This window comes from Lampetra fluviatilis (assembly GCF_964198595.1).
Source record: "Lampetra fluviatilis chromosome 45 unlocalized genomic scaffold, kcLamFluv1.1 SUPER_45_unloc_1, whole genome shotgun sequence".
Taxonomy (NCBI): Eukaryota; Metazoa; Chordata; class Hyperoartia; order Petromyzontiformes; family Petromyzontidae; genus Lampetra; species Lampetra fluviatilis.
Genome location: NW_027620425.1, coordinates 1,574,025 through 1,643,923, shown reverse-complemented (window position 1 = coordinate 1,643,923; position 69,899 = coordinate 1,574,025). Strand labels below are relative to the sequence as shown.

The following is a 69,899-nucleotide window of genomic DNA, read 5'->3' as shown; positions in this document are numbered from 1 at the left end:
CCACCCTCCCCACCCAGCCCCTCCCCACCCCACCCTGCCCCTCCCCACCCTCCCCACCCAGCCCCTCTGCACGACAGACACAATAATCCCCCGTGGGCTGGTGTAACCAGGAGGTTCCTACCAGTATAACACGTGCTGCCTCAAGAAGCGGGAGAAGTCTCCGCAAGTTTTCCACCCACGAGACGCTACCGAGACATCAAAGTAAAAAGGACGTCGCCATGGACGAGGGATTACAACCCTGAAGTGGAATTGGTCCGTGTCACCGCGCCCCTTGCGACTTGCACGCGGATCGATGCAATGAATCAATCGGTGCGTCGTTAGAACCCCGCCACCACACGGCCAACTCGTAAGGGTTTGTGTCACGTTAACAGAACGTGGCCAATTCGTCACCAGTACAGCACTCGTGTAGTGTGTGGTAGTGTATAGTAGTGTAGTGTATAGTGTAGTGTATAGTGTATAGTAGTGTAGTGTATAGTGTAGTGTATTAGCATATAGTGTAGTGTATAGTAGTGTATAGTAGTGTAGCGTATTAGTGTATAGTGTAGTGTATAGTAGTGTAGTATATAGTGTAGTAATACATCACTAGTGTATAGTGTAGTATACTCATACAGCACTAGTGTATAGTATCATGTAGTAGTGTATAGTGTACAGTGGTGTAGTGTATAGTGTAGTAGTGTATAGTAGTGGTGTATAGTAGTGTAGTGTATAGTAGGGTAGTGTATAGTGTAGTGTATAGTAGGGTAGTGTAGAGTGTAGTAGTGTATAGTGTAGTAGTGTATAGTAGTGGTGTATCGTAGTGTAGTGTATAGTAGGGTAGTGTAGAGTGTAGAGTGTAGGAACTTGAATTGTGAGAAGAGACAAGACGTTGGGAAATGAGTGACAAACGGTGACTCACCAGTGACTCACGGCCTACCCGTACCTGGCCGCATCAGGGTCGCAAACGGCTACCCGTACCCGGCCGGGTACAGGTAGCGTACGGGTATCGGGTACCCGGTTGCGACCTCTGGTCTTTCGGTAAAGTCCCGTATTTCGATTTAAAGCTTTCGTGACTGCAGGGATTCATCTACTTGGTTCTTTCGGTAAAGTCACGTAGAAGGGAAGTAATAAAATAATAAAAATAAAACCTAATAAAATAATTCTCACGACGTTTCGGCTACAACGCAAGCAGCCGTCTTCAGCTTGCGTTGTAGCCGAAACGTCGTGAGAATTATTTTATTAGGTTTTATTTTTATTATTTTATTACTTCCCTTCTATTTCGATTTAAAGCTTTCGTGACTGCAGGGATTCATCTTCTTGGTTCTTTCGGTAAAGTCACGTAGAAGGGAAGTAATAATAAAAATAAAACATAATAAAATAAAATAATTCTCTAATTCTCACAGAATTATTTTATTTGATTGTTTTATTTTTATTCTTTTATTACTTCCCTTCTACGTGACTTTACCGAAAAAACCAAGAAGATAAAGTCCCGTAGTTAGAGGTTCAAAGAGCCTATCTATCCAAGAATATGGATTCCTGCATTGACGAAGGCTTTAAGTCAAGATCCATTTCTTATACTCATAAATGATATCTACTTGAGACAAAGACACACACACACTTGGCGTCAGACTTGTCAAGTTTTGTTTTTATTCCGTAAAAAAACCCCCCCGAGACTTTTCTTCGCGTCGACGTATTACGAAGACGAAAGCTGCCTCCCCCGCCCCACCCATCACACCGTAACGCTTCGGACCGACACGTCCTATCAAAGTGGCTCTTGGCGGCGGCTAGCGGCACACCGCGGCGAGGGGGTGGGTGGCTACCAGCACCACCACCACGTCTGCCCGCCTTTGTATCTCCCCCAGTGTCAGCGATGTTCTCCCCACCGCCACCGCCACCACCGCCACCGCCGCCGCCTTACGGGGGAAGAGGTTCAGCAGGAACCGTTCAGATAATTGTCGACCGGCGGCGGTGGTGGTGGTGGTGGTGGCCGAGAGCGGGAATCGAACTCGGGTCGCCGGGTTCGTAGCGCTAACCCGATTACACTTACACCACCGCTCCCCAAATGTGTAAACATATGGACATGCACAGATACTTTTACACACACCACACACTCACACTCCAGGAGTAGAAAACGCGACTTTGCATTGAATGTACCAAAAGAAAGTGACGACACGCCTCACTTGCACACCTCCATCGTATTGAACACGTAACAAAGACGAAGATGCCCTCGTGCGGCCTCTTAACAGGCTAAACATATGATGGACACGTGCAGATACACCTCACACGCACGACACACACACTCACTCCAGGAGTAGAAAACGCGACTTTGCATTGAATGTACCAAAAACAATGTGACTAAACGCTACAACTACACACACACACTCATGGGTTTCGATTTAAAGCTTTCGTGACTGCAGGGATTCATCTTCTTGGTTCTTTCGGTAAAGTCACGTAGAAGGGAAATAATACAATAATAAAAATAAAACATAATAAAATAATTCTCAGACTCCCGTCTTCCCGACAGACCTGGTCTTCACCCGAGGACGGCTGCTTGCGTTGTGGCCGAAACGTCGTGAGAGTTGTATTTTATTGTTTTATTTTTATCGTTTTATTATTTCCCTTCTACCTGACGACTTTACCGAAAGAACCAAGAAGACATTCATGGGTCTTTCGGTAAAGGTCACGGAGATAGGTTCAAAGAAGATAACCATTTTTATCCATTATCTCGTCTTAAGTGACTTCACCGGAAGACCCACAGAATGTGAATTCCTGCAGCCACGAAAGCTTCAATTAGAGATTTTACACCGCACACAACACAACAGAGACGAAGCTGCCCCGTGCGGCCTCTTAACAGGCTGCGGTGGCAAGTCCTGCTGCTGCTGCTTGTAGCAGCACCACCCAACGTCCCTGTGGCCACAGGCACAGAGAGGTGGGTTGGTCGGGTGGGTGGCCAGCACCACGCCCGCCGCCCTCACCACCCCTACCCCGACCACCAGTGGTGCAGTGTCGCTACGTAGTGTATTCATCTTCTTGGTTCTGTCGGTAAAGTCATCACGTAGAATGGAAGTAATAAAAAAATAATAAAAATAAAACATAATAATTCTCACGACGTTTCGGCCACAACGCAAGCAGCCGTCCTCAGGTGGAGTACAGGTCTGTCGAGAAGACATCCATTCAGACTCCGTACGGTACCAAACAAGTCCATGCATTGACCGACACGGATGGCTACGCACGCACGGTGCACACACTCGCACCCAATCCACCCCACCCAACTTCCATCGCGACTCCCCCCCCCCCTAATCCTCCTCCTCCCGGTGCTGCTGATGGCACTGCCGCCGCTGGTACAGCCGCTGCTTGGCCACGCGGAGCGCCGGGGCCAGGCGCACCGTGCCCCTGCGTGCTGCCGCTGCCCCCGCCCCGCCGCCAGGCGACAGAAGGCTCCGAAGGCCCGCCAGGCCCCGCTCCGCCAGTCCGGGGCCTTCCTCGCTCAGCTCCAGCGTGAGGCGGAACGTGGCCTCCACTGCCGCCGGGGGGTGCTCCAGCGTGTCCTGGTCGGGCTCGTCGGTGGAGCTGCCGCTGATGCTGCCGCTGATGCCGCTGATGCTGCCGCTGATGCTGCCCCCGCCAAACAAGCCAAATCTTCCGGCCGTCGTTTTCCCGCCCACGCTGCCGTCGCTACCACCGCTGCCACCGAAGCAGCCCGAATCTCCGTCGTCGGACGCCACCTCCCCGGCTCCTTCGCGCCTAGGCCCGCGCCTAGGCCTAGGCTCAGGCCCGCCCAGGCGAGGCATGACCCACGTGACGGCGGCCGCCCTCCGCTTCGCCGACCGGCAGCTGCCATCTTCGTCATCGTCATCCTCCTCATCATCGTCCTCCTCATCCTCCTCCTCGTCGTCCTGGTGACTGCTGCGCCAGGAGGAGGAGGAGGCGGCGGGCGACACGGAGATCTCGACGAGGGCCCCGCGGAGGCCGCACGGCTCCGAGGCGGAGGCCGCGGCGAGGGCCAGGGCCGCCCGGCGCAGCAGGCCCAGCGGCGCCAGCAGGTGGGAGCAGCGCAGGCGCGGCCCCTTGGCGGCCGACAGCGACGACTCGATGAGGCGGCACAGCTGAGGGACGGAGACCTCCTCAACCTCCTCCTCCTCAACCTCCTCCTCCACCGCCTCCTCCTCTTCCCGCTTGTCCACAGAGCTTCCATGGCAAGCGGCCTCCTCCACCGCCTCCACCTCCTTCACCTCCTTCACCTCCTCGCCGTCGACCGCCACCGATGAGGAGGACGAGGAGGACGATGACCAGGAGGAGAAGTCGCCTACCCACAGGGGAGCCACGTGCAGAGGCTGTTGCGGCTGTTGCGGCTGTTGCTGCTGTAGTAGTTGCTGTTGCGGCAGCTGCTGCTGCTGTAGTAGCTGCTGCTGTGGTAGCTGCTGCTCAGGCAGCTGCTGTGGCGGAGGGGACGCTACAGGGGAAAAAGAAACATGGAATATATTTCAAGATGTTCGTTCATTTTCAATACGCTTCGAGTAATTTTTGTTCTTCCCTCCATGATATCGATCGCAATAGGGGGTGGGTGGTGGTGTGAGGGTAGTTGTGGTGGTTGGTGGGTGATGTGGGTGGTGGTTGTGGGGGTGGTGGTGGTGTCAGGTGGTGGTTGTGGGGGTAGTGGTTGTGGTGGTGGTGTCATGTGGTGGTGCATCAGGACAGCCATCGCAGTCAGTCGAAACTAAACAATCCACTAAACTCTAAACTAAGATGTAAACTAAGCTGTCATCTAAGCTGTCAACTAAACTATTAACTAAACTTATCTTTCCAGGTGCAAGGGCTCCACCACTGAACGGCTATGTAGCCGTTCTTTTGTCAGAAGCGTAGAGACGCACAGAGATACACAGAGATACACAAAGATCCACAGAGACTCATAGATACATAGAGACCCACAGAGATACACAGAGACCCATTGAGACCCACAGAGATACACAGAGACCCACAGAGACCCACAGAGACCCACAGAGATATACAGAGACCCACAGAGATATACAGAGACCCACAGAAACCCACAGAGATACACAGAGACCCACAGAGACCCACAGAGACCCACAGAGACCCACAGAGATACACAGATACCCACAGAGATACACAGATACCCACAGAGATACACAGAGACCCACATAGAGATACACAGAGACCCACATAGACCCACAGAGATACACAGAGATACACAGAGACCCACAGAGACACACAGAGACACACAGAGACCCACAGAGACCCACACAGAGCCGTAGACTAAACTACGTTGTACCTTACCAGGTCTAAGCTGCACTGAGATGCTGCTGCCAAGATCTTTAACCATTTGGGATCTGGCAATCAGAAATCGTCATCATCTAAATGTCACTGTGTGTGTGTCTGTGTGTGTGTGTCTGTCTGTGTGTCTGTGTTTGTGTGTCTGTGTTTGTGTGTCTGTGTGTGTGTCTGTGTGTGTGTCTGTGTGTGTGTGTCTGTCTGTGTGTGTCTGTGTGTCTGTGTTTGTGTGTCTGTGTGTGTGTCTCTGTGTGTATCTGTGTGTGTGTGTCTGTGTGTGTCTGTGTGTGTCTGTCTGTGTGTCTCTGTGTGTATCTGTGTGTGTGTGTCTGTGTGTGTCTGTCTGTGTGTCTCTGTGTGTATCTGTGTGTGTGTCTGTGTGTCTGTCTGTGTGTCTGTGTGTCTCTGTGTGTGTCTGTGTGTGTGTCTGTCTGTGTGTCTCTGTGTGTATCTGTGTGTCTGTGTGTGTGTCTGTGTGTGTGCACCATTCTCACCTCGCCGCCTGTCCCACCACCACCTCCTCATCTCCCTCGCCGCCACCACCTCATCATCATCATCCTCCTCCACCTCATCCACCACCACCACCGCCTCGTCACCTTCGACAGGACAGCAGTCCTCGTCTTCCTGCGGCTGTGGCTCCGTCGTCAGCTTGCCGAACACGCTGCGCTCTCGGCTCGGCACGGACCCGCACGGAGGCGGCGGCTCCGAGGGCCCGCAAACGATGCACATTGCTTGGGGGGGGGAGATTTGTTTTTTTGGGATAAATGAAAAAAATGCTCTCGGTCGATTACTCGGATCGGCGCGTGGTCTTAAAAAAAACTAAAAAAGTAAGCGATCCCGTTGCGTCGGCGAAGCGGAACGTTGCGCTTTCGTGCGCGAAAATCCGTCGCGTTAATTCGGTAACGATCGCGTTAATTTTAGTCTTTAACTTCTTTGCCGAGCCGCAGCGCGTTCAGGACGAATGTCGCGTAACGGCGAGTCTCTCCGCCTTATATACCCCCCCTGGCTGGTGACGACAGAGTGGGGGGAGGTGGCTTGGGGAGGGGGGAGAACCAATCAGAGAGCTCAGATCCAGAACGGCCCCTCCCTCCCAACCACCGCGGGTGACAACAAGTGGGGGGTGTGGGTGGGGAGAACCAATCACAGAGCTCGGATCCAGAACGGGTGCCCCTCCCCTACCACCTTCGCGGGTGACAACAGTGGGGGGTTGGGAGAACCAATCAGAGAGCTGGGATCGTGCGCGAGACTCACTCCAGAATGGTCTCCCCCCCCCTTCCTCTCACCCCCGCGGGTGACAACAGTGTGGGGTGGGGGGTGGGGACAACCAATCAGAGAGCTGGGATCCACAACGGCCCCTCCCTCTCAACCCCCGCGGGTGACAACAAGTGAGGAGTGGGGATGATAACCAATCAGAGAGCTGGGATCGTGAGCGAGCCCCCCTGCCCGGGCGTTGGCCAATGGGGAGTGGGGGGGGTGAAGGGGGGGGCATCACGTGTGGGGGGGGGGTGAGAGAGGAGCAGACAAAGGAAAAGCTCACCCGGATAGCCTTTAGCAAAGATGCAGGGGCAAGTGCTGTTACACACACAGACAAAGCTCCCCCAGGTAGCCTTTAGCAGGACTGTAGGGGCAAGTGCTGTTACACACACACAGACAAGGCTACCCCAGGTAGCCTCTAGCAGGGCTGTAGAGGCAAGTGCTGTTACACACACACAGACAAAGCTACACCCAGGTAGCCTCTAGCAAAGCTGAAGGGGCAAGTGCTGTTACACACACACAGACAAAGATCCCCCAGGTAGCCTCTAGCAGGGCTGAAGGGGCAAGTGCTGTTACACACACACAGACAAAGATCCCCCAGGTAGCCTCTAGCAGGGCTGTAGGGGCAAGTGCTGTTACACACACAGACAAAGATCCCCCAGGTAGCCTCTAGCAAGGCTGCAGGGGCAAGTGCTTACACACACACAGACAAAGATACCCCAGGTAGCCTCTAACAAGGCTGTAGGGGCAAGTGCTGTTACACACACAAAGACAAAGATCCCCCAAGTAGCCTCTAGCAAGGCTAAAGGGGCAAGTGCTGTTACACACACAAACAAAGCTCCCCCAGGTAGCCTCTAGCAGGGCTGTAGGGGCAAGTGCTGTTACACACACAGAGACAAAGATACCCCAGGTAGCCTCTCGCAAGGCTGAAGGGGCAAGTGCTTTTACACACACACAGACAAAGATCCCCCAGGTAGCCTCTAGCAGGGCTGTAGGGGCAAGTGCTGTTACACACACAGACAAAGATACTCCAGGTAGCCTCTAGCAGGGCTGTAGGGGCAAGTGCTGTTACACACACAGAGACGAAGATACCCCAGGTAGCCTCTAGCAGGGCTGTATGGGCAAGTGCTGTTACACACAGATAAAGCTACCCCAGGTAGCCTCTAGCATGGCTGTAGGGGCAAGTGCTGTTACACACACACAGACAAAGATACCCCCAGGTAGCCTCTAGCAAAGCTGAAGGGGCAAGTGCTGTTACACACACAGACAAAGATCCCCCAGGTAGCCTCTAGCAGGGCTGTAGGGGCAAGTGCTGTTACACACACACAGACAAAGCTCCCCCAGGTAGCCTCTAGCAGGGCTGTATGGGCAAGTGCTGTTACACACACACAGATAACCCACGATATCGCGATACCCACGATATCGCGATACCCACGATATCGCGATACCCACGATATCGCGATACCCACGATATCGAGATGCCCCACGATATAGGGGCGCCCCAGGATATCGGGTTAACCACGATATCGCGATAACCCAGGATATCGGGATACCCACGATATCGCGATAACCCAGGATATCGCGAAAACCCACGATATCGCAATACTTACGATATTTATGGCCCCACCTCCGAGCCCCCGATCGCGTGGCGATGTCACGTCCGTCACGTAGACACGGCGAGCGAAACTCTGTGCGTGTGTGTGTCTGTGTGTGTGTAGTGTGTGTGTCTGTGTGTGTAGTGTATGTGTAGTGTGTGTGTGTAGTGTGTGTGTGTCTGTGTGTGGGTGTGTCTGTGTGTAGTGTGTGTGTAGTGTGTGTGTGTGTCTGTGTATGTCTGTGTGTGTAGTGTGTGTCTGTGTGTGTGTGTCTGTGTGTGTAGTGTGTCTGTGTGTAGTGTGTGCGTCTGTGTGTGTGTGTAGTGTGTGTAGTGTGTCTATGTGTGGGTGTGTCTGTGTGTAGTGTGTGTGTGTGTCTGTGTGTGTAGTGTGTGTGACTGTGTGTTTGTGTCTGTGTGTGTAGTGTGTCTGTGTGTAGTGTGTGTGTCTGTGTGTGTGTGTCTGTGTGTGTGTGTAGTGTGTGTGTCTGTGTGTGTGTATGTGTGTAGTGTGTCTGTGTGTGTAGCGTGTGTAGGGTGTGTGTGTGTAGTGTGTGTGTCTGGGTGTGTAGTGTGTGTAGTGTGTGTAGTGTAGTGTGTGTGTGTGTCTGTGTGTGTCTGTATGTGTGTAGTGTGTGTGTGTGTCTGTGTGTGTGTCTGTGTGTGTGTGTAGTGTGTGTAGTGTGTGTGTGTCTGTGTCTGTTTGTGTGTGTCTGTGTCTGTGTGTCTGTGTGTGGGTGTGTGTGTCTGTGTGTGTGTCTGTGTGTGTGTGTCTGTGTGTGTGTAGTGTGTGTCTGTGTGTGTAGTGTGTGTCTGTGTGTGTGTGTAGTGTGTCTGTGTGTGTGTAGTGTGTGTGTGTCTGTGTGTGTCTGTGTGTGTGTCTGTGTGTGTGTAGTGTTTGTCTGTGTGTGTGTAGTGTGTGTGTGTAGTGTGTGTGTGTCTGTGTGTGTGTCTGTTTGTGTGACTGTGTGTGTGTCTGTGTGTGTGTAGTGTGTGTGTGTCTGTGTGTGTGTCAGTGTGTGTAGTGTGTGTAGTGTGTAGTGTGTGTGTCTGTGTGTGTGTGTCTCTTTGTGTGACTGTATGTGTGTAGTGTGTGTGTGTGTCTGTGTGTGTAGTGTGTCTGTGTGTGTGTCTGTGTGTGTGTGGGTGTGTGTGTGTCTGTGTGTGTGTGTCTGTGTGTGTGTGTGTCTGTGTGTGTGTAGTGTGTCTGTGTGTGTGTGTGTCTGTGTGTGTGTCTGTGTGTGTGTCTGTGTGTGTCTGTGTGTGTATCTTTTTCTGTGTGTCTGTGTCTCTTTGTCTGTGTGTGTGTCTGTGTGTGTGTCTGTGTGTGTGTGTCTGTGTGTGTCTCTGTGTGTGTGTCTGTGTGTGTCTCTGTGTGTGTGTCTGTGTGTGTGTCTGTGTGTCTGTGTGTGTGTCTGTGTGTGTGTCTGTGTGTGTGTGTGTCTATTATCTGAACTGGTCCTGGGACTCCCCTAGGTCGACTCAGCCTCAAATGAGTACCCGGTGCGGTGTGTAGTAAACATCGTCACTGGGGAGACAAAGGCGGCCGGGCGTGGTGCTGGCCACCCACCCCCTCTGTGTGTGCCACAGTGCCGGTAGCCTTCATAGGCTGTGTGTAACAGCACTTGCCCCTGCAGCCCTGCTAGAGGCTACCTAGGGGATCTTTGTCTGTACGTGTTTACAGCACTTGCCCCTACAGCCCTGCTAGAGGCTACCTGGGGGATCTTTGTCTGTACGTGTTTACAGCACTTGCCCCTACAGCCCTGCTAGAGGCTACCTGGGGGATCTTTATTTGTACGTGTTTACAGCACTTGCCCCTACAGCCCTGCTAGAGGCTACCTGGGGGATCTTTATTTGTACGTGTTTACAGCACTTGCCCCTACAGCCCTGCTAGAGGGTACCTGGGGGATCTTTGTCTTTGTCTGTGTGAGCTCCAACCGGCGGGAACCGGCGTGTGTGAGGATTTCTGTTTTTCGTCTCCAGCACCACACAGACAAAGACAAAGCTCACCCGGGTAGCCTCTAGCAGGGCTGTTGGGGCAAGTGCTGATACACAGATACAAAGACAAAGATGTCCCGTACAGCCGTAACAGACTGTAGGGGCAAGTGCTGTTAGCGAGTAGCACCTATGAAGGCCGGCACGGCACACGAGGGGGTGGGTGGCCAGCACCACGCCCGGCCGCCTTTGTCTCCCCAGTGACGATGTTCACTACACACCGCACCGGGTACTCATTTGAGGCTGAGTCGACCTAGGGGAGGCCCGGGACCAGTTCAGATAATCATCACTGGTGTTGGCCGTGAGCGGGAATCGAACTCAGGACGCCAGGTTCGTAGTGCAGCGTAGCGCTAACCACTACACCCACCACTCCCCTACACACAGACACAGACAGACACATAAACACACAGACCAACACACATACAGACAAACATACACAGACACACACACAGGCACAACAACAACCGCCATTCGCCACTAAGTGAAGGTGACGTCACCACGACGCTTGTGCCAGGCTAGGTGCACCTTGAGGCCACGTGAAGTGTCGAACGCCCGCTGGCAGGAGGTCACGGGGCAGACCCAGCAGGTGCCACGGGTCGACTGACCGAGATGACCGAGATGACTGGCTGATGCACCACCTGTGCCCCCTACTGTGCCAACTTGCTGTGCTTTATCCACCCGGCGCTCCGCTCGTTGTTGTGAGCGTCGCTCCTCCGCCCTCCGTTGTTGCTGGAGGGCGACTGCCTCCAACTGCCCAGTAGCGTCCTTCACGAGCCTCCTCCACTGAGGCCGATCCTGACACCGCTGGTACCAGTCATCGGCAAGTCCACTCAGCTCCACGTCCTCCTGTACCACATCACTCCATCTCTTCTCTAGCCCGTGACGCGCCCGTTTAGCCCACTCGATCAGGCCGAACAAAAGCTGTTGAGGCATGCGGTGGCTGGGCATGCGGGCTACATGACCCAGCCAACGCAGCCTTGCCTGCCGGAGGAGCTCACCGATGGGACTTTGCCCAGATCTTTCAAGGATTTGTGAGCTCCTCACACAATCCAGCCTGGTTAAACCCAGGATGGATCGTAGGCAGGCCAGCCTAAATGTTTCCAACCGACGAAGATGCTCCATTAGGGGGGTCCACGTTTCGCAAGCGTAGCGAAGGGAGGGAATGACCGTGGCCGAGAAGACCTGAAGCTTCGTGCGGAGCGACAGACCAGGTAGCTTCCACACAGCGTTACGCAACCGATGAAAAGATAATGCCGCTCGACTGATTCGGAGTGAGACCTCTGCTGTTAAACCCTCTCCCCCAGGACGTCACATAAATGCTCAGCAAATCTGCAAACCTGTTCCTGGGGTTGGGAGATTAGATCACCGTTTTTTCCCCGAATTCTTTTGTCAAGGCGCTCTTCCGCCCTCCATCCCAGCTTAAATATACGCTGCCAAGCCTGGTGGTGTTTCATTCAGACGCTGTCTTTCCGACAGACCTGTTCTTCACCTGAGGACGGCTGCTTGCGTTGTGGCCGAATCGTCGTGAGAATTATTTTATTATGTTTTATTTTTATTATTTTATTATTTCCCTTCTACGTGATGACTTTACCGAAAGAACCAAGAAGATGAATCCCTGCAGTCACGAAAGAAGCTTTAAATCGAAAAGAGCGACATAGCCAAATGGGTCTTACCTGGTAAAATACAAAGTTGAGTTTATTCAGAGTTCAAAAACAGGAGTTGTTGAAGATTATTTAACCATTTGTTTAGCTGCTAGACCTGCAGAGAGTGGCTTTGTCATTTGGTGGAGTCTGTCCTTGTCCAGTTTAACGAGCCCTGTTTGTGATACATAAAAAATAGGAATAGGCTTAACAGTACCAAGGCAATGCAAGTTTCAAAGCATGAATATCTCTGGTTGAGCAGTGATGCCTTGCAATAGGTATCTGTTTGGTATTTGAACATCTAAACATCTCCGATTTTAACTTCCAAAAAGGATAAAGGGGCCGTCCATAAATGACGTCACGCACACTAGGGGGGTTTGGGAGGGGGTCAGACATTTGTGACGATGTGTGACGAGGGGGGGAGGGGGTTGAGAAATGTGACGTCACATCAAAATGCGCAACTTTAAATAAATATAGACAACACGTTCTACTTAATTAAATAAACTTTTTCATAAAAGTATTTTCCTACAACATCAGAGTGCAGCGCCACATTAAATACGCACTACAATGACAATAGTTTAAAGCGATTTGAAGCATGTTTTTTTTTTTGGGGGGGGGGCAGAGCTTTGTGACGTCATATTTGAGGGGGGGGGGTCTGACTTTTTGTGAGGCCGTGTGACGAAGGGGGGGGGGGGTCAAAAATCGTCCAAAATCGCGTGACGTCATTTATGGACAGCCCCAAAGCCTCTTCTTAATTTGTTCAAAATTTCGATATCGGCAAATAGGCTCCATAGATAACCCTGTTTGTGCACCATTCTCCGTGTGTAGGTACAGTATTTACATTGTTGGGTTTTTCCGGTAATTTTACTTTTATTAATTAAAAATTTTCACCCACGTGACTTTACCGAAAAACCCCAAAAATATGAATCCTTGCAGTCACGAAAGCTTCAAATCTAGAATTGTAGGTATTTGTTCATTCCTTGATGTCAGGCTCTACAGTAAACAGGAGGTGACTGTGTGGACGTAGGGCATCTGTTTAGGATGTCAATGTTAACGTGAAACGCGGGTTTGTGTTTTTCAGGATCCCCTCTCTGTGTGTCTCTGTGTGTCTCTCTGTGTGTCTCTGTGTGTCTCTCTCGGTGTCTCTCTGTGTGTCTCTCTCTGTGATGTCTATCTCTGTGTGTCTATGTGTGTGTCTCTCTCTGTGTGTCTATGTGTGTCTCTCTGTGTGTCTCTGTGTGTCTCTCTGTGTGTGTCTCTCTGTGTTGTATCTCTCTGTGTGTCTATGTTGTGTGTCTCTGTGTGTGTGTCTTTGTGTGTGTCTCTCTGCATGAGAGTCTCAGGTCAGTACCAACCCAGACTCAAACTCGAGCTCTGTCTGCCACCTGGTGGACAAATCAGCGAATTGTCGTGATGTGAATCCGAAGTTTGTTTGATTTAAGTGTGTTTTCTCTCTCTGTGTCTATATTGTGTGTCTCTCTGTGTGTGTCTATGTGTGTGTCTCTCTCTGTGCGTCTCTGTGCGTCTCTCTCTGTGTCTCTGTGTGTCTCTTTCTGTGTCTCTGTGTTGTCTCTCTCTGTGTTTCTTTGTGTGTGTCTCTCTCTGTGTGTCTCTCTGTGTTGTGTCTCTCTGTGTGTCTCTCTCTGTGATGTCTCTCTCTGTGTGTCTCTCTGTGTCTCTCTCTGTGTGTCTCTCTGTGTGTGTCTCTCTGTGTGTCTCTCTCTGTGATGTCTCTCTCTGTGTGTCTCTCTGTGTCTCTCTCTGTGTGTCTCTCTGTGTCTCTTTGTGTGTCTCTCTCTGTGATGTCTCTCTCTGTGTGTCTCTGTGTGTCTCTCTCTGTGTGTCTCTGTGTGTCTCTTTGTGTGTCTCTCTCTGTGATGTCTCTCTCTGTGTGTCTATGTGTGTGTCTCTCTCTGTGTGTCTCTGTGTGTCTCTCTCGGTGTCTCTCTCATGGTGTATCTCTTTGTGTGCCTATGTTGTGTGTCTCTCTCTGTGTGTCTCTGTGTGTCTCTCTCTGTGTCTCTCTGTGTGTCTCTCTCTGTGATGTCTCTCTCTGTGTGTCTATGTGTGTGTCTCTCTCTGTGTGTCTATGTGTGTCTCTCTGTGTGTCTCTGTGTGTCTCTCTGTGTGTGTCTCTCTGTGTTGTATCTCTCTGTGTGTCTATGTTGTGTGTCTCTGTGTGTGTGTCTTTGTGTGTGTCTCTCTGCAAGAGAGTCTCAGGTCAGTAACCAACCCAGACTCAAACTCGAGCTCTGTCTGCCACCTGGTGGACAAATCAGCGAATTGTCGTGATGTGAATCCGAAGTTAGTTTGATTTAAGTGTGTTTTCTCTCTCTGTGTCTATATTGTGTGTCTCTCTCTGTGTGTCTATGTTGTGTGTCGCTGTGTGTGTGTCTCTGTATGTGTCTCTCTCTGTGTGTCTCTCTTTGTGTGTCTCTGTGCGTGTCTCTGTGCGTGTCTCTCTCTGTGTGTGTCTCTCTCTGTGTGTCTCTGTGCGTCTCTCTCTGTGTTGTCTTTCTGTGTGTGTCTCTCTGTGTCTCTGTGTGTGTCTCTGTGTGTGTCTCTCCCTGTGTGTCTCTGGGTTGTCTCTCTCTGTGTGTCTCTGTGTGTCTCTGTGTCTCTCTGTGTGTGTCTATGTGCGTGTCTCTCTCTGTGTGTCTATGTTGTGTGTCTCTCTCTGTGTGTCTATGTTGTGTGTCACTCTCGGTGTGTCTCTCTCTGTGTTGTATTTCTGTGTGTGTCTCTCTGTGTGTCTGTGTGTCTCTCTGTGTGTCTCGGTGTGTCTCTGTGTGTCTCTGTGTGTGTCTCTCTCGGTGTGTCTCTGTGTTGTCTCTCTCTGTGTGTCTCTGTGTTGCAAGGCCGTAACTATAATAAATAAGCTCAAAATGTCTCCCCCAACATATTGATATACAAAATAATTGCTCTGCCATGTAAATTAAAAAAAACAATTTGCTAAACCTTGGCCATAATATCTGGACTTGTCTTCATATAAATCAACGCATAGATTTCTGTTCATACGATTGTTGTTATTGTTGTACTTGACTAATCCCTAATCTCTGCCATTACACACAATGAAACAAGAAATGGTAAAAAATTTTTAAAAACAGAGCAATGTAATACAATATACTGTTAGACATTATTGTAAAAATATAATAAAAAGTCCAGCCCATGTGTTCGTGAACATTTTTTTTTATTTAAGGCAGAAAATAAGTTTTCAAATTTTGATATTTTTCTGGGTTGGGACCCCCAGACACCCTGGAAGATTTGCCCCCCCCCCCCAATGTTGACTGCATGGCTACGGCCTTGAACAGTTGAACGACAGCACAAATCGACTGCAACTTAAACAGAAACAACTCACGCGAACCGGAGCTGGGTGTGAATTCAAATTGGTGACGATGCCCTTCCTGGAAGGGGGGTGGAGTCAACGTCTAATCCAGGTCGCGTCGGGGGCTGTGCGAGGTTTCACTTTCGTCGTGAGTGCGGATCGTGAGGCACTCTGCTCCACCACACACTCGCCGATACACTCACTGACTCGCTCAGACACTCACTGACTCACTTGAGACACTCACTGAGGCACTCACTGACTCGCTGAGACATTCACTGAGACACTGAGACACTCACTGAGACACTGAGACACTCACTGACTCACTGAGACACTCACTGACTCACTGAGACACTCACTGCGACACTCACTGACTCACTGAGACACTCACTGAGACACTCACTGAGCCACTCACTGACTCACTGAGACACTCACTGACTGACTGAGACACTCACTGACTCACTGAGACACTCACTGACTCACTGAGCCACTCACTGACTCACTGAGACACTCACTGACTCACTGAGACACTCACTGACTCACTGAGACACTCACTGACTCACTGAGACATTCACTGAGACACACACTGAGACACTCACTGACTCACTGAAACACTCACTGACTCACTGAGACACACACTGAGACACTCACTGAGACACTCACTGAGACACTCACTGCGACACTCACTGAGACACTCACTGCGACACTCACTGACTCACTGAGACACTCACTAACTCACTGAGACACTCACTGACTCACTGAGACACTCACTGAATCACTGACTCACTGAGACACTGAGACACTCACTGAAACACTCACCGAGACACTCACTAAGACACTCACTGAAACACTCACTGAGACACTCACCGAGACACTCACTGACTCACTCACTGCGACATTCACTGACTCACTGAGACACTCACTAACTCACTGAGACACTCACTGACTCACTGAGACACTCACTGACTCACTGAAACACTCACCGAGACACTCACTGACTCACTCACTGCGACACTCACTGAAACACTCATTCACAGCCATGGCCACCGCAGCCGCTCCTGCTGCTGTGTCTGAGGAGCTCAGCTGCTCCATCTGCCTGGAGGCGTTCGACTGCCCCTCCACGCTGAGCTGCGGCCACTCGTTCTGCCTGCGCTGCCTGGAGGCCGCGTGGCAGGCGGCCGGGTGCTACTTCTGCCCCCAGTGCCGGGACGAGTTCCAGCAGAAGCCGCGGCTGAGCAAGAACGTGGCGCTCGCCAATCTCGTGGAGGAGCTCAGCATTGGGGGCGGTGGCGGGGGGGAAGCCGGGGAGGAGAAAGCGACGTCTCCGCGGTTGTCCTGCGACAGCTGCCTGGACGGCGACGTCCCAGCCGTGAGGATCTGCGTGACGTGCGAGATGTCCCTCTGCGAGTCCCACTGCAGGCGCCACCTGCAGAACGCGAAGTTCAAGGGCCACGCGTTGGCCGAGCCGGGAGCCGGCGCGCAGGTGCGCAAGTGCCCGAGGCACGGGAAGCTGCTCGAGTTCTACTGCGTGCGGGACAAGAGGCTGGTCTGCACCAGCTGCGCCATCGTCGGGGAGCACGTGGGTCACGAGTTGAGTAGCGTGGAGGACGCGCACGAGGAGCGGAAGGTGAGCGGAAGGCCGTTCAGGGACGGGATCCACACGCCCAGCGCTCACGGTTTAAACAAATGAACCTGACGGCATTGGCCATTGGACGCCTCCCCCTCGCCCGGGGTATCGAATAATACAAAATGGCCGAGGCAATCGAATATTTTATTTCTGGGGTCACTGGTTTTTTTCCGGGGGGTGTATCGATCAATCCGAAATCGGTGGCACTCTGTGATGTCGAAACGCCAAATATCGGCATGGAAAAGATCCGTTATCGACAAATGCAACTTCGAATGGTTGTATTCTTGGTTCTTTCGGTAAAGTCACGTAGAAGGGAAATAATAAAAATATAAACATTTCAAAAAATATAGTATTATTTCCCTTCTACGTGACTTTACCGAAAGAACCAATAATGTGAATCCCTGCAGTCACGAAAGCTTTAAATCGAAATTCGAATGGTTGCATCGCGTACAGCCCATCGGGATGAGTTGTTTGCCGCTGCGTCGCCGACCATCGACAAACTAAAAACGACTGCGTCGCGGCCATTATCGTAATTAATTAAATTTCGATTTAAAGCTTTCGTGACTGCAGAGATTCATCTTCTTGGTTCTTTCGTTAAAGTCACGTAGAAGGGAAATAATAAAATAATACAAATAAAACATAATAAAATCACGTTTCGGCCACAACGCAAGCAGCCGTCCTCAGGTGAAGAACAGGTCTGTCGGAAAGACAGCGTCTGAATGAAACACCACCAGGCTTGGAGCGTATATTTAAGCTGGTTTGGAGGGGGAAGAGCGCCTTGACAAAGAAATTTGCATATCAAGAGGAATTTAGCATATTTATGGGAAATGCAGATATGGGATTAGTCACTACTTGTGGAATGCGTAAGAGGTGGGGTGGGGGGGTTCAAAGTCATATTATGCCCGTGCATTATGCAGGATTAGTAGCAACAAAGGGAGGGAGTAGGGTTAGGAGTAATAAAGGGAAGAAATGTTAATAGTATGGAGCTGCAGCAGCTAAACCACCACGTAAAAAACTAAAATATAAACTACATCAGTATCATCAATATACTAAATATACTCTCCAATAAGCTGAGCTACTAACAGTAATTCATTAATGCGTTTTTTTGGCGACTCCGTCCCCCACTGCACAACATCAACGCTGCGACCCGCCTGGCACGGATCATCCTGTTGTCATGTCGTGTCCGAGCCCAGCGAGGATGAATGCCGCAGTCATAAACAAAACTTAAAAACTTAGAAACTTTGAATGGCGCATCGAGTAGAGCTCGTCGAGAGGAGGAATGGATTTGCCGTATCGTTCGCCTTCAACGGACATCAAATGTTCTTTGGGTCTTTTGATAAAGCCAATGGACAGATTCAAATAATTTTTCGATTTAAAGCTTTCGTGACTGCAGGGATTCATCTTCTTGGTTCTTTCGGTAAAGTCACGTAGAAGGGAAGTAATACAATAATACAAATAAAACATAATAAAATAATTCTCACGAAGTTTCGGCCACAACGCAAGCAGCCGTCCTCAGGTGAAACTCAGGTCTGTCGGGGAGACGCTGTCTTGCGTTGTGGCCGAAACGTCGTGAAAATTATTTTATTATGTTCTATTTTTATTATTTTATTACTTCCCTTCTACGTGACTTTACCGAAAGAACCAAAAAGAGATTCAAAGAAAATAACAAAACCCATCTACGTGACTTTACCGAAAGACCCAAAGAATATGAATTCCCACAGTCACGAAAGCTTTAAGTCAAGACATAAAATGCGAGCGAGAGTTCGGGACGCTTGGAGTGAAGGGAATCCTTGAAGACCCCGCGTGTCTCTCGCGCTTGCCAGAAATCAAGACTCCTCTCGTTCTCTCGTTGAGGACCTCTGTGCCTGCTCGTCACTCTGGTAGTAAGGCTCCCGCGACCAATGCTACCCATAGGTTTGTTTCATTCTGGTTAGATCGCGCAAATATGAAGGCGCGTCATTAAACACCGCCACCATCGTAGACGGCCAATCTGTAAGGGGTTTGTAACGTCGACGAAAAGGTGGTGCCGGCCCTGGCTTGTCGCTTGATGATGCTGGTTGCTGCTGCTGTTGTTGTAATTACCGACGCGACTTAACGGTACTCGAATTGTTCATAATCAACGTTTTTGGGTTTAGATCGCGTTATTTATAAATTTGTCGTAACCCTCCACCACCCGACACGGCCAATCAGTAAAAAAGTTTCACGTTGACAAAAGACATATAGTTCACTGCTTTAGCCCACCGGTGTGTTGAAGCGTGAAACCACAACATTTACAAGTTTTGAGTACTGTGACGTTTCGCTGGTAATTGCATCCAGCATCATCGGGCAATTCGCCAGAATTGTGACTGTCTCAGTGGGGTTTACTCTTTAACACAGACGGATTTATTTTGCTGCTGTGAATTTTCAATTGATAAGCTATACACTACACTACTACACTGTACTAGTGATGAATTGGCATGTTCTGTTCACGTGACAACCCTTACTAGTTGGCTGTGCCAGGTGGTGGCGGCTCTAATGACACACACACACAGGTTAAGAACCACTCGTGTGGAGGTGACGGACCGGGCGTGAGGGGTGGCACCACCCATGAAGGACCAGAGTCTCACCCACACCCCCCCCCCGCTGGCGATGTCTCGTTTCTAAATCTACAGACGCGCGTAGCACGGGAGACACGTGCGGTGGACGAGAGGAGGAAGGAGGTGGAGGGGTCCGTCAAGCAGATGGAGGCCGCTCGCAGGAAGGCTCAGGTAGCGTTGTCCGTGCCCGACTCCGTTGGTCCACTTCCCCGTGACCTCCACCCAGCGCCGAAGTCGCGATGGTCGAAACAAATTTTCGAGAAATCTTCGTGCGGCCTCATGGCTTTGATGCCTCTTGACTACGCCATTCACCGTCTTTGGGTTGTAATGTGAGGATAAATCTAGCTCACTGACGTATCACAACTCGTCATGATGATTGGCTCTGCCGGTCCTGGTTTAAAGCCAATGCGGGGGAAGCCTAGGGGCGTGGCCCTGACGTAACGGAAAGGTGACAGCTGTAAGTAGAGGATTGGTTCTGCTGGTTTTGGCCACAGCCAATGGGGAAATGAGTCAGGGGCGTGGTCCCGGGAGCTTACGAGGGAGCCTGGAATATTCCATGGAGGCTAACCAGGATTGGTGGAAACGTACCACGTGACCCGGGTATTAAATAGGGGTGGAGACGAACGACACGTGGTCAGAACGGGAACGAACAGAGGAAGGGGCCACGCGGGAGCGGGGCTCCGGGTTGCCACGTGGCGGTGTGTCTATCTATCCCTCTCACGCTGCCTGCCAGCAGTGTGAAGGAGAGCTGTAATACAAGTTGAATAAAAGACGGATTCCAGAAGTCGCCTCAACGACCTTTATTACAGGGTCTTTCGTGACTTTACCGAAAGACCCAAAGAGTATGAATTCCTGCAGCCACGAAAGCTTTAACTGAAGATTTACATCATTCACTGTCAAACTCAACATTTAACCGCGAGGAGGTTGCACGTCTACCGCATTCAATGGCCGTGGGGGGGGGGGGGGGGGCAGGGGTCAGCTGACTCGGCATCGCGTCTGCAACCTCCTGTGGCAAAAAAAGATAAAATAATGTGGAGTGCCAAGGATTGTCGAGGTGAAGCTGCGGCGTAGCTGCCTGTGGGCGCTGGTACGGACACAGAGAGAGGCACGAACCCCGCACAGCTGTCATCTCGCGTCGTCCCTGATCGCGTCGCCGGAGTCGGACCCACGAGTGACCCCGAGTTTCAACATCTGCTCGTTACGCTATCAAATTTAAACTTTACTTACGTAGCACAATGTGTGCTTAACATGCGAGACGAGGTGCCTCACGGGACAAAATATAGTCACTTTAAGATGTTTTCTTGTTCGTGTTTTTGTTTTTTTGTTTGTTGCGGTTGCACTCGATTCAAGAGCCGAATGGCTCACAGGGCAAAACCTAATAAATGAAACTTGAAATGAAACTTGCAACGACCTGCTGTATACCAGGCGAGGGAGGTAACATCTCGCCACGGACGCAGTGGCTCACGCCTCAGGGAGCCAACCGTGGTGCCCGCGTCTCCGCAGGAATCGGTGGCCGGGATCAGGTGTCGCGTCGTGGGCAAGTTCGCCCGCCTAAGAAAGGCTCTGGACGAGGACGAGACGGAGGCGCTGTGCCGCGTGGCCGTGAAGGAGCGCGAGCTGCTGTCCCGGATCGACGAGGACATCGCTCGTCACGAGCGGGAGATCGGGGAGCTCCGGGCGACGGCCGCTCGCCTGCGCAATCTGCAGAACGAGAGAGACTCACTCACCTTCCTGCAGGTGGGGAGCGCCTCCGTGTCAGACCCCGTTTGGGTGTCCACAATAACAGAGCGCGCAGTGGCAGGGATTCTAGATTTGAAGTTTTCGTGACTGCAAGGATTCATACTCTTTGGTTTTTTCGGTAAAGTCACGTAGGTACAAATAAATAAATGAAAAAACAACTAAATTAAATCACGACGTTTCGGAGGCAACACAAGCTTCCGTCTTCAAGTGGAACCGCTACAGCCAAATTCACTGAAGATGGAAGCTTGTGTTGCCTCCGAAACGTCGTGATTTAATTTCGTTGTTTTTTCATGCATTTATTTTTATCTACGTGACTTTACCGAAAAAAACAAAGATTATCAGTGGCAGAGACTCGCTCACTTTGCTGCAGGCCTTTGTGTGTCAGACGCCGTTTGGGTGTCCAGAATAACAGAGCGGGCGGTATCAGAGGGACTCGTGGTCCCAGGGTGGACACTTCACCCATCTCTCTCTCTCTTCCACAGGGACACCTGGAGGAGATGCGCAGGTACGGATCCTGAACGTCTCACAGTTAAACACTCAAAACACAGGAGGTGTGTGTTAGACACACGGGCTGTGTGTGAGACACGGGCTGTGTGTGAGACATGGGCTGTGTTAGACACACGGGCTGTGTGTGAGACACCGGCGGTGTGTGAGACACGGGCTGTGTGTGAGACACGGGCTGTGTGTGAGACACGGGCTGTGTGTGAGACACAGGCTGTGTGTGAGACACTGACTGTGTGTGAGACACTCGCTGTGTGTGAGACACGGGCTGTGTGTGAGACACCGGCTGCGTGTGAGACACGGGCTGCGTGTGAGACACTGACTGTGTTAAACACGGGCTGTGTGTGAGACACTGGCTGTGTGTGAGACACGGGTTGTGTGTGAGACACGGGCTGTGTGTGTGAGACACGGGCTGTGTGTGAGACACTGACTGTGTGTGAGACACGGGCTGTGTGTGAGACACGGATTGTGTGTGAGACACGGGCTGTGTGTGTGAGACACAGGCTGTGTGTGAGACACTGACTGTGTGTGAGACACGGGCTGTGTGTGTGAGACACGGGCTGTGTGTGTGAGACACAGGCTGTGTGTGAGATACGGGTTGTGTGTGAGACACGGGCTGTGTGTGTGAGACACGGGCTGTGTGTGAGACACTGACTGTGTGAGAGACACTGACTGTGTGTGAGATGGATCCTGAGTCTTCCGATGCTGTGGTTACACGAGGCTGTGTGTGATGCTGTTTGTTGGTGGTTATCCCAGAAGGAAGATACTAAAGAAATCTGCACCTCCACCTCCCACTTCCCTGGACACCACCACGATCAGCTCCCTGGAAAGATCCATGCGCAGACTCCTGCCTCTCGTCTGTGAGTTGCACTGCACTTCCGTGCTCCCCTCCTTGATCAACTTGCATTCTATTTCTAACGGGCAAGCCCACCGAGCTAGCTACGTAGCTCTCTGAGCAGCGTGAGATTGATCCTAGATGTGGAGGAGGGATGAGAGAGAGAGACAACAGTGAGCCGCCCCAACTCAGTCTTCGTCAATCCTCGTGGCTAGCTCAGACGCGCGTCTTGACTTTCGCAATTCCCGTTGCCTTCGCGTTTTCAGTGGCTGACTCGGAGACGCTGAGGGTAAGGAGACACTCTGGTTTATTGACACGGGCTGATGGTTAACACTTTTATAACTCGTCTCTAAATGAACTACGGCCTCCCAGCGAGGACGGCTGGTAGACCGCCTGACTGGCGACGCCGAGCCGGTGAAGACTCCGGCAGCACGACGGGGATCCCACTCCACACGACAAACCCCGAGGTCCCCTTTCCTGGGGGCCCCTCTCTAGCACTGGGGAGACAAAGGCGATCGGGCGTGGTGCTGGTAGCCAACCTCTCGTGTGCCGTACCGGCCTTCATAGCTGCTGCTCGCGAACAGCGCTTGACCCAAAAGCGATTACGCATTCGCCATCGCGACTGCTATGCGAACACTGTCTCTGTCATCGCCACAGATGGATGCTCACCAACTCTGGATCCAAGCTCGGCCCACGACAAACTCCGGATTTCCTCGGATCTCAGGACGGTGACGCTGACCGCTGCCTCCCAGGGTCGCCCCAATCACCCGCGCCGCTCTGACGTCTACCACCAAGCCCTGTGCTCGGAGAGCTTCTCGTCGGGTCAGCACTACTGGGAGGTGGACGTGGGGAGTCGCTCGGGGTCGTGCCGGATTGGAGTCGCCTACACGGCAATCAAACAAACAAAAAGTGCAGGCGGCGACTGCTTCCTGGGATGGAGCGACGGCTCCTGGTGTCTACAGAAAGTCGACGGCAGCTTCTCGGCGTGGCACGGCGGGGTAGTGACATCACTGTCGGTGCCGGAGCCTCCGCGGAGAGTCGGGGTTCACCTGGACTGGGAGGCGGGGCTGCTGTCGTTTTACAACGCCGAATCCATGGCGCCGTTGCACTCGTTTCGCCAAATCTTCGTCGAGCCCCTGCATCCGTGGCTGTACTTGGGGCTTTGTACATCCGTGACGATCGTGGATCTGAGCGGCGCATCCTGAGAGAGGCGAGCGCCGTTTGCTTGCCCATGACGATTTTTCGGTGGTTTAGGAGTGCACGGCTCTCGGATCGAATGCGGGGCAGGCTTCGGCAAAGCCAAGTCGAGAAGTAGCGACGCAAATGATGATTTTAATTTTTTCTCCCAAAAAAATTTGCAAACAACCAATTTTTCTTTCAGGAGCCGCAGCGTTCCGCGGTGACAATTTCGAGACGGTGGCAACCTTTTTGTTAAATGACCCGTCAAGAGACAGACCTTACTGATTGGCTGTGTCGGGTGGTGGCAGGTTTAACAACACATTTATATTTCGATTTAAAGCTTTCGTGACTGCAGGGATTCATCTTCTTGGTTCTTTCGGTAAAGTCACGTAGAAGGGAAATAATAAAATAATAAAAATAAAACATAATAAAATAATTCTCACGACGTTTCAGCCACAACGCAAGCAGCCATCCTCAGGTGAAGACAGAGCTGTCTGAAAGACAGCGCTCCAATGAACACTGCTAAGCTTGGCAGCGTATTTTAAGCTGGGTGGGAGGAGAAGAGCGCCTTGACAAAGGAGTTTACATATCAACAGAAGAATTTAGCATTGAATAAGCTGTGTTAATGTGAGAGAATTAGCAGGATGTTAAAGTCAGAAATTAGCATGTAACTGGGAGATTAGCATGATGTTAATGTGAGGAATATCAACAGAGGCATTTAGTATATTGACGCTAAAGAACTGCAACCATCCACTATCATGTTGTGGCCGAAACGTCGTGAGAATTGTATTTTATTATGTTTTATTTTTGTTATTTTATTATTTCCCTTCTACGTGACTTTACCGAAAGAACCAAGAAGATGAATCCCTGCAGTCACGAAAGCTTTAAATCGAAATCCGACAATGATTTTAAGTCTTCAACGTTGCCTCATTCGCCGCTTTCTTCTTTTTTGGCGCCAAAAGTCTGAATACAAAATGGCGTCGGAGACTCCATTTTGTTTCATTTATAAACAATTCAACGGAGCGTTCATAAATTTGTTATGGAAATTCTGAGGTAAATGTGTGCGCATATAGCGACGGGAAGGCGGTTACAACGTTTTGAATGGTAAATGACGAAAGATAAAGGTGTAGCTTGTTGAATTTGTTAATAATGGTTTAAGTGTTAATGGTTAAAACTTACAAAATGGCTGCCTTTGTTTTGTGCGTTTGGCGCGAGGCGAGTTGGTTCCGCGATTTGGTCGAGATGACAGCAGTGGACTTAAAACTATCGTGACTGCAGGAATTCAAAAATGAAAATAATAAAATGTAATTAAAATAATTAAAATAACTAAATAATAAATAGAAAATAAAAGCAAAACACCACACAATAAAAATAGTAAAATAAAATGTACATATATTTTTTTATTTTTTTTATTTAAATGTTTAATTTTCATTAACTTTTTTTTAGATTTTTTTGTTTTCTATATACGTGACCTTTACCAAAACAACCAAGAATACGACTGCAGTAATTTCATTCAGATAGACGCATATTTCTTTCATTTATTCACAATTAGTACAGAACCAATGGCCTCGCAAATATTATATTAGGAGTTATTAAAATGCAATTTATCTTTGCTTAAAGCTTTCGTGACTGCATTCATTCATATTCTTTGGGTCTTTCGGTAAAGTCAGATTGGTTCAAAGAAAATAAAAATTTAACGTCGTAGTTTGTTATTTTCTTAGAACCAATTTGACTTTACTGAAAGACCCAATGAATGAAAATGACAAATTTTTATTACACCTAAATATTTTTTAATTGCCACATTATTATAGCGGGTTTGAATTGGAAACGTAGGCCAACAGGAGGTCTTTGTGTAAGTTTTGTATTCAGTGCTGGTTCAATAGGACATGGGGGGGGGGGGGGGGGGGAGGGATATGAGCAGAGTAGTGGATTGTGGCATGCAAACTAAAAACGGAAGTATATTGTAAGTATATTATATTTTCATGAGACCTCCTTTGCCAGTGTCAAAATATAAGAATAGGTTACCCCTTTTGGCGTCCTCTGGTCTAACGCTCTTTGAGACTAGGCTAAAAAAATATAAGTCCCTGGTGTGGACCAATCAATTTAAAAAACACGTTTCTTCGGAGTGGGCAGGTAGGAATTTGGTTGGATAGCACATTCGTGCACGAGACAAATAATCCCTGGTGGGAAGTGTGGAACCCATTGTTTCTACCTAATTAAACATACCATGCCACCAACCCACCGTTTCAATAATGGCCATGCAATGCAGAATGGAGGATATGAAGCTCGATACTCTTTGCTTCTTTCGGCAAAGTCACGGTGAAAAAAAAAAAAATAACCAAAGAGTGTGGATCCTTGCAGGCACGAAACCTTGAAATCTAGAATGATATGAAGCTCAAAGTAACTACAAAAATCCCTGCGAACAGCAAATGGTGAAATGTCCATGTCCATAAACATTAGAACCTCGTAAAAATGTAAATTCCTTACATGAAACCACAAACATGCAAAGAGAAAATTGCAGTGCAATGCAGAAGGCGTTTATTTGTAGTCAGCCACAATTATTCTTTCAGAACATTTGATCAAAAACGGAACAAAACGCAGCTCTATTTCTCAGTAGCACGGGCGGTCATTTTGGTGTAGGTGAGCCCCTTGTAGACGCCACTCAGGGGAACGTCAAAGAGAGCGCCGTTCATGCAGGTGATGCGCAGCAGGGCCGTGTACGGGAGGTCGATGTTTGCACGCCCGATTTTGGCGACAACGGTGACGGTCTTGTGCGGAGGAACCGAGACGGGGAACGTGAGAGTTTCCATCCGCTCCTCAGATTCCTCCAATGCGTGCGTGGTCTCCGAGCTCAAGGTGAAGCTGAACCCGGTCTCCACCTCCACGACCTCAGGGATGCCTGCCGAGACGGTCAGGCTGAAGGTGAACTCGATCTTGTTGGTCGTAGACCACGATGACGTTTTGGTTATCTTCTTGGAACTCTCGAACGTGTAAGACTGCATGACGCTGGTGTTGTTCGTGTACTCCATTTCTTTAATCTCCTCCATCTGCACGTTAGGCAGAACCTGGTGCATAGTTGGGTACTTCATGTTCTGGATCACAGACGACTTGACAGCATTGATGAAAAGGAAGCCCATGGAGTCAATGTCGGCCCCCGCTCGGCCCTGAACGCCCAGGCAGATGCCAGAGCCCACGTCGATCTTGTACTCGGTCTTGAGCCCCCAGTCCGTCATCTTGGCAAAGAACTCGCGGTTGCGGGTCGTTCTGAACTTGATGGCACCCAGACGCGTGCCGGCCCCATTGCCCCACAGAGAGAGCTGCGACATGAACTCGCCCGACTGGAATTCAAACTGCTGAGCAGAGAAGTCCACGGTGCCGAATTTCTGCCTTCGCCCGTCAGTCAGCCACACCTCCACGCCCCTCACTTGCCAGCCTCCAACGCTCACGGAGATTTTCTGCAGCGTGGCCGCATTGTTCCTCCCATCAAACGAGAACGCATTTCCACCTTGGCCTCCAATGATGTGCAGCGTCAATGGGTACGACATTATGTCAACCTGGATGGAGACAGGAGGAAGGGAAAGCATGTTTCAAGCCAAGTATTCTTGCCTTATCATTTACAAAACAGAATCAGGACTACAGTTCACTAGCAACTGTAGTTCAGTGTACCATTAGTGTCTTAAAATATTTCGGAAGGGCTGAAAAATAGTGGGCACCAAAAAGTGCGCAATAGCCATTTTACATGTTGTTAAATCATGTTTTAAATCTTCAGCACGTATGCAACTATAAGCAAACCTAATCCTTGTCAAAATTATTACCGTTTTAAGATTTAAATTTGTGGAATCAATAGTAAAGGAAAACGTGCACAACACAATGAACTCTCTGCTGATCTATTCAATTAGTCCTTCAAGCACAAGCGTGCTCGCTCATGGAACTGCGGGCATTGTTGGTGGCAGAGTATCAAAACTAAATTCCCATACATTTTTCTCCCATCAAACAGCAGGATAGAGAATGGTCCATTCCACAACCCTCGATCCACTCGGCCACAGTAGACCATCATGCAGTGGGGCAATGCAAGAGGGATGCACGTGTCACGTTGCAGTAGCACAAATACCTTTTTCTTTCCACGAACAATGAAAAGCTCGGATAGACGATCCAGGGACTTGGCTGAAGGCGACCTAGACGGGTAATACGAACAGAAGCAGTTGGATTAAGGTAGTGTGGGGAAACCAGCTTAATCCTATAATCTAAGGCAACAAGGTTTGCATGTGCCGATCGCCCAGGCAAGAACCATCCTGGTCAAAAAAGTAAACAGCAGAGGTTTTTTAGAGCACAGGCATACTGCAGTGGTCATTAGGCGTTGCATCATATTAGTGTGGAGAAATTTATGACAGCACTGTTTGAAAATGGGCTAAGTTAGACCCTTCTCACCACTTACAAAAGCAGTCCCCTCCGTGAAGAGTAGATGCGGTGGGCCGTCTGTTCCCTCCTTTATATCGAGGGAGCGCACGTCACGTGGTACAATCACGCGGGTTTGCCTTCCCATCCCTGGCCAATCATGGGGGTCGGAGGGAGAAGGCAATCATCGCGAGTCAATCAGTATGATGATTCACTAATTGGATCGGTGGCGCTTCCTGCACTCGTTCCTATTTTGCGTGAGACTCCGTTAACGAGCCCAGCCACGTGCGCTCGGGCCTCATAGACGCAATCACGCCCCCCAAATGAGTATATGTTGAGAGTCCATTGAGGGAGCTCACATCACGTGACATAATTACGCGCGCGTGACTCCGCCCATCTTCCCCTCCAGGCCCATCATCGGGAGCCAATGACAGCGGAGATTCGCTCATTGCACGCGCGCCCATTGTGTGAGGCGCCGTTCATGAGCCAAGCTACTGGCACGCGCCTCGTTAATGCGATCACGGTCCCGATACCAGGCCGTGAGTCAATTGAGTTGTGTATTCAAGTGATTTAAACGTTTTTTAAATCCTTTATATTAAGTTCGCTTGCTTGCTTGCGTGCTTGTGTGCTTGCTTGCTTGCTTACGACCGTGCAAATCTTTCGGTCGTTTTTTAACCCACTTCCCGTGATCCAATCGAGCTGACATTTTGCACACAGACTCGTTGTGCGTGACAATTTATTTTCGTGAAATTATTTTTTTCCAAAATTTTACACTGTTTAGGGAAAAATAAATAAATATTTAATTACCAATTACTTAATGCTGCCAGACAATCATCTGACCCATAGGTGGCAGCCATCTCAAGCCAGAGGACGAGAGGACTCTAGCCGCCACGCATATAAAGGATTTATAGTGAAAAACTTTGTTTTTACGGGTTCATTTTTTTTCTCTTTAACATAGTCCACACGAAATTGTTCAAATTAGCCTCGCTATCATCACCATCTGTAATTCATGTTGTTAATAAGTGCCTGATGGATTGAACTGAACGTGCGTCTGGAATTTTTAAAAAATCATTTGTTCAATTGTGGAATGCTTTGATTTGTCTGCTGGCCGGGTCTCCCTTGAACACGTTCCTTCGGAGTGGGCAGGTAGGAACTTGGTTAGACAGCGCATTCGTGCGATCCGTGTCACGCGGCGCAAGATGCGTGACACAAATCGAGGGCGCGGCTATGCACGACAGACAGACACACAAATACTCCCTGGTGGGCAGTGTGGAACTGTTGTTCCTACCTGTGTAAACAGGTATAATTACATTGTATGTTCAAGTTGATAATGTAATCCAATAATGAGGGTTGTCCCGTTTCTGGCAATAAAACAGGTGTGAAGATGTTAAAACACCAAACTGAACCCTTTGCAACGAATCATATCTGCATTAACCACAATACTTGTGGTGAACATGCAAACAAAAAAACATGCTCTGACTGTATGTGCATTGTCTTTGAAGCTGATTGGTCCACACCAGAGACAGCTTTCTTTAGAGCCTAGTCTCAAATAATGTTAGTATTAAATTCATTAGAAACAATTTAATTAATGTAATACTGGCAAAAGAGGTCTCATGATGTAGCTGCACAACCCGAGCTCTCAATGTCCTGATAGTGCGTTGTCTTTGTGATGTTCGCCTTTTGGCGTCCTCAGGTCTAACACTGTTTGCATTTTCACCACAAGTATATGTGGTTAATTCTAGATTTGAAGCTTTCGTGACTGCAAGGAATCATATTCTTAGGTTTTTTCGGTAAAGTCACGTAGGTAAAACATCAAAATTAATGAAAATAAAATAAAAGAAAAAGAAAAATCACGACGTTTCGGAGGCAGCACAAGTCTCCGTCATCAGGTGGGACCGTCACAGCCGAATTAGCTGCATCAAGTGAGGCAAACCTCCTGGCTACCATCAAAGGTTTGTACACGAAGCCATACAAATATACAAACACAGACATAATTTCAACCGTGATGATGGGTACAAACTTAGTAATCATTGGAAAGATGTTATCAACCACGCAAAAAAGACTTAATTACACTTTTTTGGACCATCTTATCTGACAGGCACTATTTTACTTTTACTTTACCGAGTGTTAACATCCCCAGTTATTTTTTGGCAGTGCTCTCTTCATTGTTCAGCCAGCATTGGTATAAACATGGGCATTTTCGTTCTTTTGTCTATCATGTGTATCAGACCTCCCCTCCCCCCTCTCTGTCCATTGTGTTAGCGTGTGCAGCAGCAACCGCGTCCAAGCCGTCGTCCATTGTTTTGGCCCCGCTCCCCCCCCCTCCCGATGCGTTGTACTTAGCACTCCGTGCTGTCTTTGAGCCCCGCCCCCATCCCTCCTGATACGTTCCATTCATTGGCTACCACATTCTGATGAGCCCCCCCCTCTCCTCCCCCCTTCAACTTGCTTATAAGGGATTACTTCTTGAATCATTGCCTCACTTGATGCAGCTAATTCGGCTGTGACGGTCCCACCTGATGACGGAGACTTGTGTTGCCTCCGAAACGTCGTGATTTTTGTTTTTATTTTATTTTATTTTCATTAATTTTGATGTTTTACCTACGTGACTTTACCGAAAAAACCTAAGAATATATGTGGTTAATGCAGATATGATTCCTTGCAAAGATTGAAGATTGGTGTATTAACATCTTAACACCTGTTTTATTGCCAGAAATGGGAAAACCCTATTGTCTTCATTAAATACTGGCAAAGGAGGTCTCATGACGAACTTATATAATTAATGTATTTATGTACTTATATTTAGTGGCTTGTGTACTTTTTGAAAGAAGCTAATACCTCAGTCGACTTTACGTGGCAAGATAAAACGTAGTTTAGTTTTATTTCGATATTTTGTTTTACATGACTTATTTACGTTTCTCCCTATGTTACACCCCTATCGGTTTTTGTTTGCCATTGTTTGCTGCCAGTGGCGGCTCCTGCAAAATCTCTCAGGGGGGGCAAATGTCTGGATGATTGATAAGGATAAGGTCCACCCATGCAATGGATAAATTAACAGCTTAAGCATGTAAAGGCAACTTCACTTCTTTAATATTAATGAAAAATAAAGTAACTCTTACAATACATCTTGTTTGTTTCTATACTCACTATTAAAACAAACCACTCAAGTTTCTTTTATTAAAGATTCCACTAGGTGGCGATAAATTATATTGTTGGATGAAACGTGCTTACGTATGATGACGTAAGCATGTATGATGACGTAAGCACATTAGGGCGAGCCCTCCCGGAAGCCATAGAGAATGCATTGCAGCGCCCCCGTTCGAAAAAAAAATCTTTGAATGTAAGTCTATGGGAACACTCGGGGCGATTCTCAGCTGGAGGGAAATCGCCCAAAAAGAGGCGGTACTCCACAGAACGTAGCATGACGCTGATTGGACTATATCCAGAGGCACAGTGACGGCTAGCGTGACTCTGTGGTTGAATGACATTGGTGGTGCGTCGCCCAATCGCCCTAATGAAGAAATCGCCCCTGTTTGCTGCTGTAACTTGCCGTGACCACAGTGGACATCTGTGGAAAGTAAAGAGCTTCACTAATCATCGGGTTCCTCCTGCAGCTGTGGCAGGTTGGGGGCCGGCGGTGGAGCTTAGTGGAGAAGAGCACTCGTTTGCTCGATTCCATCGACAGGGGCATTCAGCAGTGGTGGTGGTGTTTGTTGTAGTGATGTTGGTGGTAGTGGTGTTGGTGGTGGTGGTAGTGGAGTTGGTGGTGGTAGTGGTGATGGTAGTGGTGGTAGTAGTGGTGGTGTTGGTGGTAGTGGTGGTGGTGTTTGTGGTAGTGGTGGTAGTAGTGGTGGTGTTGGTGGTAGTGGTGGTGGTAGTGGTCGTGGTAGTAGTGGTGGTGTTGGTGGTAGTGGTGATGGTAGTGGTTGTAGAGGTGGTGTTGGTGGTAGTGGTAGTAGTGGTGGTGTTGGTGGTAGTGGTGGTGGTAGTGGTAGTAGTGGTGGTGTTGGTGGTAGTGGTGGTGGTAGTGGTGGTGTTGGTGGTAGTTTTGTTGGAGGGGGTCGTCCCCCCTTTATCCCCCTTAAAAACTGGACACCTTTATTAATTTAGTTTCATGATTTACAATTAAAAATAAATTAAATGCACCCGCGATTCCTAATGTGAGGTAAAAAGTGAACCCCTGCCCACCCACTCAAATATAGAAGTCAAACTCCACCAATGATCTTTTTGGTTCTTTTGGTAAAGTCACGTAGAAGGGAAATAAAAAAATAAAAAACATAATGAAATAAAATATTATGTTATTTTTATTTTATTATTTCCCTTCTACGTGACTTTACCGAAACAACCAAGAAGATTAATCCCTGCAGTCACGAAAGCTTTGAACCGAAATCTGGCAATGATTTTAAGTCTTCAACGTTGCCTCATTCGCCGCTTTCTTCTTTTTTGGCGCCAAAAGTGCGAATACAAAATGGCGTCGGAGACACCATTTTGGCGTCGGAGACACCATTTTGGCGTCGGAGACGCCATTTTGGCGTCAGAGACGCCATTTTGTTTCATTTATAAACAATTCAACGGAGCGTTCATAAATTTGTTATGAAAATTCTGAGGTAAATGTGTGCGCATATAGCGACGGGAAGGCGGTTACAACGTTTTGAATGGTAAATGACGAAAGAATAAGGTCGTTATTCGTGTAGCTTGTTGAATATGTTAATAATGTTTTAAGTGTTAATGGTTAAAACTTACAAAATGGCTGCCTTTGGTTTGTGCGTTTGGCGCGAGGCGAGTTGGTTCCGCGATTTGGTCGAGTTGACAGCAGTGGACTTAAAACTATCGTGACTGCAGGAATTCATATTCTTGATTATTTGGGTTAAAGTCACATAGATAGCAAACAAACACCAATAAAAATCTAATTTCTTCAACAAAAATGAAAATAATAAAATGTAATTAAAATAATTAAAATAACTACATGATAAATAGAAAATAATAAAAGCAAAAAAACAAAAAATAAAAATAAAATTTACATATATTTTTTTTATTTTTATTATTTTAATGTTTAATTTTCATTTTCATATACTTTTCTTTTTTTAGATTGTTTTTGTTATCTACGTGACCTTTACCGAAACAACCAAGAATACGACTGCAGTGGTTCATTCAGATAGGAGAAGCATATTTCTTTCATTTATTCACGATTGGTACAGAACTAATGGCCTCGCAAATATTATATTATGAGATGTTAAAATGCATTTTATCTTGGCTTAAAGCTTTCGTGACGGCCTTAATTCATATTCGTTGGGTCTTTCGGTAAAGTCAGATTGGTTCAAAGAAAATAACTAAAATTTAACGTCGTAGTTTGTTATTTTCTTAGAACCAACCTATGTGACTTTACCGAAAGACCCAAAGAATGAAAATGAATTTTTTTATTACACCCAAATATGTTTTAATTGCCGCATTATAGCGGTTTTGAATTGGAAACGCAGGCTAACGAGGTATTTTTTAATCCTTTATATTAAGTTCGCTTGCTTGCGCGCTTACGATCTTGCAAATCTTTCGGTCGTTTTTTAACCCACTTCCCGTGACCAATCGAGCTGACATTTTGCACAGACTCGTTGTGGGTGACAATTTATTTTCGTGAAAGTTTTTCCAAAATTTTCCACTTATTAGGAACAAAAGTTTTTCATATTTAATTTAAAATACCAATGTGATAATGAAACCTACTCAAGAAAATCAGATATGAATAATAAAATAAAACCGATGCCACGCATATAAAGGATTTATAGTGAAAAACTTTATTTTTACGGGTTAATTTTTTTGTTAAAGTAAGTTTTGTATTTTGTGCTGTTCAATCGGCCATGGGGGGGGGGGGGGGGGGGGGGGGGATGAGCAGTGGTGGATTGTGGCACGCGGGATGATGCGAACTAAAAACGTAAGTATTTCATATTTTCATGGGACCTCCTTTGCCAGTGTCAAAATATAACAGGTTTCCCCTTTTGGCATCCTCTGGTCTAACACTGAGACTAGGCTCTAAAAAAAGAAGTCTCTGGTTTTGACCAATCAATTCAAACACATATCTTTAGAGTGGACAGGTAGGAACTTAGTTGGATAGCACATTCGTGCACGACAAATAATCCCTGGTGGGAAGTGTCGCACCTGTTGTTTCTACCTGTAAAACATACCATGCCACTAACGCACCGTTTCAATAAATGGCCATGCAATGCAGAATGGAGGATATGAAGGTCGAGACTCTTTGCTTCTTTCGGTAAAGTCACGGTGAAAAAAAAAAAAAAAAAACAAAGAGTATGGATCCTTGCAGTCACGAAACCTTGAAATCTAGAATGATATGAAACTCAAAGTAACTACAAAAATCCCTGCGAACAGCAAATGGGGAAATGTCCATGTCCATAAACATTAGAACCTCGTAAAAATGTAAATTCCTTACATGCAAACACAAACATGCAAAGAGAAAATTGCAGTGCAATGCAGAAGGCTTTTATTTGTAGTCAGCCACAATTATTCTTTCAGAACATTTGATCAAAAACGGAACAAAACGCAGCTCTATTTCTCAGTAGCACGGGCGGTCATTTTGGTGTAGGTGAGCCCCTTGTAGACGCCACTCAGGGGAACGTCAAAGAGAGCGCCGTTCATGCAGGTGATGCGCAGCAGGGCCGTGTACGGGAGGTCGATGTTTGCACGCCCGATTTTGGCGACAACGGTGACGGTCTTGTGCGGAGGAACCGAGACGGGGAACGTGAGAGTTTCCATCCGCTCCTCAGATTCCTCCAATGCGTGCGTGGTCTCAGAGCTCACGGTGAAGCTGAACCCGGTCTCCACCTCCACGACCTCAGGGATGCCTGCCGAGACGGTCAGGCTGAAGGTGAACTCGATCTTGTTGGTCGTAGACCACGATGACGTTTTGGTTATCTTCTTGGAACTCTCGAACGTGTAAGACTGCATGACGCTGGTGTTGTTCGTGTACTCCATTTCTTTAATTTCCTCCATCTGCACGTTAGGCAGAACCTGGTGCATAGTTGGGTACTTCATGTTCTGGATCACAGACGACTTGACAGCATTGATGAAAAGGAAGCCCATGGAGTCAATGTCGGCCCCCGCTCGGCCCTGAACGCCCAGGCAGATGCCGGAGCCCACGTCGATCTTGTACTCGGTCTTGAGCCCCCAGTCCGTCATCTTGGCAAAGAACTCGCGGTTGCGGGTCGTTCTGAACTTGATGGCACCCAGACGCGTGCCGGCCCCATTGCCCCACAGGGAGAGCTGCGACATGAACTCGCCCGACTGGAATTCAAACTGCTGAGCAGAGAAGTCCACAGTGCCGAATTTCTGCCTTCGCCCGTCAGTCAGCCACACCTCCACGCCCCTCACTTGCCAGCCTCCAACGCTCACGGAGATTTTCTGCAGCGTGGCCGCATTGTTCCTCCCATCAAACGAGAACGCATTTCCACCTTGGCCTCCAATGATGTGCAGCGTAAATGGGTACGACATTATGTCAACCTGGATGGAGACAGGAGGAAGGGAAAGCATGGCAAGCATGTTTCAAGCCAAGTATTCTTGCCTTATCATTTACAAAACAGAATCAGGACTACAGTTCACTAGCAACTGTAGTTCAGTGTACCATTCGTGTCTTAAAATATTTCGGAAGGGCTGAAAAATAGTGGGCACCAAAAAGTGCGCAATAGCCATTTTACATGTTGTTAAATCATGTTTTAAATCTTTAGCACGTATGCAACCATAAGCAAACCTAATCCTTGTCAAAATTATTACCGTTTTAAGATTTAAATTTGTGGAATCAATAGTAAGGGAAAAAGTTCACCACACGATGAACTCTCCGCTGATCTATTCAATTAGTCCTTCAAGCACAAGCGTGCTCGCTCATGGAACTGCGGGCATTGTTGGTGGCAGAGTATCAAAACTAAATTCCCATACATTTTTCTCCCATCAAACAGCAGGATAGAGTATGGTCCATTCCACAACCCTCGATCCACTCGGCCACAGTAGACCATCATGCAGTGGGGCAATGCAAGAGGGATGCACGTGTCACGTTGCAGTAGCACAAATACCTTTTTCTTTCCACGAACAATGAAAAGCTCGGATAGACGATCCAGGGACTTTGCTGAAGGCGACCTAGACGGGTGATACGAACAGAAGCAGTTGGATTAAGGTAGTGTGGGGAAACCAGCTTAACCCTATAATCTAAGGCAACAAGGTTTGCATGTGCCGATCGCCCAGGCAAGAACCATCCTGGTCAAAAAAGTAAACAGCAGAGGTTTTTTAGAGCACAGGCATACTGCAGTGGTCATTAGGCGTTGCATCATATTAGTGTGGAGAAATTTATGACAGCACTGTTTGAAAATGGGTTAAGTTAGCCCCTTCTCACCGATTACAAAAGCAGTCCCCTCCGTGAAGAGTAGATGCGGTGTGCCGTCTGTTCCCTCCTTTATAGCGAGGGAGCGCACGTCACGTGGTACAATCACGCGTGTTTGACTTCACATCCCTGGCCAATCATGGGGGTCGGAGGGAGAAGGCAATCATCGCGAGACAATCAGCATGATGATTCACTAATTGGATGGGTGGCGCTTCCTGCACTCGTTCCTATTTTGCGTGAGACTCCGTTAACGAGCCCAGCCATGCGCGCTAGGGCCTCATAGACGCAATCACGGCCCCCAAATGAGTATGTTGAGGGTCCATTAAGGGAGCTCACATCACGTGACGTAATTACGCGCGCGTGCCTCCGACCATCTTCCCCTCCAGGGGAATCAGAGCGAAGATTCGCTCATTGCACGCGCGCCCATTGTGTGAGGCGCCGTTCATGAGCCGAGCTACTGGCACGCGCCTCGTTAATGCGATCACGGTCCCGATACCAGGCCGTGAGTCAATTGAGTTGTGTATTCAAGTGATTTAAACGTTTTTTTCTCTTTGACATGGTCCACACGAAAAAGTTCAAATTAGCCTCGCTACCATCACCGTCTGTAATTCAGGTTGGTAATAATTGCCTTTTCGATTGAACTGAACGTGCCTCTGGAATTTTCTTTTTTACTCATTTGTTTAATTGTGGAATGCTTTGATTTGTCTGCTGGCCGGATCTCCCTTGAACACGTTCCTTCGAAGTGGGCAGGTAGGAACTTGATTAGACAACCCATTCGTGCGATCCGTGTCACGCGGCGCACGCTGCGTGACACAAATCGAGGAAGTGGCTATGCACGACAGACAGACAAATACTCCCTGGTGGGCAGTGTGGAACTGTTGTTTCTACCTGTACAAACAGGTATAATTACATTGTATATTCAAGTTGATAATGTAATCGAATAATGAGGGTTGTCCCGTTTTTGGCAATAAAACAGGTGTGAAGATGTTAAAACACCAAACTGAAACCTTTGCAACGAATCATATCTGCATTAACCACAATACTTGTGGTGAACATGCAAACAAAAAAACATGCTCTGACAGTATGTGCATTGTCTTTGAAACTGATTGGTCCACACCAGAGACAGCTTTCTTTAGAGCCTAGTCTCAAACAGTGTTAGCATTAAATTAATTATTAAACATTTGAATTAATGTAATACTGGCAAAGGAGGTCTCATGATGTAGCTGCACAACCCGAGCTCTCAATGTCCTGATAGTGCGTTGTCTTTGTGATGTTCGCGTTTTGGCGTCCTCAGGTCTAACACTGTTTGCATTTTCACCACAAGTATATGTGGTTAACGCAGATATGATTCCTTGCAAAGATTTAAGTTTGGTGTATTAACATCTTAACACCTGTTTTATTTCCAGAGATGGGAAAACCCTATTGTCTTAATTTATTACTGGTGAAGTATCGGAAATGACGGCAGGAAACTTCTTGACGGGTAACACACTTTTTATTAAATCTTGACTTGTCACAATACAACGTGTGGTCTCTATTCTTCCGACGACACACTTTACTTAACTCGTGTAGACTCTCTCCCTCTGGCTACACTCTTCACTTATCTCGTGTAGACCCTATGCCTCTGGCTACACACTCCACTCGTCTCGTGTAGACTCTAGCTCTCTGGCTACACACGTCACTCGTCTCGTGTAGACTCTAGCTCTCTGGCTACACACATCACTCGTCTCGTGTAGACTCTAGCTCTCTGGCTACACACGTCACTCGTCTCGTGTAGACTCTAGCTCTCTGGCTACACACATCACTCGTCTCGTGTAGACTCTAGCTCTCTGGCTACACACATCACTCGTCTCGTGTAGACTCTAGCTCTCTGGCTACACACGTCACTCGTCTCGTGTAGACTCTAGCTCTCTGGCTACACACATCACTCGTCTCGTGTAGACTCCAGCTCTCTGGCTACACACTCCGCATGCTGACACTGCATGCTCCCCCTACACTCCGCCTCTGGGTTACACCGAGTCCGGGTCCTCACAGGACAGCGGGACTGGGTACCGCAGGGCCCTGTCTCTTCCTCTCCGTCTTCAGTCTTCGCTGGTTACACTCTCCCCGTGCGCCTGTGCGCATCACCTTATATAGTCCCTCCTCCCGGGAGACGGAGCGGATGCGGACCTCGATGTGAGCATCGCTCCTTAGTGAACCAATCACGACGCGCTATCTCTACGATCCGCTTTCCCCCAGCGCGTGTTTCCACTCATCACCCAATCACGCCGCGCTGCCACCCGATCACTCCCACACCAGCGCGTCACCGGCACCCAGCCAATCAGCACCACACAACACACGATCCCGCGCTGACCCCTGATCCCTCACCGTCAGCGCGCGTCACCACACACACATCCAATCCCGACGCGCTGGCACCTGATCGCTACCCCAGCGCGTATCGCCACTACACTGGCAAAGGAGGTCTCATGACGAACTTATATAATTAATGTATTTATGTACTTATATTTAGTGACTTGTGTACCTTTTGAAAGAAGCTAATACCTCAGTCGACTTTACGTGGCAAGATAAAACGTAGTTTAGTTTTATTTCGATATTTTGTTTTACATCACTTATTTACGTTTCTCCCTATGTTACACCCCTATCGGTTTTTGTTTGCCATTGTTTGCTGCTGTAACTTGCCGTGACCACAGTGGACATCTGTGGAAAGTAAAGAGCTTCACTGCTCATCGGGTTCCTCCTGCAGTCTAAATCTAAGACTCCGATTCTGCAGCTGGGTTGGGGGCCGGCGGTGGAGCTTAGTGGAGAAGAGCACTCGTTTGCTCGATTCCATCGACAGGGGCATTCAGCAGTGGTGGTGGTGTTTGTTGTAGTGATGTTGGTAGGGTAGTGGTGGTGGTGGTAGTGGGGTTGGTGGTGGCAGTGGTGGTGGTAGTGGTGTTGGTGGTGGTATTGGTAGTGGTGTTGGTGGTATTGGTGTTGGTGGTGGTAGTGGTGTTGGTGGTGGTATTGGTGGTGGTAGTAGTGGTGGTGTTGGTGGTAGTGGTGGTAGTAGTGGTGGTGGTAGTGGTGTTGGTGGTAGTGGTGGTAGTAGTGGTGGTGGTAGTAGTGGTGGTGTTGGTGGTAGTGGTGTTGGTGGTAGTGGTGGTGGTAGTAGTAATGGTGTTTGTGGTAGTGGTGGTAGTAGTGGTGGTAGTGGTGTTGGTGGTAGTATTGGTAGTAGTGGTGGTGGTAGTGGTGTTGGTGGTAGTGGTGTTGGTGGTAGTGGTGGTGGTAGTGGTGGTGGTGTTGGTGGTAGTAGTGGTGGTAGTGGTGGTGGTGTTGGTGGTAGTGGTGGTAGTAGTAGTGATGGTGTTTGTGGTAGTGGTGGTGGTAGTGGTGGTGGTAGTAGTGATGGTGTTTGTGGTAGTGGTGGTAGGAGTGGTGGTGGTAGTGGTGTTGGTGGTAGTGGTGGTGGTAGTAGTGGTGGTGTTGGTGGTAGTGGTGGTAGTATTGGTGGTGTTGGTGGTAGTGGTGGTGGTAGTGGTGGTGGTAGTAGTGGTGGTGTTGGTGGTAGTGGTGGTAGTAATGGTGGTGGTAGGAGTGGTGGTAGTGGTGGTGGTAGTGGTAGTGGTGGTGTTGGTGGTGGTGGTGGTGGTGGTAGTGGTGGTGGTAGTAGTGGTGGTATTGGTGGTGGTAGTAGTGATGGTGTTTGTGGTAGTGGTGGTAGGAGTGGTGGTGGTAGTGGTGTTGGTGGTAGTGGTGGCGGTAGTAGTGGTGGTGTTGGTGGTAGTGGTGGTAGTATTGGTGGTGTTGGTGGTAGTAGTGGTGGTGGTAGTGGTGGTGGTAGTAGTGGTGGTAGTGGTGGTGGTAGTGGTGGTGTTGGTGGTAGTGGTGGTGGTAGTGGTGGTGGTAGAAGTGGTGGTGTTGGTGGTAGTGGTGGTAGTAGTGGTGGTGGTAGTGGTGGTGGTAGTAGTGGTGGTAGTAGTGGTGGTAGTGGTGGTTGTAGTAGTGGTGGTAGTAGTAGTGGTGGTGGTAGTAGTGGTGGTGTTGGTGGTAGTGGTGGTGGTAGTAGTGGTGGTAGTAGTGGTGGTGGTAGTGGTGTTGGTGGTAGTGGTGGTGGTAGTAGTGGTAGTAGTGGTGTTGGTAGTGGTGGTAGGAGTGGTGGTGGTAGTGGTGTTGGTGTTAGTGGTGTTGGTGGTAGTGGTGGTGGTAGTAGTGGTGGTGTTGATGGTAGTGGTGGTGGTAGTGGTGGTAGTAGTAGTGGTGGTGTTGGTGGTAGTGGTAGTAGTAGTGATGGTGTTTGTGGTGGTAGGAGTGGTGGTGGTGTTGGTGGTAGTGGTGGTGGTAGTGGTGGTGGTGGTAGTGGTGGTAGTAGTGGTGGTGTTGGTGGTAGTTTTGTTGGAGGGGGTCGTTGTCCCTCCTTTGTCCCCCTTAAAAACTGGACACCTTTATTAATTTAGTTTCATGATTTACATTTAAAAATAAATTAAATGCACCCACGATTCCTAATGTGAGGGACAAAGTGAACCCCTGCCCACCCACTCAAATATAGAAGTCAAACTCCGCCAATGATCTTCTTGGTTCTTTCGGTAAAGTCACGTAGAAGGGAAATAATAAAGTAAAAAAGAATGAAACATAATAAAATAAAATATTATGTGATATTTTTATTATTTTATTATTTCCCTTCTACGTGACTTTACCGAAAGAACCAAGAAGATGAATCCCTGCAGTCACGAAAGCTTTAAACCGAAATCTGCCAATAATTTTAAGCCTTCAACGTTGCATTCGCCGCTTTCTTGTTTTTTGGCGCCAAAAGTGCGAAAACAAAATGGCGACAGAGACTCCATTTTGGCGTCGGAGACTCCATTTTGTTTCATTTTATACAATTCAACGGAGCGTTCATAAATTTATGGAAATTCTGAGGTAAATGTGTGCGCATATAGCGACGAGAAGGCAGTTACAACGTTTTGAATAGTAAATGACGAAAGATAAAGGTCGTTATTCGTGTAGCTTGTTGAATATGTAATGTTTTAAGTGTTAATGGTTAAAACTTACAAAATGGCTGCCTTTGGTTTGTGTGTTTGGCGCGAGGGCGAGTTGGTTCCGCAATTTGGTCCCGTGATTTGGTCGAGATGACAGCAGTGGACTTAAAACTATCGTGACTGCAGGAATTAAAAAATGAAAATAATAAAATATAATTAAAATAATTAAATAATAAATCGAAAATAATAAAAGCAAAAAAACCCACAATAAAAATAGTAAAATAAAATTAACATATATTTTTACATTTTTTTTATTTTATTGTTTAATTTTCATATACTTTTTCCTTTTCATTTTTAGATTTTTTTTGTTTTCTATCTGCGACCTTTACCAAAACCAAGAATACAACTGCAGTGGTTCATTCAGATAGAAGCATATTTCTTTCATTTATTCACGATTAGTACGGAACTAATAGCCTCACGAATATTATATTATGAGATATTAAAATGCATTATATCTTGGCTTAAAGCTTTCGTGACTGCATTAATTCATATTCTTTTGGGTCTTTCGCTAAAGTCAGATTGGTTCAAAGAAAATAACAAATTTAACTTCGTAATTTGTTATTTTATTAGAACCAATCTACAGGACTTCACCGAAAGACCCAAAGAATGAATAAGATTTACTACAGCCAAATATTTATTAATTGCCGCATTATAGCGGTTTTGAATTGGAAACGTGGGCTGACATACGAGGTATTTTTTGCTAAAGTACGTTTTGTAGTCAGTGCAGAATAATGCAAACTAAAAACGGAAGTATTTTATATTTTCATGGGACCGCCTTTGCCAGTGTCAAAATATAAAAGTAGGTTTCCCCTTTGAGTTTTTCCCCCTTTTGGCATCCTCTGGTACAACAGAGACTAGGCTCTAAAAAAGAAGTCTCTGGTTTTGACCAATCAATTCAAACATGTTTCTTTGGAGTGGACAGGTAGGAACTTAGTTGGATAGCACATTCGTGCACGACAGACAAATAACCCCTTTTCGGGAAGTGTGGAACCTGTTGTTTCTACCTGTAAAACATACCATGCAACGAACCCACCGTTTCAATAAATGGTCATGCAATGCAGAATAGAGGATATGAAGCTCTCGGCTTCTTTCGGTAAAGTCACGGTGAAAAAAAAAATAACCAAAGAGTGTGGATCCTTGCAGTCACAAAACCGTCAAATCTTGAATGATATGAAGCTCAATGTAACTAAAAAAATGCCTGCCAACAGCAAATGGTGAAATATCCATGTCCATAAACATTAGAACCTCGTAAAAATGTAAATTCCTTACATGAAACCACAAACATGCAAAGAGAAAATTGCAGTGCAATGCAGAAGGCTTTTATTTGTAGTCAGCCACAATTATTCTTTCAGAACATTTGATCAAAAACGGAACAAAACGCAGCTCTATTTCTCAGTAGCACGGGCGGTCATTTTGGTGTAGGTGAGCCCCTTGTAGACGCCACTCAGGGGAACGTCAAAGAGAGCGCCGTTCATGCAGGTGATGCGCAGCAGGGCCGTGTACGGGAGGTCGATGTTTGCACGCCCGATGTTGGCGACAACGGTGACGGTCTTGTGCGGAGGAACCGAGACGGGGAACGTGAGAGTTTCCATCCGCTCCTCCGTGTTCTCGATCTTGTACGTGCTCGATGAGCCCACGGTGAAGCTGAAGCCGGTCTCCACCGCCACGACCTCCGGGATGCCGGCCGAGACGGTCAGGCTGAAGGTGAACTCGATCTTGTTGGTCGTAGACCACGATGACGTTTTGGTTATCTTCTTGGAACTCTCGAACGCGTAAGACTGCATGACGCTGGTGTTGTTCGTGTACTCCATTTCTTTAATCTCCTCCATCTGCACGTTAGGCAGAACCTGGTGCATAGTTGGGTACTTCATGTTCTGGATCACAGACGACTTGACAGCATTGATGAAAAGGAAGCCCATGGAGTCAATGTCGGCCCCCGCTCGGCCCTGAACGCCCAGGCAGATGCCGGAGCCCACGTCGATCTTGTACTCGGTCTTGAGCCCCCAGTCCGTCATCTTGGCAAAGAACTCGCGGTTGCGGCTCGTTCTGAACTTGATGGCACCCAGACGCGTGCCGGCCCCATTGCCCCACAGGGAGAGCTGCGACATGAACTCGCCCGACTGGAATTCAAACTGCTGAGCAGAGAAGTCCACAGTGCCGAATTTCTGCCTTCGCCCGTCAGTCAGCCACACCTCCACGCCCCTCACTTGCCAGCCTCCAACGCTCACGGAGATTTTCTGCAGCGTGGCCGCATTGTTCCTCCCATCAAACGAGAACGCATTTCCACCTTGGCCTCCAATGATGTGCAGCGTAAATGGGTACGACATTATGTCAACCTGGATGGAGACAGGAGGAAGGGAAAGCATGGCAAGCATGTTTCAAGCCAAGTATTCTTGCCTTATCATTTACAAAACAGAATCAGGACTACAGTTCACTAGCAACTGTAGTTCAGTGTACCATTCGTGTCTTAAAATATTTCGGAAGGGCTGAAAAATAGTGGGCACCAAATAGTGCGCAATAGCCATTTTACATGTTGTTAAATCATGTTTTAAATCTTTAGCACGTATGCAACTATAAGCAAACCTAATCCTTGTCAAAATTATTACCGTTTTAAGATTTAAATTTGTGGAATCAATAGTAAAGGAAAACGTGCACAACACAATGAACCCTCTGCTGATCTATTCAATTAGTCCTTCAAGCACAAGCGTGCTCGCTCATGGAACTGCGGGCATTGTTGGTGGCAGAGTATCAAAACTAAATTCCCATACATTTTTCTCCCATCAAACAGCAGGATAGAGTATGGTCCATTCCACAACCCTCGATCCACTCAGCCACAGTAGACCATCATGCAGTGGGGCAATGCAAGAGGGATGCACGTGTCACGTTGCAGTAGCACAAATACCTTTTTCTTTCCACGAACAATCAAAAGCTCGGATAGACGATCCAGGGACTTTGCTGAAGGCGACCTAGACGGGTGATACGAACAGAAGCAGTTGGATTAAGGTAGTGTGGGGAAACCAGCTTAACCCTATAATCTAAGGCAACAAGGTTTGCATGTGCCGATCGCCCAGGCAAGAACCATCCTGGTCAAAAAAGTAAACAGCAGAGGTTTTTTAGAGCGCAGGCATACTGCAGTGGTCATTAGGCGTTGCATCATATTAGTGTGGAGAAATGTATGACAGCACTGTTTGAAAATGGGTTAAGTTAGACCCTTCTCACCGATTACAAAAGCAGTCCCCTCCGTGAAGAGTAGATGCGGTGTGCCGTCTGTTCCCTCCTTTATATCCAGGGAGCGCACGTCACGTGGTACAATCACGCGTGTTTGCCTTCACATCCCTGGCCAATCATGGGGGTCGGAGGGAGAAGGCAATCATCGCGAGTCAATCAGCATGATGATTCACTAATTGGATGGGTGGCGCTTCCTGCACTCGTTCCTATTTTGCGTGAGACTCCGTTAACGAGCCCAGCCACGCGCGCTAGGGCCTCATAGACGCAATCACGGCCCCCAAATGAGTATGTTGAGAGTCCATTGAGGGAGCTCACATCACGTGACGTAATTACGCGCGCGTGCCTCCGACCATCTTCCCCTCCAGGGAAATCACAGCGAAGATTCGCTCATTGCACGCGCGCCCATTGTGTGAGGCGCCGTTCATGAGTCGAGCTACTGGCACGCGCCTCGTTAATGCGATCACGGTCCCGATACCAGGCCGTGAATCAATTGAGTTGCGTATTCAAGTGATTTTAACGTTTTTTTCTCTTTAACATGGTCCACACGAAATTGTTCAAATTAGCCTCGCTACCATCACCGTCTGTAATTCATGTTGTTAATAAGTGCCTGATGGATTGAACTGAACGTGCGTCTGGAATTTTTTAAAAATCATTTGTTCAATTGTGGAATGCTTTGATTTGTCTGCTGGCCGGGTCTCCCTTGAACACGTTCCTTCGGAGTGGGCAGGTAGGAACTTGGTTAGACAGCGCATTCGTGCGACCCGTGAGCTGCGTGACACATATTCAGGGCGTGGCTATGCACGACAGACAGACAAATAATCCCTGGTGGGCAGTGTGGAACTGTTGTTCCTACCCGTATAAACAGGTATAATTACATTGTATGTTCAAGTTGATAATGTAATCGAATAATGAGGGTTGTCCCAATTCTGGCAATAAAATAGGTGTGAAGATATTAAAACACCAAACTGAAACCTTTGCAACGAATCATATCTGCATTAACCACAACACTTGTGGTGAACATGCAAACAAAAAAACATGCTCTGACAGTATGTGCATTGTCTTTGAAACAGATTGGTCCACACCAGAGACAGCTTTCTTTAGAGCCTAGTCTCAAACAGTGTTAGCATTAAATTAATTATTAAACATTTGAATTAATGTAATACTGGCAAAGGAGGTCTCATGATGTAGCTGCACAACCCGAGCTCTCAATGTCCTGATAGTGCGTTGTCTTTGTGATGTTCGCCTTTTGGCGTCCTCAGGTCTAACACTGTTTGCATTTTCACCACAAGTATATGTGGTGAATGCAGATATGATTCCTTGCAAAGATTTAAGATTGATGTATTAACATCTTAACACCTGTTTTATTGCCAGAAATGGGAAAACCCTATTTTCTTAATTTAATACTGGCAAAAGAGGTTTCATGACGAACTTATATAATTGATGTATTTATATCCTTCGATTTAGTGGCTTGTGTACCTTTTGAAAGAAGCTAATACCTCAGTCGACTTTACGTGGCAAGATAAAACGTAGTTTAGTTTTATTTCGATATTTTGTTTTACATGACTTATTTACGTTTCTCCCTATGTTACAACCCTATCGGTTTTTGTTTGCCATTGTTTGCTGCTGTAACTTGCCGTAACCACAGTGGACATCTGTGAAAAGTAAAGAGCTTCACTGCTCATCGGGTTCCTCCTGCAGTCTAAATCTAAGACTCCGATTCTGCAGCTGTCAGTTGTGGGAGTGAAGAAGCGGGTCCACGTTGGGTGGCCACCGCGCCGTCAGCCACGTGGCTGATGGGGCTTCGGCACACCGTCGGCCAGCAGTGGCGGAGCGGGGAGGAGCGGAGCGACTGACGGGAGAGCGCGTGGTCCACTGTCGGGACCAGCGGGGTGCGAGCAAGGAGCTAAATAAAGACTCACGGAGACCAAGCAGTGCGTGGCGAAGTCCGTTATTACACCTGTAGCCCAGGGGGCCTTCTAAATCTTAATCCGGCCCTGGATGGAGGCAGGGTCGAGTGGGCGACAAATTCACACTGCGAGCAAAAGGCTCAAGATTCCAGGATGGGTCACAGGAGTCTACGGACAAATTCCATCTCGGACACCACGGTGACCTTCAAGCAACTCGTCACGTTGGGTGTAGTTACACGGAAGATGGAGTTACAGGACATGATGAGATATCTACAAACTTGTGCCAACTGCATTCGATTTTGCCAGGTAAGGCTCACTGAGCTACGTGGCCCTTTTGCTGAAGCGACCTGCCTGTCACGGATGATAGCTCAACGAAGCGGCCTGTGTGGAAATTGATTGCAGCCAAATGCTCCCAGCGCGTGATGCCGATTCTCAATGTGGAGAGGATAACCTGGAGGACACAGATAAAAAAATAATCCACGCGACCACAGGGAGAGAGCGAGAGAGAGAGACGTGCAAACTCCAAATATGGAGCAGACGTCAGAGTCGGGATCAAACCAACGACATCCTGTATACCGGGAAAGGCAGATAACATCTCATAGCCACCGTGGCACCAAATCCATTGCTCTGTCTCACCACAGACACCAACATGTGCACTCATCTCACGAATGAGCCACCGCAGCTGAGACTCACCGATTTACATTAACAACATCGACAACTAATTTCTTTAAATGTAAATATTTTTTTTAACTAGTAAGTTCCTCCGATACATTTTATTTCACGTAAAGGTGTGTACAGTATCCGCGTGAATCTTGAGGCTACAGTTTGTGCACCAAGGGGTGCGGGTTCACATGCGTCTCGTGATGTCAGTGATTACTAATGAAAGTATTTTACTTCCTTTTTCACCGTCGCTATAAGAGAGAGAGAGGTCCTGATCCAGCGTCTCTCTGATCCAGCCCAGCCCATGGGTCACGGCGCGCGCGACTCCCGGCGATAGCGTGGATAGCGAGCCGCCGCTGCTGCGCTGCTCCATCTGCCTGGAGGTGTTCGTACGCCCCTCCACGTTGAGCTGCGCCCGCTCGTTCTGCCTGCGGCGTTCCGTGTGCGACCCCAGCTGAGGAGGAACGTGGCCCCTCGCCAACATGGCGGAGCAGCTCAGAGTTGGAGACGGGATGGCCGCGGATGTCGAGTGCGACCACTGCGGTGACGGCAAGACCCCTGCAGTGAGGACCTGCCTGAGATGTGGTATATCCTTCTGTGCGACGCACTTGAGGCCTCACGTGGAGAATCCCAGGCTGAGAGACCACGTCCTGGTGGCTCCCATCGCGAACCTGGCGGGGCGACAGTGCCGGCAGCACCAACAGGAGCTCATTCTTTACTGTGAACAGGACGAGAGCCCGGTCTGCACACTCTGCACCGTTGCTCAGGAACATAGAGGGCATGAGTTCGTTCCAGTGCAAAATGCACAGCAGACAAAACAGGTGAGATATAAATCGTTGCTATAATCCCAAATCCCGCAGTGTAACTGCAGAACTCAGTGTATTGTTAAACTAGAGAGCCTGTATCTTGACTTAAATACTTTTTTCTCCTAGTGACGATTGCTTGTGTTGCGATTGAAACAGCGTGATATTTATATTTTTTATATCTAGATGACTTTACCGAAAGACCCAATAATATAGAGAGTGTATTTTATCATTTATATTTGCACATTATTAGGTATTAAGTCCTGTTGTTTCAGCATTGTGACGGCCAATCAAATCACTTTGGTCAACACTGATTGTGATAAACTGGCACAAGATGGACAGCAGAGACACGGAAGGTGGCCATGTTGATTTGAACGGATGGCAAAGCTGGGTGTTCCATGGTTTAGTCATAAGACAGAGCGCTTCGTGGCATGGCTGGCAAAGATGTAAAAAATAGACTTGGCGTGATAAGATTTGTACGCAGAGAGTACCAAGCATGGGCGGAGAGAAATGTGGAGTAACGCGAGACGCTTCATACGCGAGACGCTTCAAAAGTGCACTGACCGTGGATTTACAAAGAGGCAAACAGAATGCCAATCAAGTGTTAGAGGCAAGGCCGTCGGGCACGGTTTGATCGTCGATTGGGGCAGATTTAGATTGATTCTATTACAAGAGTTCGTGTAAACAAATGAAACACCGCCACTCATATAAACGCCGCTCATTTGCATTGCGTGACAGAATAGTGGCGTGCAAAGTGCGCGCGGTGGATAGCTCGGGGTGACGGGGGGGGGGGGGTTATGGTTATCGGTTCCACTAGATTCCATTGTTTGGCAAAACTGGAGAAAACTCGAGCGTGCGAATGGGGCACCCCTTCAATAAACCTCGCTGTGATCCGGCCACCTACCTGACAAAGGAATGTTGTGCTGCCCACCGAAGACCACCTCGCAGACTGGGAGGTAGGACATTTCAAAAGCGCGATGATGATTATCTCTGGGCGATCCAGGAAACCTGCCTGCAAGGCTCCGGGTTGAAGACATGGGCCAGATGATGATGATGATGACAATGATGGGAGTCACCAAACACCACGTATTTGTCTACCCCGTGTATAGGAGGTGCTCAGACGCGAGATGACGGGGAGAGAGGAGAAGCAGACTACAGCAGAATCACGGATAGAGCAGCTCAGGGGTGACTACAATCGCGTGCAGGTACAGAGACACACACAGATACACACACAGATACACAAACACACAGAGACACACACAGACAACAACAACCGCCATTCGCCACTAAGTGGCGGCGACGTCACCACGACGCTTGTGCCAGGCCATGTGCACCTTGAGGCCACGTGAAGTGTCGAACGCCCGCTGGCAGGAGGTCACGGGGCAGACCCAACAGGTGCCACGGGTCGACTGAGATGACTGGTTGATGCACCACCTGTGCCCCCTACTGTGCCAACATTCAGACACGTGCAGATTTAGAGAGGCATGCACACAATGTGGGTACTTAGGATAATTTGGCATAACAGTGCCTGTGAATATTCTCTCGAAAACCTCCTCCTTTGGTTCTCAAATATTACATCACCTGCCTCTTCGTACGGAGTCACGAGACCGTGGCCGTGTCAAATTTCTTCATGAAGTCGCATCGCGATGCGTCGCGTTGCGTTTAGAGAGCGCGCCGTTGAATATCTCCGCGCAGGAGTCTCTGAGCGGGACCAGGGCGCGGATCAGCCGAAAGTTTGAGCGCCGGAGGGAGCAGCTGAGGCAGGAGGAGAGGGAGGCGCTGGAGCGCGTGGACGAGGAGGGCCGCTCCGCGCTGTCCCGCATCCAGGCGGATATCGATCACTTCGATTTCAGAGCACGCGGCCTGGAGCGGGAGATCAACCAGCTGCTCGCCGCACTCGCCGTGCAGGATCCGCTCACATTCCTGCAGGTGGCACCACCTCCATTTACTCGTCGCGGTGGCTAGGAGATGTTAACTACCTCGCCTGGGATGCAGGAGGTCGTGGGTTCGATACCAACCCTGACCCCTGCTGTATATTTGGAGTTTGCGTGTCTCCCTGTCTCTCTCCTCGTGGATTATTCTCCGGGTCCTCCGGGTTTTCCCTCCACATTTAGAATCAACGTCACCAGGCGTTTAGAGTAATTTTGCTGCTATACATTTCCACGTGATAAGCCACTTTGTTGCGTTACCATTTCTTGCAAGATTACTTCTGAAGCAGAGCTACATAGCTCTGTGGGCCTTACCTGGTAAAGTAAAACATTTATTTTTAATAATATATAATAGTTTATACTCACAGCCTTGGTTCAGAGGGTTTATTTACAACCAGCAGAGGCGCGCCGCCCTGTGAGACGTTGACATTATTGGCAATCTGACTTCAGCGTTTAATCGATCTGGGAGGAAGCGGTGGTCTCAAGAAATAGACGCGCGTTTCCTTTCTTTGTGACATTCAGACCTGGTCTTTTCCAGTACAACGTCGCCATTTACCTCGCCTGATATGCAGGAGGTCGTGGGTTCGACTCCGACTCTGGCGATGCCTGCAGTATACAGTCGACCATTCTGCATCGCGACTTTCCCATTGCGGTTTCAATATATCACGGGGTCGGCATAAGAAATTAAATGGGAATTTTTGGGGAGTTTTTGGGAGTTTTGCGAAAGCTGCAGACGACACGCAAAGGCCAGCAGATGACACACAAAAAGTTTAGTAACTCATAAATTAATAAAATACAGGTACAGAACTGTATAATATTAATGTATTTTATCTTTTAATACCATAAATACTCTTTTTTTAAAGTTACATTTTGTTAAAGTTAAAGTTTGTGAAAGGAACGCGAAAGCCAGCAGATGACACGCAACGGCTGGAAATGTAGAGATAACTTAAAAAAGTTTAGTAACTGGAGGTGCTCGCTTCGCTCACCGAGGAGACTAAGGTGACCAAAAAAACTAAGCGGTTTTTCGAGATCGCGGGGGGCCTGCTCCCCTAACCCCCGCGATGTGGAAGGGTCGACTGTATTTAGAGTTTGCGTTTCTCTCTCTCCCCCTGTGGTCGCGTAGATTTTGTCTCTGGGTCCTCTGGGTTTTCCCCTCCACATTTTGAATCAACATCACGCGTTTAAAATATTTGGCTGCTACTGCAAATGTCCACGTGATAAGCCAATTCGTTGAGCTATCATTTGTGGCCAAGCCGCTTCTGAAAAATAGCGACTTGGCCAAGTGTGCCTTATCTGGTAAAATACAAAGTTGAGTTTATTCAGAGTTCGAAACATGAGATGTCGAACTTTTATGTAACCATTTGTTTAGGTGCTAGAGTAGACCTGCAGATAGTGGCTTTGTCATTTGTTGGGGTCTGTCTTTGTCCAGTTAAACGAGCCCTGTTTTTGATTAAAAAAAAACTAAAATAGGAATAGGCTTAACAGTATAAAGGCTGCAAGTATCAAAGAATGAATGTCTCTCGTTGAGTGGTGATGCATTGTAATAGGTATCTGTTTGGTGTTGGAAAATTTTAATTTCCATAAAGAATAAAGCCTCTTCTTAATTTTTTCCTAATTTCGATATTGGCAATTAGGTTCCATAGACAACCCTGTTTGTGCACCATTCTGCGTTTGTAGGTATTCGTTAATTCCTTGATGTCAGGTTCTACCGTAAACAGGAGGTGACTGTGTGGATGTAGCGCATCTGTTTAGGATGTCAATGTTAACGTGAAACGCGGGTTTGTGTTTTTCAGGATCCCCTGCATGAGAGTCTCAGGTCAGTACCAACCCAGGCTCAAACTCGAGCTCTGTCTGCCACCTGGTGGACAAATCAGTGAACTGTCATGATGTGAATCCTAATAAACCCAAATGTATGCAGTTGTAATCCCGTATGGTCAAGTTTATCCCATACATGAAGTCCTCGTGTTACGCACATAATTTGTTCCTGAGAATCGTTCGTAATTCGAACGGTTCGTAAGTCGGAAAACAGAAATGCACCGTATTTAGATGCCGACACGGTCAGTGTTATAAAATGTGTTACTGTTCAACAAAAAGGGAAGCATTGTTAAACTCATAGTTAGGAAGAAATGTTGTACATTTTCATATAACACTGTAAAAAAATTACTGTATAGGAAATTAAACATACAATAAATTAACGTAAATATATATATGTATTTTTCAGTTTTTTATTACTTTGATACAAGCTTGTAGTCAGAAGCGTGGGGGGCAAATAGTAACCACAACAAATGGGGCACGCGCGCATGTACACACACACACAAAGACAACGATCCCCCGTGTAGCCTTAACAGACTGTAGGGTCAAGTGCTGTTAGCAAGCACCTGTGAAGGCCGGTACGGCACACGAGGGGGCGGGTGGCCAGCACCACGCCCGACCGCCTTTGTCTCCCCAGTGCGTGAGTCCGACTCATTGCATCTCGTGGAGGATAACTCATCTGAACAAATTAGTTCTGCGGTTCAGTTTGCAATTGCGAGTTCGCGTTTTAAGTCAATATTATTTTTTAAAATATTGAATGGAATGTGGTTCATAAGTTGGGGCATTTATAAGTCAAGGACTGCCTGTCTTGCACGTGTGTAGAGAGACATGGACCCTCATGAGACTCTGTGTGTCCTGTGCTGTGAGTGTAGAGAGACATGGACCCTCATGAGACTCTGTGTGCCCTGTGCTGTGAGTGTAGAGAACTTTGACCCTCATGGGATTCTGCGTGTCCTGTGCTGTGTGTGTAGAGGAACATGGACCCTCATGAGACTCTGTGTGTCCTGTGGTGTGAGTGCAGGAGGAGCTCCATCTCCCAGGAGACTCAGGATGACCCAGCCACCGTCTCCCACGGTCTGAACCTCGCAAAAGTCATCTCAGTGGGCGGCGTCCAAACTAAACTTCTGCCTTTTCTCGGTACATCCCTCTGCCACGTGGAACTTCGTTAGACTCCATCACAGACTCCGGATTGACGACAAATCCCACCCATTTGGAGGTCGTCCTTTATTTTACCTCTGGCTTGAGATCATTCATGGCAAGGGAGGCCTGAGTACATTCAGGACAGGAAACGGGCACCTAGGTTCTGGGTGAAAGATTGTCAACAGCACGATGGGTCTTGCTCATCAAGAGGTGCAAACAACAATAACAGCAACATGACAGTGCGTTTGTTGAGAGCAATAAGGCGACTTTGTAAGCTACGGATGAAGTACGTCCCATTCCTGTCACCCTCATTCAGACGTTGACAATCACGCTTGGGTGCAGTGGGTGCACAGTTCGTTGAGGAAAATGGCCGCTAGGTGAGAATTAAGATGAACGTGAGCCCAAATGTTAAGTAACCTCCAATTAAAGCTTTCGTGACTGCAGGAATTCATATCCTTTTGGGTCTTTCGGTAAAGTAACGTAGATAGGTACAAATTAATAAAACTAATACATATGTTTATTTATTATAAGTAAACATAAGTAACCTATTTCTGTTAGGACGCTCACTAGCAGGCAAAATTGGGATTAAACTGTGAACATAAATAACGAAGTGCAGGATGGAGACTGCAGCTGTTTCATCATCATCGCGATGGCAGCCTTCACAACCGGGGACTTAAAAAGGTGTCAACGGAATGTCCACCCATCCACCCACCCAATCACTCACCCACCCATCCACTCACACTCTTACCCACCCACCCAATCACTCCCCCACTCACTTACACACCCATCAACCCACCCACTCACTCACCCACCCAACCACTCACACTCTTACTCGCCCACTCACTTAGCCACTCACCCATCCACCCACTCACTCACACTCTCACTACCTCACCCACTCACTCTATCCCCCACTCACCTACTCAACCACTCGATCACCCACACAACCACTCACTCACTTACTAACCCAAAAGCAAAGAACCCCGTGTAGCCTTAACAGACTTTGGGGCAAGTGTTGTTAGCGAGCATCTATGAAGGCCGGCAGGGTACACGATGGGGTGGGTGGCCAGCACCACGCCCGGCCGCCTTTGTCTCTCTAGTGGCGACGTTTACACACCGCACCAGGTACTCATTTGAGGCTGAGTCGACCTAACGAAGCCCAGGACCGGTTCAGATAATCGTCACCGGTGTTGGCCGTGAGCGGGAATCGAACTCGGGTCGACGAGTTTGTAGCGCAGAGCGCCTATCGCTACGCTGAGGCTGATATCGTCTTCATCATCGTATCGTTGACATTAATAGTGGCAGCCGAGTACTCTGAACGCGCGTTCCTAAATGCGGAGGGGCAACAGCAGAGGACCTGGAGATCTTCGGGCATCGAAATTAATTTAATTAAAGTAAAAACTTTACACCGTTGTGACGGGTGGACAGCAGATGGCAGCTCAGCGTGAACCACTGTTGTACTGCACCTCTACGCTTCTATGTTCACCATCCCCACCATCGCCAACGCGCACCGACGAGAGCGGTGAAGTATGGTCAAATAACCCCCTCCTCCCTTCAGGACGCGTACGACGCGGGGAGGCGCTCATCCAGCAGCGGAGTGACAGAATGTCTGTGTGTGGATGTGAGTGTGTGAGGCTGTGGTAGCTATTGTACAGAGACGTCATACTAACGAATATTCGTATGTGTACACTCATACTAACGAGTATTAGTATGAGTACACAAATACTAACGAATATTAGTATGTATACACTAATGCTAACGAATATTAGTATGTATACACTAATACTGACGAATATTAGTATGTGTACACTAAGACTAACTAGTATTAGTATGCATAGACAAATACTAATGAGTACCAGTGCTGTACGCATTTGTCATACATGTGCTAATCACAGTGTTACGCATCAACATATCACGTACTGCAGCACGCCCACAACAACACAACAGACAACACAACACCAGCGTGTGTGTGTGTACACGCCACGTGTCTGTGTGTGTACTCGCCACGTGCACTGCTCGTGCCGCTACTGCGCACGCGTCGTCGTGACCGCTGTGCGCGCGTCTTCGCTGTCCTCACCACAGATGGATGCTCACCGACTCTGGACACAAACTCAGCCCACGACGGCCTCCAGATTTCCTCGGATCTCAGGACGGTGACACGCAATGTCTCCCAGGGTCGCCCCCATCACCCACACCGCTTTGATGGCTGGCCACAAGCCCTGTGCTCTGAGAGTTTCTCGTCGGGTCAGCACTACTGGGAGGTGGACGTGGGGAGCGCGGGGCTGTGCTGGGTTGGAGTCGCGTACGGGACGATCCCACGGAGAGGGCGTGGTGATGAGTGCCGCATGGGAGGCAGTGACGTCTCCTGGTGTCTACGCAAATATGGCGACAGCTTCTCAGTGTGGCATGGCGGGGTGCGGTCCTTACTGTCGGTGCCGGAGTCTCCGCGGAGAGTCGGGGTTCACCTGGACTGGGACGCGGGGCTGCTGTCGTTTTACAATGCCGATTCCATGGCACTGTTGCACACGTTCCACCAAACCTTCGCTCAGCCCCTACACCCTGGGCTGGGAGTGAGGTATATGGGGGTTATGGGGTTTGTGATTTCGTACTATACATTTAGTGACTCAGTGAGGATCGTGGATCTGAGTGGTGCGTCCTGAGAGAGGTGAACGTGAACAGCGCAGATGTCAGATGCCACGACGCACGTCACTCGCCACCAGTGGCGGCTCCTGCAAAATCTCTCAGGGGGGGCAAATGTCTGGATGATTGATAAGGATAAGGTCCACCCATGCAATGAATAAATTAACAGCTTAAGCATGTAAAGGCAACTTCACTTCTTTAATATTAATGAAAAATAAAGTGACTCTTACAATACATCTTGTTTGTTTATATACTCACTATTAAAACAAACCACTCAAGTTTATTTTATTAAAGATTCCACTAGGTGGCGATAAATTATATTGTTGGATGAAACGTGCTTACGTATGATGACGTTAGCACGTATGATGACGTAAGCACGTTAGTGCATGCCCTCCCGGAAGCCATAGAGAATGCATTGCAGCGCCCCCGTTCGAAAAAAACATCTTTGAATGTAAGTCTATGGGGCCACTCGGGGCGATTCTCAGCCGTAGTGAAATCGCCCAAAAAGAGGCGGTACTCCACAGAACGTGACATGACGCTGATTGGACTATATCCAGAGGCTGACAGTGACGGCTAGCGTGACTCTGTGGTTGAATGACATTGGTGGTGCGTCGCCCAATCGCCCTAATGAAGAAACCGCCCCTGCTCGCCACCCTTGTCACCGCCACTCGCAGTGCACGCCCGTGACTGGCTGGTGGCTGTCTGTCAGAATGGGGGGGGGGGGGGGCTCACAACCTTTCTAGGGGGGGGGGGTTTGATAAAATAAGTACCACTCTGTGTGTGTGTGAAGCCAACGTGGATGTATTTACCCTGCCAAAGGAGTGTGACTATAGTGTAGAGGTGCAGTGATTAGCAAAGGTGAACTGGGATGTGTTTATACACTGGTGGTGTAATTAATAGGGGTGCAGTGATTAGCAATGGTAAACTGGGATGTGTTTATATACTGGGTGGTGTAATTGATAGGGGTACAGCGATTAGCAATTGTAAATTGTGATGCGTTTATACACTGGTGGTGTAATTCATCGGGGTGCAGTGATTAGCAATGGTAAACTGGGATGTGTTTATACATTGGGGGTGTTATTGATAGGTGTGCAGTGATTAGCAATGGTGAACTGGGATGCATTTGTAGGGGTGTCAGGGGAAGGATTCCCACCAATAGAAGGGGGAGTGGGACGGTGACAGGAGAAGGGGGAGGAGCAGGTGAGGAGATATAAGGGAGAGAACGGGCGGGAAGAGGGGTGGGTTGGCGGGAACGAGATTGGGATGGCTGGAGACAGGTGTGGATGGGAGGAATGGAATAAAAGACGAACCCCCTGCAACCTTGTGTTGGCTCTCCTTTACACATTTATACACTGGTGGTGTCATGTCTAAATGTCCGCATACGACAGTGGCATCGTAACGCTTGTATCGTCAATTCTACAATAAAAAAATACAGAACATAAGACAACAGCAATGTAGTCGTGTACAGAGCCATTCGTGCTCACTGCATCCCGCAACGCTGTCCATTCATTAAACACGAGGACCAAATCCTCTGCACAGCCACCGCCCAGCAAATTCAATCTACAAATTAATAAACAATCAAAGAGATGGCGACAAACACAAAAGGCACCAACAATGTCCACGCCGTTCAAGTTATCTGCTGTGTCACGGGCACGGTGACGTCACCACGCACGCTTCCACAACGCGGTGACGTCACCACACCCGCAACGCCTTGACGTCACCACGCACGCCCTCCCCAACGTGGTTGCATCACCAAGTTACTCCGCGTTTCGGTCGAGGCATTCCCAACCACCATCGCCCAGCGCCACGCCCACCCCTCCCCCCAAGCCCCGCCCCCTCACTACTGCATCATCTGTGAAGCTCAACGGATTCCTCCTGCACCACCATCACCACGACGGACACAGATTCCGACATTCTGGATCCCAGCCACTGGGGGCAAAGCCACATCGGAAGCTGAAGGCCCTCGAGTTCAAGGCCACGGCCTGGAAGGGGGCGTCGCCAGTGAGCCACGGTGGTGCTCCCTTGCAGGCCCAGCGCCTCAGATGAGCCCCAGCACCGTCAACAAACGAGGGGGGCACGAGACGCAGTTGGGGTGTGGAGTGAGAATTTTGGTCGTGCGACACCGCAACTACGCCATGGCTACAACCGGAGGGACGCTCTTTGACCACGCTTCATCGCCCGGGGGAGCTTTGGCGGGCGCGAGAACGCTTAGCCGTTGGAGCGGAGCGCGTTAGCCCGGTTCGCCTGTTACGCGGTAGTCGTAGTTAGGCCTCGGCAAGGTAAGGTAATTTACCCTTTTTACCGGGTAAAAGGGTAAAGGTAAAGGGTAAAGGTGTCGACATGCCAAGGGGTAAGGTAAAGGGTAGGGTAAAGGTAGCTCGGAAGAATTACCCGGTAGGGTAAAGGTAGCGCGAAGTATTACCCGGTAAATACGGTACCTTGTTTACCGCTAAAAGCTCCGTGGCGCAGTCCGTGGCCTACATTTAACAAGTAAAATAAGATAAAAAAGTTTTTAAAAACACGCTTTTATTAAATGTACAGTACTAGTAATGGCAGAACTCCACGACTCCAGGAAGTGGCCCCGAAGCTTGCCACAACGTACGGGACCTTGGCCAATTACAGCCAACATCAGTTGAGCGTGGACAATTAGACCCAAGCCGAAACATAACATTTTTAAAATAATGTTTAAAAATATATATATTTTTATGATATAATATAGTATTGTCATCAGTATGACATAAGTATATCAAGTTTGCAGTCGATACCACATTGGGAAGTGGGTTAAAATTGAGTTACAAGATTTGAGGATACAACGACAACAACAACAGAGTGAGTTAAAAGAAAGCGTGTAAAATTGGAATCGAGAGTATTCTAAATGCATAAAGCGCTCTACCTACCATTTACCGGTATAAACCTTGTTCATGTGTAGTAGTACCCCAGTAATTACCCTGTAATCGGGTAATTTGTATGGGGTAAGGGTAAAAGGTAGGGTAAAGGTAGGCTCGTTGCTTTTTACATTTTACCTTTTACCTTACCTGCTAAAGGGTAAAAGGTAGGGTAGAGTGATTGTATTGTGGTGAGGTAAAAGGTAGAGTAAAGGTAGGCTCGTTGTTTTTACCTTTTAACTTTTACCTTACCTTGCCGAGGCCTAGTCGTAGTGGTGTATGGTGGTGGTGGCTGTTGTTGCGTTCCTGAAGAACATCGCCCTGTGGGACAATCGCGTTATGATGAATAAAATATCCATGATATGGGTTTTTTTTTTGTTCGGGGTTCGATCGCATGAATATAAATGTGTTGTTAAACCTGCCACCACCCGACACAGCCAATTAGTAACATCTGTCACGTAAACAAAACATGCCAATTTGTTACTAGTAAAGCACTAGTGTAGTGTCTAGTGTAGTGTATAGTAGTGTAGTCTATAGTGTAGTGTATAGCATTGTTGTGTTCAGTGCAGTGTATAGTGCAGTGTATAGTGTAGTATACTAGTACAGCACACCAGTAAATTGGAGAGTAAAACAACATTTACAATCTGAGCACAACTTTTCGCCAGTAATTGCAACCGGCGTCATCAGCTGTCAGGCGACGCGGTAAATTTACAAGTTTCAGATTTGCCGCATCTGGCGCGTGACGCGGCAGAGCGAAGCCCCATTGGACGGCAGAGCGGCACGTGGCAACATTTAGGGCGGCCGTCATAAGACATCCCCTGCCTGTGCGATTCACGTTCAGGGGCCAGCACTGAAGCGAGAGCCCCCCTCCCCAGCCCCTGAACATGAATGGCACGGTAAAATTTTGACTTTAAACTTTCATGACTGCAGGAATTCATATTCTTGGTTCTTTGGGTAAAGTCACGTAGAAAAATAATATATAAATACAATTTCCTTTATTCTTGTTTTTTTCGGTAAAGTCACGTAGATAGAAAATAAAAAGAATAAAATGGAATATAGTCTTTTATTTAATGAATTGCACGGCCCCCTCTTCTTGGTTCTTTCGGTAAAGTCACGTAGAAGGGAAATAATACAATAATAAAAATAAAACATAATGAAATAAAATTCTCACGACGTTTCGGCCACAACAAAAACAGCCGTCCTCAGGTGAAGACAGAGCTGTCTGAAAGACAACGCTCCAATGAACACTGCTAAGCTTGGCAGCGTATTTTAAGCTGGGTGGGAGGAGAGGAGCGCCTTGACAAAGGAGTTTACATATCAACAGAGGAATTTAGCATTGAATAAGCTGTGTTAATGTGAGAGAATTAGCAGGATGTTAAAGTCAGAAATTAGCATGTAACTGGGAGATTAGCATGATGTTAATGTGAGGAATTAGCATGTAACTGGTCACAGAAGTGGCTATGTTAAAGTCAGAGTTTACATATCAACAGAGGCATTTAGTATATTGACGCTAAAGAACTGCAACCACCCACTATCATACAATAAACCGATGTGAAAAAAACTAAATATAAACTACATCAATAAAATCAATGTACTCAATATATTCTCCAATAAGCTGAGCTATTAACATTAAGTAACTGGGTATACAATACACTATATAATGACTATCATATAGTGAACCGATAAAAAACATAAACTACATCAATATCATCAATATACTCAATATAATCTCCAATAAGCTGAGCTACTAACAATAAGTCATTATACATTAAACTTCAATGTCGCAAAAATTATTATGACGCAGCTGCAGAACGTGACATGAACACTGCACTCGCTGTGCTGGTGGCGTTTAATGACGACTCGTAGATCTAAACAAATGTCGAATCGCTCGTCGATTAATTGGACAATGATAACAAATAATTCTAGATTTGAAGCTTTCGTGACTGCAAGGAATCATCTTCTTAGGTTTTTTCGGTAAAGTCACGTAGAAAGTAAAATAAAATAAAAACAAAAATCACGACGTTTCGGAGGCAACACAAGTCTCCGTCATCAGGTGGGACCGTCACAGCCAGATTAGCTGTATCAAGTGAGGCAATGATTCAAGATGTAATCCCTTAAAAGCGAGTTGAGGGGGGAGGGAGAGGGAGGGGGGAGCTCATCAGACTATGGTAGCCAATGAAAGGAACGTATCGGGAGGGAGGGGGGGCGAGGCCAAAAGGGTGGGCGATGGACGTGGAAGCGCTTGTGCCCAAGCGGCCAATTACTGCACACGCCAACACAATGGAGCGATTGTGCGCAAGCGGCCAGCCACTGCACCCGCCAACACAATGGGCAGAGAGGAGGAGGGGGAGGTCTAATACACATGATAGACAAAAGAACGAAAATGATGATGGGTACAAACTTAGGGGGAGCTCATCAGACTATGGTAGCCAATGAATGGAACGTATCGGGAGGGAGGGGGGGGGGGGGCGGGGGGGGGCGAGGCCAAAGGGTGGGCGACGGACGTGGAAGCGCTTGTGCGCAAGCGGCCAATTACTGCACACGCCCATTGTGTTGGCGTGTGCAGTAATTGGCCGCTTGCGCACAAGCGCTTCCACGTCCGTCGCCCACCCTTTGGCCTCGCCCCCCCCCGCCCCCCTCCCTCCCGATACGTTCCATTCATTGGCTACCATAGTCTGATGAGCTCCCCCTAAGTTTGTACCCATCATCATTTTCGTTCTTTTGTCTATCATGTGTATTAGACCTCCCCCTCCTCCTCTCTGCCCATTGTGTTGGCGGGTGCAGTGGCTGGCCGCTTGCGCACAATCGCTCCATTGTGTTGGCGTGTGCAGTAATTGGCCGCTTGGGCACAAGCGCTTCCACGTCCATCGCCCACCCTTTTGGCCTCGCCCCCCCTCCCTCCCGATACGTTCCTTTCATTGGCTACCATAGTCTGATGAGCTCCCCCCTCCCTCTCCCTCCCCCCTCAACTCGCTTTTAAGGGATTACATCTTGAATCATTGCCTCACTTGATACAGCTAATCTGGCTGTGACGGTCCCACCTGATGACGGAGACTTGTGTTGCCTCCGAAACGTCGTGATTTTTGTTTTTATTTTATTTTACTTTCTACGTGACTTTACCGAAAAAACCTAAGAAGATGATAACAAATAAATAAACAGGTATAAAGGTATAATTACATTGTATGTTCAAGTTGATAATGTAATCGAACTTATATAATGATAATAGGGTTTTCCCATTTATGGTAATGGGGACTAGGCTCTAAAGAAAGCCGTCTCGGGTGTGGGCCAATCAACTTCAAGGACAGTGCATATTATTATCCTTATCAGAGTTGCTTCTTTTTGTTTGCTTTATTGACTACTTGTGTTGTGGTCATTGCAAACATGATGCCTTGAATAAAGGTGTCAGTTTTGTACCAGTTAAAAGGGTAAAAACCTACCATTATATTTTGCCACTGGTAAAAGAGATCTCATAGTATAATAATAGGGGGTTTCCTCTTTTTTTGGCAAAAAAACTGAAACCTTTTTACAAGGATTCATGTCTGCATTAACCACAATACTTGCAGTCAAAATGCAAAAAAAACACACTACGATAATATATGCATTGTCCTTGAAACTGATTGGTCCACACCAAGGGACGGCTTTCTTTTGAGCCTCGACCCAATTGGTGCTCGACCAGAGGACGCCACCGAACGCCGCGGCTGTTCGGAATGAATTAATTAATCTGCGGAAGTAATTAATGAATCAGCGGAATTAAATAATTAATATTCCATCACTAATTAATCTCTGCGCGATACACGCGCAGCACGAGCGAAAGTTTATTTATATATGCGCACGCGTCATACACACACTGATTTGAGTCACCCACACACGGCGGTGCACCAATAGCTGTCCTACCAGCCTTTACCACTCTTCACACACACGCACAACGCGTCAACCAACAATCTCGTTACCAAGGTTTTAATCCCCGGCGTGAATAGCGAACCCTTGCTTATGGCTCCCCCTGGCTTACACCCTCTGGACAGCGCCTGACTTCTTATTTCGCTCTCTTCGCTCTGCGCGACTATCCTCAAGCTAGGGCTGACGGCGAATTGGGCTGAATCGGCCAACAGTCTAAATCTAAGACTCCGATTCTGCAGCTGTGGCGGTTTGGGGGCCGGCGGTGGAGCTTAGTGGAGAAGAGCACTCGTTTGCTCGATTCCATCGACAGGGGCATTGAGCAGTGGTGGTGGTGTAGGTTGTAGTGGTGTTGGTGGTAGTGGTGTTGGTGGTGGTGGTAGTGGGGTTGGTGGTGGTAGTGGTGTTGGTGGTGGTAGTGGTGGTGGTGTTGGTGGTGGTAGTGGTGGTGGTAGTGGTGTTGGTGGTGGTAGTGGTGTTGGTGGTGGTAGTGGTATTGGTGGCATTGGTGGTGGTAGTGGTGGTAGTGGTGGTAGTGGTGGTAGTGGTGGTAGTGGTGGTGGTGGTGGTAGTGGTGGTGGTAGTAGTGGTGGTGGTAGTGGTGTTGGTGGTATTGGTGGTGGTAGTGGTGTTGGTAGTAGTGGTGGTGGTAGTGGTATTGGTGGTATTGGTGGTGGTAGTGGTGGTGGTGTTGGTAGTAGTGGTGGTGGTAGTGGTGGTAGTGGTGGTGGTAGTGGTGTTGGTGGTCGTTTTGTTGTAGGGGGTCGTTGTCCCCCCTTTGTCCCCCTTAAAAACTGGACACCTTTATTAATTTAGTTTGATGATTTACAATTAAAAAAAAATTAAATGAACCTGCGATTCCTCATGTGAGGGACAAAGTGAACCCCTGCCCACCCACTCAAATATAGAAGTCAAACTCCGCCAATGATTTTAAGGCTTCAACGTTGCCTCATTCGCCACTTTCTTCTTTGTTGGCGCCAAAAGTGTGAATACAAAATGGCGTCGGAGATTCCAAATGGCGTCGGAGACTCCATTTTGTTTCATGTATTAACAATTCAACGGAGCGTTCATGAATTTGTTACGGGAATTCTGAGGTAAATGTCTGCGCAAATAGCGACCGGAAGGCGGTTACAACGTTATGAATGGTAAAATGACAAAAGATAAAGGTCTTTATTTGTGTAGCTTGTTGAATATGTTAATAATGTGTTAAGTGTTAATGGATAAAACTTACAAAATGGCTGCCTTCGGTTTGTGTGTTTGGCGCGAGCCGAGTTGGTTCCGCGGTTTGGTCGAGATGACAGCAGTGGAATTAAAATTTCCTGACTGTAGGAATTAATATTCTTGGTTTTTTCGGTAAAAGTCATGTAGATAGAAAAAAAATCTAATTTTTTAAATAAAAAATGAAAAGAATAAAATAAAAGTAAAATAATTAAAATAACAAAATAATAAATTGAAAATAATAAAAGCAAAAAGACCCGCAATAAAAATAGTAAAATACAATTAAATATTAAATAAATGTTTCATTTTAATGTTTCATTTCCATTTTAATTTAATTGTATTTTTTTATGTTTTTTTTTATATCTATGTGACTTTACCGAAAGAACCAAGAATATGACTGCAGTGGTTGATTCTTATAGGAGAAGCGTATTTCTTTCATTTATTCACGATTAGTACGGAACTAATGGCCTCGCGAATATTATATTATGAGATAATAACATGCATGTTATCTTGAGTTAAAGCTTTCGTGACTGCAGGAATTCATATTCTTTGGGTCTTTCGGTAAAGTCACGTAGATTGGTTCAAAGAAAATAACAAAAATTTAAAACTACGACGTTTTGATCACAACGTAAGCGGTCATCAGGCTTGCGTTGCCATGAAACGTCGTAGTTTTTGTTATTTTTGTTATTTCCCTTGAACCAATCTACATGACTTTAACGAAAGACCCAAAGAATAAAAATACATTTTTTATTACACCTAAATATTGTTTAATTGCCGCAAAATTATAGCGGGTTTTGATTGGAAGCGTAGGCTAACATATAATGATGTTTTTTTGTTAAAGTAGGTTTTGTATTCAGTGTTAGTTCAATAGGCCATGTGGGGATGAGCAGATTGGTGGATTGTGGCATGCGGGATGATGCGAACTAAAAACTTAAGTATTTTATATTTTCAGGGGACCTCCTTTGGCAGTGTCAAAATATAAGAATATGTTTTCCCCTTTCTGAGGTTTTTCCCCTTTTGGCGTCCTCTGGTGTAACACTGTTTGAGACTAGGCTCTAAAGAAAGCTGTCTCTGGTGTGGACCAATCAGTTTAAAAGACAATGCACGTACTGTCAGAGCATATTTTTTCGTATTTTCACCACAACTATCTGTGGTTAACGCAGACATGATTCCTTGCAAAAGGTTTCAGTTTGGTGTTTTAAGGGGAAAACCTATTGTTATATTTTTTATTTTACTAAGGAAGGCTCACTGAGCTAAGTCGCTCTTTTTCACATGTGACCTGGTTATCACAAATTACAGCTCAACAGAGTGGCTTGTCACGTGAATATTTATAGCGGTGGTCAAATACTCTGAATGCAAATTGATTCCAAATGTGGAGGGTAAAAACGGAGGACCCGGAGGAAAAGCTATGCGACAACGGGGAGAGAGACGTGATCACTCAAAATATACAACAGGCGTTAAGGGTCGGGATCGAACCCACGACCTCCTGTATAACAGGCGATGGAGTTAACACCGATGCAGTGACTCTTGACTACTTGCAGAGATACTATACGAGGGCTACCCATGAGTGATTTGTTTGCTTTTGTTTAGAGTGCACAATGAAATGATAACTCGTGCTTAAGCTATTTTCACTGTAGATGTTCAAGAGATAAGACGCTAAACTTTGGAATGCTGCTCAGCCTTGTGCCAGTGCCTGCTGAATCAAACCAGTTATAGTTGATCTCCGAAGGTCGCAGGTATTTTAACCTTTAAGCTGAATGTCAGTCAACGTAAAACAAACCTGTTGCATATCTTGCAGATTTATATTGTTTTTTATTTGGTGACTCTGCGTTGGTGTTGGTGGTGCACAAGCAAAAATAACAAACTCTCAATACATTTGTCGACAACAGCCAGATAATAGAAAACGCACAACTGGTGACGTTTCAGGCAATGGCTCAGCATATTCAAAATGGGTTGAAGAAGAATGCCAATTTGCTATAAACGTCACGTATTGTGTGTACAGATACATTTCCTTTTAATGGCAATCATCGATGAACATGTTGAGTTTTGAAAAACGATTAAGATGATTACAATTCGTAAAGCGCAGTGCATTGTCAGTAGAACACGCGCACAGACTGAAGAAGAGGCTTCACCACCATCTTGATCAGCACCACTCGGTGGAGCCCACCTGAATGGAAGTCTTTTGAGGGGGAGTTGGTGGATCACGAATATTTGTGAAACTCAGAAATCGCTGACGCTGCAAAGTAGCCAGATATTGTACATGAAGCAGGTTAGTTAAACCATCTGTGTGGCCCTATAACGTGTCTTGCCTCCGTCTGTCAGTTCTTTTCCAGTTGCTAGGCTGGACACTGTTGTGGGTAGAACAGGGTAGAACAGAACAATCCAATGTTGTACTGCTATATGTACCTCTGTCTATAAATCCCACGTTCATCACCAACCCGTACTGGCCAGCGTGGTGAAGTATGGCCAAACAACCTCCCACGACCCACACGGCCTCTGGATACTATAAACTATTCTTAAAAATAGATGTTGCTGAATAATTGCCTGTGTTTAAATGGGGGACTCGTAGATGAATTGCTCCATTCATAGCAAAAATACCCAACTTTACCGATCTCTCTCGAAATATTTACCCGTTTTTATTGTTATTACACACATTTATTGAAGCTAACACCATTGGAACTTCCTTTGCCAGTAGCAAAATATGATTATTGATTTTTTACCCTCTTATTTGGCAACAAAACTGACACCTTTTTACAAGGAGTCATGATTGCATTGACCACAGTACCTGCGGTCGGAATGCAAACAAAAAACACAACTCTGATAATGTATGCACTGTCCTTGAAATTGATTGGTCCACACAATTTCAAGGACAGTGCATATATTATCAGAGTTGTGTTCTATGGATCTGTGAACGTGTTGGTCTCTACGTGAGTGAGTCAAGGTTGGTGGCCACTCGTAGCCTCTATACCCACAACATCTGGAGCTCTCGAGGCAACTTCACCTGTCCACTGTCTAAAATCTTGTTGGAAACCCCCTGATCAATTCTCCTTCGGTAACCCCCTTGATATTTTTCTGATCGTCAATAGGTGGGTACGTAAATAGGTATTCAAAGTTTAACCTGCCGAGAACTGGAGAGACAAGAATGAGTGATTTGCAAGCTTAAACTGGTGCGTGAGTCTGCCAGCAGCAGGTCATGATAACCACTGCTGTGTGCAATCCCAATTGAGATAACATCTCGCCGTGGTGGTGAGATGCTATCACCCTTGCGGTGTAGGCACGAGATCGTGGGTTAGATCCCGACCCTGACACCTGTATATTTGGTATTTGCATGTCATCTCTCTTACACCCTTTGGTCGTGTGGGATTTTTCTCTGGATTCGTCCGGTTTTTTGTGCCATATTTATAATCAACACACGCTCTGAGTATTTTGCTGCTGTAAATTTCCACATTATGATAAGCCAGCTCGTTGGGCTATCATATGTGGCCTGGTAGCTTCTTTAAAAGAGCTATGAATTATAACTCAGTAGACTTTAGCTGGTAACATTATTTAAAAAAAAAAACATATTTGCGGTGTAAATTTTGGAATTTGGAAAAATGACACTGGCGCACAACGGGGCTTACCCTTGTAAATGATATCCGAGGATGGTGAACGTCGACCGTGCAGTAGATCAAGCAGTGACGGTGGCAGCACCCGCGGTCGTGGAACCTCTGAAACGAAGTGGCAGGCACTGCCGCAAGGCCACCTCCTCGCTGCACTAACACCATGGTGGGTCAATCGATCTTTAGTCTACGTGCCAATATCACCCTCATTAAAGTAGCCTTAGGTGCACGTTACAAGGACGGAGACGGTGCCGTGGGCATAGATGAACAAGAATGAAAAAAAACCCGTCACGACCTCAGCGGCTAACTCCGATTGGGCAAAATAAAGTGCAACCATACGCAATCAGTATACAGCGTGAAAAAAATATATGCGTCGTAAATAAAATGAATAATAAGTAGATAAACCGTTTAAAATAAAATCGGGTGCGAGTGGTGGGCGAGTTCTCTTTGTTGAAAAAATATTTGCTCCAATCGCATAACTCTGCGTTCCTTAGCGGGTAATTTGATTCGGCACACGCTGAGCCGACTTGTAATTTGGCCCATATGCAAGTTATTTCCAAAGCAGCGAGGGTGACTCCCGGGTAAAAAAGATATTCAAATATTTCACCTGGGAAATGTCCCCTCAGATGGAACCTCTAATTAGCAAGAGAGGGTGTTTAGGGTGCCAATTGATGCACGGCAAAAAGGAACTAGAATGAGCATCATGGAGAATAAAAATAAAATTCTTAAAAAATTAACCCGTAAAAACAAAGTTTTTCACTATAAATCCTTTATATGCGTGGCATCGGTTTTATTTTATTATTCATTTCTGTTTTTCTTGAGTAAGAGTTTCATTTTTATCACATTGGTATTTTAAATTAAATATGAATTTTTCTTTTTTCCTAAACAGTGGAAAAATAAATTGTCACGCACAACGAGTCTGTGTGCAACATGTCAGCTCGATTGGATCACGGGAAGTGGGTTAAAAAACGACCGAACGATTTGCACGGTCGTAAGTGCGCAAGCAAGCAAGCAAGTGAACTTAATATAAAGGATTTAAAAAATTAACCCGTAAAAAAAAGTTTTTCACTATAAATCCTTTATATGCGTGTTCAATTGGCCACAACCCAGCCCACATTGGTCTTTTAAACGGGCGGCTAGAGTCCTCTCGTCCTCTGGCTTGAGATGGCTGCCACCTATGGGTCAGATGATTGCCTGCCACCATTAAGCAATTGGTAATTAAATATAATTGTTTTTCCTAAAAAGTGTTACATTTTGGAAAAAATTTTTCACGAAAATAAATTGTCATGCACAACGAGTCTGTGTGCAAAATGTCAGCTCGATTGGATCACGGGAAGTGGGTTAATAAACGACCGAAAGATTTGCACGGTCGTAAGCGTGCAAGCAAGTGAACTTAATATAAAGGATTTAAAAATTAACCCGTAAAAACAAAGTTTTTCACTATAAATCCTTTATATGCGTGGCATCGGTTTTATTTTATTATTCATTTCTGTTTTTCTTGAGTAAGAGTTTCATTTTTATCACATTGGTATTTTAAATAAAATATGAAAATTTTTTTTTCCTAAAAAGTGGAAAATTTTGGAAATGTTTTTTCACTAAAATAAATTGTCACGCACAACGAGTCTGTGCAAAATGTCAGTTCGATTGGATCACGGCAAGTGGGTTAAAAAACGACCGAAAGATTTGCACGGTCGTAAGCGTGCAAGCAAGCAAGTGAACTTAATATAAAGGATTTTAAAAATTAACCCGTAAAAACTAAGTTTTTCACTATAAATCCTTTATATGCGTGGCGGCTAGAGTCCTCTCGTCCTCTGGCTTGAGATGGCTGCCACCTATGGGTCAGATGATTGCCTGCCACCATTAAGCAATTGGTAATTAAATATCAAAAAAAATTCCTAAAAAGTGTAAAATTTTGGATTTTTTTTCATGAACATTAATTGTCACGCACAACGAGTCTGTGTGGAAAATGTCAGCTTGAATGGATCACGGGAAGTGGGTTGAAAAACGACCGAAAGATTTGCACGGTCGTAAGCGGCGCAAGCAAGCAAGCAAGTGAACTTAATAAAAATTAACCCGTAACAAGTATAACCCGTAAAAACAAAGTTTTCCACTATAAATCCTTTATATGCGTGGCGGCTAGAGTCCTCTCGTCCTCTGGCTTGAGATGGATGCCACCTATGGGTCAGATGATTGCATTGCACCATTAAGCAATTGGTAATTAAATATAATATTTTTGTCCTAAAAAGTGTAAAATTTACGAATTTTTTTCACGAACATTAATTGTCACGCACAACGAGTCTGTGTGGAAAATGTCAGCTCGATTGGATCACGGGAAGTGGGTTAAAAAACGACCGAAAGATTTGCACGGTCGTAAGCAAGCAAGCAAGCGCGCAAGTGAACTTAATATAAAGGATTTAAAAATGCAACCCATCAATCTGATTGCATTACAAAAAAAACCTAAACAGAAGTACAGGTCTCGCGGGTTCTGCCAGTCATACAAGCCATGAACAACGCATCCCACCAGCTCTCGCCTGAGCCCAAGATTGATCTGGTTTGGTCAGTAAGCCACTTGAGCTATGTACTTTTACATCGTCTACTCTAGATTGACGAACTGATTTCTTTAGAACTGCAGGTTATTGTTTCGTTTGGTTTGTAGTCCTTCCCCGCACCTCTGATTAGCGCGGTTGGCTACTTTCGGTGCCAAAGAAGTTCAACGACGACAATCCCCTTACCACCCAATTCGGGAGTCGGAAAACTGCAGCTCCAGGGCGGCGTACGGCTTTTTAGCAAAAGGCTCAAAATTCCAGGATGGGTCATGGGAGTCTACAGACAAATTCCATCTCAGATGTCACAATGAGATTCAAGCAATTTTT

At 47.2% G+C, this 69,899-nt stretch overlaps 6 protein-coding genes across 7 annotated transcripts; 2 read left to right on the top strand and 4 right to left on the bottom strand.

Annotated features, from left to right (window-relative positions):
* Positions 1 to 3,002: 3,002 nt before the first annotated feature.
* On the bottom strand, positions 3,003 to 6,218 carry LOC144953775 (uncharacterized). The gene is made up of 2 exons (XM_078884413.1): positions 5,760 to 6,218; positions 3,003 to 4,429 (listed from the first exon to the last, which is right to left on the bottom strand). The coding sequence occupies exons 1-2, from the start codon at positions 5,992 to 5,994 to the stop codon at positions 3,273 to 3,275; spliced, it is 1,392 nt and encodes a 463-aa protein (XP_078740539.1). The 5' UTR covers positions 5,995 to 6,218; the 3' UTR covers positions 3,003 to 3,272.
* Positions 6,219 to 16,016: 9,798 nt separating this feature from the next.
* Positions 16,017 to 24,181, top strand: LOC144953777 (tripartite motif-containing protein 14-like). The gene is made up of 6 exons (XM_078884415.1): positions 16,017 to 16,697; positions 19,349 to 19,444; positions 20,777 to 21,010; positions 21,496 to 21,518; positions 22,271 to 22,374; positions 23,007 to 24,181. The coding sequence occupies exons 1-6, from the start codon at positions 16,110 to 16,112 to the stop codon at positions 23,552 to 23,554; spliced, it is 1,593 nt and encodes a 530-aa protein (XP_078740541.1). The 5' UTR covers positions 16,017 to 16,109; the 3' UTR covers positions 23,555 to 24,181.
* Positions 24,182 to 26,085: 1,904 nt separating this feature from the next.
* On the bottom strand, positions 26,086 to 27,712 carry LOC144953789 (aerolysin-like protein). Its single transcript, XM_078884433.1, has 2 exons — positions 27,640 to 27,712; positions 26,086 to 27,082 (listed from the first exon to the last, which is right to left on the bottom strand). Exon 2 carries the CDS (start codon positions 27,071 to 27,073, stop codon positions 26,132 to 26,134), a length of 942 nt encoding a protein of 313 aa, XP_078740559.1. The 5' UTR covers positions 27,074 to 27,082; positions 27,640 to 27,712; the 3' UTR covers positions 26,086 to 26,131.
* Positions 27,713 to 34,398: 6,686 nt separating this feature from the next.
* Positions 34,399 to 36,337, bottom strand: LOC144953785 (aerolysin-like protein). 2 transcript variants are annotated; one of them, XM_078884426.1, is made up of 3 exons: positions 36,317 to 36,337; positions 35,993 to 36,056; positions 34,399 to 35,426 (listed from the first exon to the last, which is right to left on the bottom strand). In XM_078884426.1, the coding sequence occupies exon 3, from the start codon at positions 35,415 to 35,417 to the stop codon at positions 34,476 to 34,478; it is 942 nt and encodes a 313-aa protein (XP_078740552.1). In that variant the 5' UTR covers positions 35,418 to 35,426; positions 35,993 to 36,056; positions 36,317 to 36,337; the 3' UTR covers positions 34,399 to 34,475. The 2 variants fall into 2 exon arrangements, with proteins under 2 accessions (XP_078740552.1, XP_078740551.1); XM_078884425.1 differs by having other exon boundaries at positions 36,310 to 36,326.
* Positions 36,338 to 42,624: 6,287 nt separating this feature from the next.
* On the bottom strand, positions 42,625 to 44,232 carry LOC144953791 (aerolysin-like protein). Its single transcript, XM_078884435.1, has 2 exons — positions 44,218 to 44,232; positions 42,625 to 43,651 (listed from the first exon to the last, which is right to left on the bottom strand). Exon 2 carries the CDS (start codon positions 43,640 to 43,642, stop codon positions 42,701 to 42,703), a length of 942 nt encoding a protein of 313 aa, XP_078740561.1. The 5' UTR covers positions 43,643 to 43,651; positions 44,218 to 44,232; the 3' UTR covers positions 42,625 to 42,700.
* Positions 44,233 to 47,575: 3,343 nt separating this feature from the next.
* LOC144953811 (tripartite motif-containing protein 16-like) lies at positions 47,576 to 57,476 on the top strand. The gene is made up of 7 exons (XM_078884450.1): positions 47,576 to 47,931; positions 49,023 to 49,118; positions 49,609 to 49,842; positions 51,635 to 51,657; positions 52,675 to 52,790; positions 54,873 to 55,360; positions 57,291 to 57,476. Exons 1-7 carry the CDS (start codon positions 47,593 to 47,595, stop codon positions 57,474 to 57,476), a joined length of 1,482 nt encoding a protein of 493 aa, XP_078740576.1. The 5' UTR covers positions 47,576 to 47,592.
* The last annotated feature ends 12,423 nt before the right edge of the window (positions 57,477 to 69,899 follow it).

Coding starts and splice junctions, on each gene's coding strand:
- LOC144953791 (XM_078884435.1), bottom strand. CDS start 43,642: ATGTCGTACCCATTTACGCTGCACATCATTGGAGGCCAAGGTGGAAAT.
- LOC144953785 (XM_078884426.1), bottom strand. CDS start 35,417: ATGTCGTACCCATTTACGCTGCACATCATTGGAGGCCAAGGTGGAAAT.
- LOC144953775 (XM_078884413.1), bottom strand. CDS start 5,994: ATGTGCATCGTTTGCGGGCCCTCGGAGCCGCCGCCTCCGTGCGGGTCC. Junction 4,430..5,759: donor GTGGTGGGACAGGCGGCGAG/GTGAGAATGGTG, acceptor TTTCCCCTGTAG/CGTCCCCTCCGCCACAGCAG.
- LOC144953811 (XM_078884450.1), top strand. CDS start 47,593: ATGGCGGAGCAGCTCAGAGTTGGAGACGGGATGGCCGCGGATGTCGAG. Junction 51,658..52,674: donor CCCCTGCATGAGAGTCTCAG/GTCAGTACCAAC, acceptor GTGTGAGTGCAG/GAGGAGCTCCATCTCCCAGG. Junction 52,791..54,872: donor TAAACTTCTGCCTTTTCTCG/GTACATCCCTCT, acceptor TCCTCACCACAG/ATGGATGCTCACCGACTCTG.
- LOC144953789 (XM_078884433.1), bottom strand. CDS start 27,073: ATGTCGTACCCATTGACGCTGCACATCATTGGAGGCCAAGGTGGAAAT.
- LOC144953777 (XM_078884415.1), top strand. CDS start 16,110: ATGGCCACCGCAGCCGCTCCTGCTGCTGTGTCTGAGGAGCTCAGCTGC. Junction 21,011..21,495: donor ACTCACTCACCTTCCTGCAG/GTGGGGAGCGCC, acceptor TCTCTTCCACAG/GGACACCTGGAGGAGATGCG. Junction 22,375..23,006: donor CAGACTCCTGCCTCTCGTCT/GTGAGTTGCACT, acceptor TCATCGCCACAG/ATGGATGCTCACCAACTCTG.